Raw genomic sequence first — 72,089 nt, 5'->3', positions numbered from 1 at the left:
AGATGATGCACTCGAAATTGAGGAAGTGGAATTCACACAAACTGAGATGGATGATTCGAATGCAGAAGTCCAAGACCCTTTGGTGGAAATCAACTTGGGGACGGAAGACAACTATTGACCAATCTACGTTAGGTCTAATGGAGCCAGAACTTCGGGCCAAGATGGAAGAACAACCATTGACCAATCTACGTTAGGTCTAATGGAGCCAGAACTTCGGGCCAAGATGGAAGAGCTTTTGAGAGAGTTCAAGGATTACTTCGCTTGGAAACACACTGAAATTCCCGGATTGAGTCATGACTTGGTCGAGCATTGCTTACCGATGGTGGAAGATTTTAAGCCCTTCAAGCAGCCGCCTCATCAGATGTGGGCAGAAGTAGAATTACAAGTCAATGAAGAAATTGTAAGACTTGTGAAAGCCAAATTTATTAGGCCAAATTTGTAAGTCATGACTTTGGGGTTTCCGCCGGGAATTTCATAGGATTCTTGGTGCACCAAAGGGGAATTCAAATTGATAAAAATGAGGCTAAGGCTATCCTTAACGCGCCCTATTCAAAAAATAAGGTGTGCAAAGTTTGTTGGGCTAAACTAACTTTCTCTGAAGGTTCATTGCCAACTTCATTGCCAACTTCACGAGCATTGCTTACCGATGGTGGAAGATTTTAAGCCCTTCAAGCAGCCGCCTCATTAGATGTGGGCAGAAGTAGAATTACAAGTCAATGAAGAAATTGTAAGACTTGTGAAAGCCAAATTTATTAGGCCAAATTTGTAAGTCATGACTTTGGGGTTTCCGCCGGGAATTTCATAGGATTCTTGGTGCACCAAAGGGGAATTCAAATTGATAAAAATGAGGCTAAGGCTATCCTTAACGCGCCCTATTCAAAAAATAAGGTGTGCAAAGTTTGTTGGGCTAAACTAACTTTCTCTGAAGGTTCATTGCCAACTTCACGGGAAAAGTTGAGTCATTCTCATTTTTGCTAAAACTCAAAGATGAAAAGGAATTTCGGTGAGAGGAAACACACCAAAAACCATTCGACGCCATTAAGGAATATTTGGCCAAGCTTTCGGTGCACATTCTGCTAAAGCAGGGCCGACCCTTGAAATTGTATATTTCGGCCGCAAAGAGCTTCATTGGAAGTTTGTTAGCCCAAGACAAAGATGAGAAGAAAGAGAAAGCGGTATATTACCTCAGCCGAATTCTAACGGCAACCGAGAGAAAATACTCGCTGGTTGTGAAACTTTGCTTAGCCTTGTACTTTACCACAACCAAGTTGAGGTATTACATTTTGCCCTACGTGGTGCATATAATCGCCAAGACTGATTTGAACCAAAATGGTTAGTCCAAAAGTTATCAACGGTCGATTTTTGAAAAAAATACTACCCAACGGTTTGGGAAATGGCGGAGAGATAGCCCACCGTAAGGAAATATCGTCCTAGTAAGATAATGATTTTTATTGGAAGAATGGGCGTCAAAAAAACATATCTTCCAAAAGTTATCATATATATATACATGGGCAAAGTTCACTACAAAATGGGGCCAAGCAATGGTCTAGGCATCCAGCCCGATTCAAAATTTAATAATGTGCAAGGTGAGCAAAAAGTCTCAAACTTTAGAAATTAAGAGGTCTCCGGTTTCTATTTGCTTACCTCTACATCAATTCTGAGCTAAGCAAGTCGAGGGGGCAATGTTTGGGGGTGGTGAAAGTTCACCCAACCCGGGCACTTTTTCGGAAACATGAGCTGTCGGGCTACAGTCTATTGCGGTCGGAATGGCTCAAGATTTAGAGAGTATGTGGCTGGGTATTGAATTGCTCATATGCGGCCGGGCTACGTGGCTAGGAGAATGGGCAAGGCTGCGTGTCTGAAGGAATAGGCTGGCTACGTTCAAGCTTGGCTGGAAACTGTGGCAAGACCACGCAGCCGAAAGACTCGGCTGGGCAAAGAAATACGGCTAGGCATGGCCAAAGGAGCTAAGGCCGGAACAAGTTGGGCAGCTTCAGAAAATGCCAGAGGCCGAAGAATACCTAGGCGGTCGAGATTTTGGAGGCTGGGCTGCACTTGATTACAGCCGGACAGCAGTTGGACCTTGCAAAAATATGGCCGAGATTGGAGCTGGGCCTTGCGAGACTCGGCTAGGACATTGAAGCTTGGCCGCCATAGCAATCCAAGCTGCACAAGGTTACGAATGGAGTTGGTGAAGTCACAGCTGGGCTTTGAGTAACCGGGCACGGTCGGAGAAAGTTGGGCAGCCATGTGCTGCTGGGCACGAATAACACTGCTAGGTTTTTGCACCCGGGCCTTGTTCAAATCTGGTCGGGCTTTGGTTGGAGATTGAGGCCGAGAGTTGGAAGATGCGCCGGGATTTCTTGTGGCTGATGCCTAGTTTTTCAAGACCGGATATTCGAAGGGTTGCGTGCCCAAAGCTCTACTGCACAGATTTGGAGCGGTTGAGGGCTACAGGTTTTTCGGGCTGGAGTGTTTTAGGCTTGGGGAGGTTGCTTATGTTTGGGCCAAAATCCTGCGCACCCAGCCTAACGCTACAGAGCCAGAATAACAAAGACAAAAACGCTGGGCCCGAGAAGTATGGACTCTGAAAATAAACAGGAACCAAAGGTCCAAAATGCAACAAAAGCCCAGCCCAAAACCTATCTCAAGCTTGGGCTTCAAAGAAACTAAATTGGCTTGGCATGATCAAAGTAAAAGGTGGAAACACAAAAGGAAACAGACCCACGTGATTTTTTTTCTCTGATTTGGAAAAGTCAAACAAATTCAACTGGGTTGATAAAAGAGTTGACAGAGGCAGGCAAAAAGAAGGGACGTCTCTGAAATCTCTGCCACCACAAGATCAAAACCCTTTTATATATTCAAAGATATTGTTTCTACTCCAAAGAAAGCACCATCTTTCAAAAGATACGCAGGCTAAAGTTCTCAAAAAAGAGATAAGCAGGAAAACAGGGAGTTGTTCAAACTGGAAAAGCAAACTGAACATCACGGTTTGAGCTCTCACAAAGGGGCAGTTGGAATTGAAGAGGGGTAAGGTTCTCTTCCAAAAAAAAAAAAGAAGTGATTAGTCTTAAAAAGAACTGACTATTGAAAGCCTATCTGCGAGAAATTGATAAAAACGCCTTCTTCTTTATATTTTAAAAATGAAAGATCTTCTAAGAATTTTTGCCGCCTATTATTGAAAGAAAGAAACCCTACTCCAGAACATTTCTTATAAATATAAAGAGAGGGTAAACAGAGCAGGACACTTATTTTGCAACAAATCAATAAAAAAATCAAAAATCAACCAAAAAAAAAACTCAAAATGATCACTTGATCATTGAGAACCTTCAAACAAACTGGAGCAACCAAAAGCTCATTTGAGCCACAAAAGAAGCTAGCTATAGATCAGAACTTCCAAAGTTCAGACTTAGAGAAATAAGTCATTCAAAACGAGACTTCTCTCGTTACAAATTTGGTTCAGCAAAAGCCAAGACAAGCAGAGTTTGAGTTTTCACAAATATGAAAACCTCAACAAATTTTACAGTGCAGTTCCAGCTTATTAAGTCCTCAAGTTCAGCCACTTCTGCCCCTTTAGACTAAAGAAGCCGCAGTTCTGCCTACTCAAAAGCCTCCCAAGGCTTGAAGTAGATTAAAGCTCTGCCAAAATTGAACTTTGGTATTGATTTACAGCTAAAGCTAAGCAGTTGAAGTTGTTAACAGCTCAGTCCAGCATAAATATACTCAGTCCAGCCTAGATTAGAAGTTTCTACCCAGGTAGAAATGGGATTCCAGCCGTCTTTTTGTCTTTCTAGAGTTGATTTTTCCTTTTTTTAATTCTGTAGAAGGCAGTTCTGCCTAAAACAGTCTACTTTATTATCATCTATTTTGGTCAGAACTTCCAATTTTATACAGTGATAAATTACGAAGTCCTTACTAGTCTGAGGCAAGAATAGAACTTACTTGAGAGATATTCCTCACCCAAATTCACAATCGCTTGTTTAGAAATCAGTAACTTGGGGCGCAAGTTATCTGTTTCAAAGAAGTCTACTAGGATATTTCATTGCTAGTAGTGGCACGCTCGCACACCAGAGAAAGTTGGCTTGTTGACCAGTTAATGGTTTTCAAAGCAATGGGGAACTTTGCCCTTCCATTACAGGAGTAAAAACAAAACAGGTGAACACCTTAAGCTGCCCATTTATATAATATATATATATATATAATAATAATAATAATAATAATAATAATAATAATAATAAGTATAAGCAACTAGATGATAAAATATGCGAAACTTATGCATGAATGAAATTAGTGCATAAATAAAAATAATTAAAGACATAGTTGTAGTTATTTTGATACTTACAAAAAGTCTTGTTTTATTGATAGATAGCAGCACTCGTAATTTACATTGATAACTTTCTTTGAGGAAGTCTCAGAGAAAGCTTTAAACTGGAAAACTAAATCTTAAAACTTGTCTATTTTTCAAGTATACTTACAACTGAGGTCAAAGCCTTTTTAAATAAGAAAACAACTAAACTATTTGGAGCATAGGATGCTGAGAATCTTTCTGTAGGAGCACGAGATTTTCTGCATCAAACTTTAACTCTGGCAACTTTCACTTTAACTTTTACTTGTCGGGGAATAATGACTAAAGAAGCACGCGAAAGCTTTTGACTGCTTTTTCTGAATGCTTTTACATTTACTTTCATCTTGGCAACTCGTGGCTTTAGTCAGATCCGAGATCATAAGGATCTTGACTGTCTTGATAATCTGCCCAGTGCATCTTGGGAGCAGAGCTCGATTGTTTAGGTGGCAATTGACTGGTAGATGACGGGGACTTGGGGTTTGCATCACTGTCCTCATCATCATCCATTTGGGAGGCTTGGAGAATCAACTGTCGAGCTAGTTCCTGCAACTCAGATTTGGATTTTCCCTCGATTGAGAGAGAAGAGTGAGTGGAACCAACTGGAGAGACCGGTTGAGGTTTAAAGGGATTAACAATTTGTGGAAAATCCCGATAAACATATTCTGCAATTCTGTCAACTTTGAACTTATCCCACCATTTGACTGAAAATTGGCGAGACATGATTTGTGATTCCCAATTAACATGATAGGACCATTTCAATATCTAGGGGACTTTGTATCTGGCAATGAATAGGAGCAATTTGGGCAAGAACAACTCTTGCTTATTAAATTTATATTTACTGGCAAAATAATTTGTCAAATTATGGATTTCAGTGGGGAGAGTTTCGGCGATTGGGCTATGTTTTTCCCACCAATGAAGGAACCAATAAGGAAATGGACTCTTGAATTTACTATCAAAATTGATGAACCAAGAGTGATTGAAATCAATTGTTTGATGGAGAAATATGGTATACCATGCCTAAATGTAATCAGCATAGTTATACTGGTGAGTAGATTGGAGCTATTTCAAATGATAAGGGTGGCGACTAAATTCTTCTTGACTTATGATTTTATGAATATAAAGCGAATGATAGAGAATGACATAAGGTCGTTCTCAATCTTTAATAGGCTTAATTTCAACTGATCCTGTTTCATGGAGGATATCCCTATAGTATTTGAGATCCTTGTAGGGGCAAGGAGGAAGAAAATGACAATTAGGAGGAAAGTATGATCTGACAATTGCTATTGGGTCAGATATACCATCATAAATGGGCTCAATAATAAAGAGATGAGACTTATCTTTGGGAAGGTAAGGAGACGACTTTCTGAGAGGAGACGACTGGGAAGATTGGGCAAATGGAGGAATGATCTGGAATGGATCATAACTAGGGACTAGGGCAGACTGGTAATTAGGACGGATTTGGCCAACTGTGGTTCCCAGGGAGGAGAACCGATTACTGACTTGAATTGGGGAGCATCCCGGGAAAGGGATAATATGCGAGGGCGACTCTGATTTGACTGGGTTCATTGAGGATGGAAGGGTTCGGAGAGACTGGGGTGGCTTGGGCTGACTGGCTGACTCTTTTTGGTTATCTTTTTTGGGTGCAATTGTTCCTGTTTTTCCTGCAGGAATTCTCGAGTAAGAAAATCAGGAATTGAATTCTCACTACCTCTCAAATATTCAATATTAAAATAAAAAATACTTAAAATAGCTTGCCATCGTGTAAAAATTTGTTTTGGTGCAATGTTTTGAACATCTTTTTCCAAAACATGCTTAGCAGACTTGCAATCAACTTTGACTAAAAATTTTTAATTACGTAAATCATCTTGAAATTTAGATATGCATAGTACTATAGATAATATTTCTTTCTTAATAGTACTATAATTATATTGCGACTAGGTCCAAATACCAAAATGGAAACGAATGATTCGTTCTGGATGATTTGGGTCAACTTCCTGTTTGAGAATACCTCCATAACCAATGTCAGAGGCATCAGTTTCAACTATTTTGAAAGAATCAACTGAAGGAATACCAAGACAAGGAAGTGTCTTGACATGGATTTTGATCTGTTTGACAATTTCTGTATGGACAGAAGACCAAGGAGGAGGGTTATCCTGGCTTACATTGTTTTCTCAAGTTTTGATAAAAATCAGACACATAATTAAGAGATCCTAAAAACCTCTAGAGTTGACTTTTATCAGGAATTTGATCAGGAAACTTATCAGCAAACTGGATGACTCGGTCAATTGGATTAATTTGCGACTGGCAGATATTAAATCCAAGAAATCTAACATTAGTTTGAAACAACTTGATTTTCTTAGCAGAGACAACTAGACCATTGTGTTTGACTATCTGGAGAAACTGATGCAAATGTTTCCAATGTTGTTCTATCGACTGAGAAAAGATTAGAACGTTATCAATATAGACAATGGAAAAATGATTAAAGGGATTGAATATTTCATTCATTATATTTTGAAACTCACTCTGGGCATTTTTCAAACCAAAAGGCATTACATTCCATTCATAGTGGCCAAAAGAAGTGACAAATGCAGTCTTATATCTATTGACTCATCAATTTGGATTTGCTAGAAACCACTCTTCATATCAAACTTCGAAAAGACAACTGCTTTTTCTAATCGGTTGATGAAGTCTCGTTTATTAGGTATGGGATACCTAATCCATTCGAAGACTGTATTAAGACGCTTATAATTAATAACTAATATGGGGGCTCCTCTTTCTAGTTCAGCATTTTTCTGGACATAAAAAGCAGGACAAGACCAAGGCGACTTACTCTTTCGAATTATTCCTTTTTGAAGCAACTCAGTTATTTCAACTTTACAGAATTCCATTATTTCTTGACTCATTTGGATGGCCTAGCTTTAGTGGGGATATTTTTCTCACTAAAGGATTTGACATAAGGGAGACTAACAACGTGTTGTTTCCTATGCCAAAAAGTATTAGGCAAATCAGAACAGACTTCATTTTTTTAATTTATTTTCAAATTTTTGAATTTGCAACTGTAAAGACTTATCACTAAGTTGTTGTTTGACTCTTTTGAACTTGACTTTTTCTTTAAGAAAATTCAATTGGTTATTTTTCCTGTGAATTGATTGAATTGTTTTTTAGACTGAATTCTTTTGTAGGGCTTTCAGGTTATGCAACTCAGGCTTAGTTAAGAATTCGAATTTGACTTCTTCTCCTAAATGGGTAGAGATGACCCCATCATAATCTACCTAGAAAGGATATAATAAAGCAATAAAAGGTAATCCTAGGATAACCTCATCAGTAATATTTTTGACTAGGACAAATGAAGTTTTAAAGCAAATTTTGTTTTGACAGACGTGGGCTATGAGAATTTCTTAATTTAACTGCAACGACTTTCCTGAGGCAGTTCTAAGAGACTCTTTAGACTTCTGATAATATTTAGTGGGGATTAAACCTTCCTGAATACAGTTAAGGTCGGCTCCTGAATCAAATAAGCCAACTGTGTTGAACTCAAAATTTTTAACAAATATTGTGACTTTAGCATACCATTTTCTGAAAGTGACATGTTTTATCAGATTAATGGCTTGATCATTATTTGAAGGTTCCCCATCTGAGTTATTAGGACTCTCGGCTTGACTTCTAGACTCAGAACTTTCTTTTTCCATTAAGTTGATCAAATTTTGCTTAATTTCGTAATTCTCAGCTTGCAATTTCTGACTTAATTGTTTTAATTCAACTATTTCCTTTTTGACTATTTTAACTTCTGCTTGTAGGTCTTGTAAGGTAATTTCCTTTTTCCTATTAAATCTTTCTAAAGTTGTGTTTAGACTGATTTTTTGAGAAATAGGCTGACTTGGGCTTGGATGCTCTTGACTGATTACTTTTCTTAACTTCTTCAAATATTTAGATTTCAATTCGGGATTTTCTACCTTGCTGATTAAATCTATTAATAATTCTTCCTGTTCTTCCTATTTAGTGAGGACAGAAACTGATTTTAATCTATTGCAACATTTGTCTTGACAACCAAACTGGACTTTAGGCGAACTAGACTGGGAATCTGAAGAATGATTATTTTCTGACTTAGTGTCGGCAATTATTGAATTAGTATCACTAGACTTAGAATTTCCTAATTCTAAAACTTTAATCAACTTTTCTTTTTCTTCATTCGAGATTTTCAACTGTTTGTTTGTGTCTTTCACTTCATTGGCATAATGACCGAACTTTTGACACTTATAACATTTTAGTTTTCTTTTGTCGGAGCTTTTTTTAAAGCGACTGTTCTTTTCATTTTTCGGTGCTTTTGACCAACTTTTCTTAGGGTGAAATTTTATTTTCTTGTAAAACTCATTATTATCATTGTTGTGTCTGAAGGATTGTTTCTGACCTGAATAATGACGACTTTTCCTAGACTTATTTTTCCTAGAAGGAGGAATACTGGGAAGACGGTATTGTTCACAGAAATTTCCTAACTCATACTTAGCGGATTTTCTGTCTAACTGTATTTGTCTACCAATTTTCATATCAACACACATCTTCATTCCAACTTGATTAATTGTACTTATTATATTTTCATAAGTTAAACTATCCCAATCAATATGTCCTTGATCATTACTAAGGGTTGATCCACTACTACAAAAAGTGAAAAAGACGACCAGAAAACAACGACGGTCTAAGTGAAAACCGTCGTGGTTTTTAAAAAGACGACGGTTCTAAAAACACCTAGTGTAATACCACCTTAGACAACTAAAAATGGAGATTCAAATGGCTGTTCAAAAACAACGACGTACCTAATTAAAAAACCGACGTCTATTTGAAACAGATTTCCGCAGTGTAAAATCAAAGCCAACAAAGAACGGCAGAAGTTATGAATCGACCGACGTAGAAAGTAAAGACGACGATTTCAATAAAAGCCGCCGTTTTTACTCATAAAATAACACGACGAAATTTTCATATAAGACGCCGTATAATTACAAACAAATCGACGGCTTTAAAATACAAAATGTCGCCGTATTAAATTAATGTACAACGACGGGAAATATAAATATATCGACGTCATTCTCGTATAGTTCTACGACGTTATCTTTAAATCGTACTATAAAATTTAACGTCGTATTTATTAATTTTATACGTCGTACCTTTAATTTAAACCGTCGTCTTAATAAGAATTTTTGTTAACAATTTTTTCCTTTATTTTCTTATCCTACGTCGGTAGATCTACTTAATGACAAGAATTGAAATCTGTCATCCAAAAAAGAAACTTTACATATTCCAGAACATTAATTTCCTTCATTTTAAATTTCCTCCGGAAAAAAAACTCTATTTATAACGCACTGTAATTGAAAAATAAACTGAAAGGTCACGGGAAAAAAATTTCTATTCATAATTTAACAATTCAAATCCACGTCGGTTATATTAAACCTAACGACGTTAAATGAAAAGATTCCACGTCGCAAAACAAATATTGCGTCGTGTTAGTTTATGGTTTCTTTAATAGTTTCAGTTTCTTTAACAGTTTGGTCCTTTATCTTTCTGCAGGACTTGTATAGTTCAAAGCATTGACTTGTATAGTTCAGAGTATAGTTCAAAGCACTGATTCGATTGCTCATGCTTTATCGCATTCATGAAGCCATTTCTATTCTTTATCGCATTCTTGAAACCCATCTTCTTCTTCTGAAGCTCTACGGATAAAGGAAGAGGCTATCACAAATCTGACGGATCTTCTTAGCCAAGAAAATCAAGCAGAGGATCAGGCACATCTGATCTTCAGATTTCCCTGAGAAGCGAACTTTCCTTCAACAGCGAGTGGAGGCCAGGCTTGCATCTCTTTTGATGGAAAGCAAGGAGTATTCAGAAGCACTAAGTGTCCTATCAGGCTTGATCAAGGAAGTGAGAAGGCTAGTTGACAAGCTTCTTCTTGTGGACATAGATTTGATGCGAGTAAGCTCAATTTCTCTTTGAGAAAGACATCCAAATTACTGTCTTTGAGATGTGAGAGACAGTGTCTCTGAGAGAGGAAGAACTTGGAACCCTAAATGTAAACCGAAAATGAATGAAAGCGACAAATTTATAGAATAAATTTTTAAAACCAACGGCGGTCCTTACAAAAAAACCGCCGTTTAAATTGTAAAATCAACGTCGTTATGACCGACGTATATTACATAAATCCACGTCGGTACATTAATAAAACCGACGTGTTAAATGATCTACCATGACGCGAGTTATTACTTATGTACTTTAATTTTTGAGTTTACTACGACGGTACCTACAACACTACTGTCGTACTTATTTACCACGTCCGAAGTTAAACGTACTGTCGTATTTTGTAATTTATACGTCGTAGTTATATGTAACCGCCGTATTATTTTTTTGAAATGGTTTTATATGTAAGCAACTTTTCATCTACCTGACTTACACATGCACTGTTTCCAAACCCGATTAAAAATTTCAATCTCCCAAAGAAAACTTTTAGACTTTTTTCCTTGTCAGAGCACTTTCAGAGTATCTCATCGTCTTCCTCTCGTCTTCTTCGTCGTCTCTGAACTTAAACATCAATCGTCTTCCTCTTGCTTTCATTGCACGCAAAAGGTAAGCTTTCATTTTCACTATTTTGGTTGCTGTTTTGCATGCTCATACGTTTTTTGTATGAAAAATCTTTTTACCTTTTTTCTGGCCAAAATCATTTTACTTCTTTCCAAGTTCGAAAAAATATACAGACAAAGAGGGAAAGTTTCCAACTTTGAAGACAACTACCTCAACTAAATAAGACGACGGTAGCTTCTTATTTACGTGGTTAAATATGTAGACCACGACGGTTCGTCAGTCGTTCTAGCGTCGTCTGAAAATTGACAAAGTTGGTTTTAAAATTATAGTCTTTTTTTTATTTGCTTGTTTAATTGCAGGTTTGATTTCTCTGAACAATGGTTTTTGTTTTTCCCTAATTTGATAAAATATAAAGAAAAAGAAATTAGGGTTGGTATCTAATATAGACGACAGTATCTTATTGTTTTACGTCGTGTGAATGTTAATACCACGACGTCATATTAAAATACCGTCGTCTATATAAGATTCCAAAACTTTCTTTCTTGGCCTTGTATTTTATCAAATTAGAAAACAAAAACCATGGTTCAGAAAAATCAAATCTGCAATCAAACATTCACAGAGAAAGAAAGAAGGGTTTTGGATCCTTATATAGACGACGGTATATTACTACTGACGTCGTGTGAACATCAATACCACGACGTTATATAAATATTCCGTCGTTTATAGTTAATTATTACGTCGTTTGTAGTTAATTATTTCGTCGTTGTTTAATTACCTTGGTTTTAAACATTTATTACGTCTGATATTATTTCATTGCGTCGTTTCAAATCATATCATACGTCGTCTTTTATTAATAACCGTCGTTTGTGTTCTTAATCTTTTCTTGAAATATTTTCACTTGCAGTTTTGTCTGTAAAAATGGTTTCTCACCAAGACCAAAGTAAGGATTCTGGCTCCAACAAAAATGGAGGTAAGGAGCAAGTACCTCCTCAAGAGAAGTCTTCGAAGATAATGAAGTCTTCGAAGAAGATGAAGTTTGCTTCATCATCTGCTGATACAGAACCAACAAGCGCGACAACAATCTCTGATGATTCAAAGGCTGGTCGAGGTATGAGCACAATGCCTCGTGTTGTGAAGAGAAAACTTCAGAAACTGAGGCCAATTGTTGAGTACAATAAAAGGGGGAAAGGAATTGGCCAAGCACACAGTGAGATGCAGTCCTATATTGGTGTGTTGGCACGCTCCAGAGTCCCACTTGTGGACTTGAAATGGGCTCAAATCCCCAAGGATATAAAGGAGCAGATTTGGGAAGCAGTTGACATTGCTTTTGTAGTAGGTCAAGGGGGCAAGAACTCTGTCTTAGCTTCTGCTGCCAAGAAATGGAAGGATTTCAAGTCTACACTAACGAGGCATTATATCCTTCCATACACCAATGACAGGGAGAGATTAAGCCAACCCCCTGAAACATATAAATTCATAGAGAAAGCACAATGGGATGCCTTTGTAGCTTCAAGGTTATCCAAAGATTTTGAGTCTGTGCATTCTCAACATGCACAGATTAGGGAGAAACTCGAGTACAATCATCGATTGTCTCGAAAAGGATATGCTGGTTTGGAGGATCAATTAGAGGAAACCATGCCTGGGGTAGAAATTGATCGATCTACCTTATGGAAGAGAGCTAGACAGGACAAACATGGTAACATCCCTGATCCAAAGGTGGCAGAGAAAGCAAAATTAATTGTAAGCCTACTCACTCTGTTTTAAATTTTTATTAAACTGTGAATAATTCTTATTACGTCTTATGTTATATTTTGCGTCGTGTGAATGATATTACCACGTCGACATTTTTTAAAACACGTCGTTAAAGGTCTAAATAGGAATCAGAACTCTGTTTTCTGTAATTATAGCATAAGATGTCGGTGGTTCAATTTCGCGTCGTCTGTATTAAATTACTACGTCGAAATGTTTTAAACAACGTCGTTAAAGGTGTGAATATTGAATCATCCCTCTGTTACATTAGACGTCGGTGGTTTATTAATTTCGTTGTTTTAAAGAACTAACCACGTCGGTATAACTACCGTCGTGATAAATTATAATAACGTCGATTTATATGTTATTGCGTCGTGTGAAATTATATAATACGTCGTTTGTATATAAATAACCGTCGTGTGTTTTTGTTCTTACTTTTTTATATATCTTTGTTTTAGGATGATTTGCAAAAACAAGTCTCGGAAGGCAAAGTCACCGTCTCTGGCAGCAATGATGTGCTGACCATGGCTTTGGGCCCCGAGCATCCAGGTAGGGTTAGAGGAGTAGGTGCTGGGATCTCACCAAAGCAATATTTCAATTTACCCAAACCACAGAGAGTGAGCTTTGACGACCGTTTGAAAGACAGTTTAAGAGTTCTCCTTCAAGAAGAGACTAAAAAGATGGAGGCTAAGGCAAGGGAAGAGGCTTTAAGAATGGAGGCTAGAACGAAACAATTGGTAGAGGCTGAGAGGGAGCATTTCCTGAGTCAGCTTTCCCAATTAATTCCCAATTTTGATCCAAGCATGCTTAAACCCAGAATTAGCCAAAGTCCCAAAAATCCAATGTCTGACAAAGCAAGCTGCTCTGGAGGTGATGTGAGATCCCAGCATTTTGAGGATGATACTGCCAAAAATGGGAAACATCAAGAAGAAAAGGTAACATATCTGAACTTTGAATTCTCTGTTTTTTTAAAAACCATTAGACGTCGTTATTCTTAATAAAACCGTCGTTTGAAATACATACCACGACGCTTTTAAAAATAAACCGTCGTTTGTATTTCAATACCACGTCGTATTTAGTTTACTTGTTTTACACGCCATTAAACGTCGTTATTTTTAAAACTTTGTGGTTTTTAGACGACGGAGTTAATCATTCCCGACGTCATAGATGAAGAGAATAAAGAAGAAAAACAAGATGAAAAGCAGAAAGAAGATGACGACCAGGTATGTTCACATAACTTTGCCTTTTTTATTTGTTTTTCAAAATTCCAGACGTCGATATTTTTCTTTAAACCGTCGTTTGTTTACAACTTAGACGGCGGAATTGTTTTCTAAGACGTAATAAATAATTCACCACGACAGTTTTTTCACCGTCGTTTAAATTGTTTTCAGACGACGTTTTATTCCTTAAACCGTCGTTTTTATTGAATTACCACGTCATTTTTTTTATTTCTTTAAACAGGTTATTAAAGTTGTTGATTATTCAAATATGGAGGCGCCATCTTCTTTAAAAACCCTTTGTCGTTATGTGGAAACGACACTCGTGCCCCAGGATAAGACCCTGCACTTTACAATTGATAAGGAGGTCTTTGGTCTAGAGCGCGATACCTTCCTCCTGCCTGAAGATATTACACAATTTGCAGGCATGGAGGAAATAGGAGCTACAGTCATTGCTGTATATATGAGGTTTGTCATTCTAAAATAATACGTCGTTGGTTTATTTATTGCGTCGTCTTAACTAACTAACCACGTCGTTAGTATGTACCGTCGTGATAAATATATTATAACGTCGTTGTCTATTTCAGTACGTCGTGTGAAACCTTATAATACGTCGTTTTGTTATACATAACCGTCGTGTGTTTTTTTTGCGCTGACTTGTTTATATTATTTTATATATTTAGGTACTTACACGATGTTTTAAAACAAGCAAATATGTGCACAATGGTTGGCTTTATCGACCCTGCTACAGTTAGTGCCAGCTCTGGCACAATAGCTGACAGATCACGACTGGTAGCATCACGACTTCAGAAGACTGACGGTGAACAGATTTTCCTAATGCCTTACAATCCAGGGTTAGTCTCCTTAACAGGATTTTGTTTTTATGATTTTCAATAAATGACAGCGTATAAACTAACCACGTCGGTGTTTTATTTTATTGAGTCGTTTGAAACGACTAACCACGTCGGTAGTTATTTATCGTCGTGATAAATATATAATGTCGTCGATTGCTACTTTATTTCGTCGTGTGAAATATTATAATATGTCGTTTTTGTAAATAATCGTCGTTTTTATATTAATTTTGTGCAGCCGTCATTGGATCTTGCTGATTGTAAGAGCAAAGAGGGAAACAGTCTATTTTCTGGATCCTCTGCCAGGAAATCGTGTGGTCGATGAAGAGGCCAAAAACATCGTGAACAGTGCCATAAAAATTTATAATTCCCACATAGCTAGATCAGGCCGTAAGGCAGTCATTTGGAAAACTCTGTCAAGCACACCAAAGCAACCCAGCAATGTCGAATGCGGGTATTACGTGATGCGCTTCATGAAGGACATCATCATGGATCCTTCCTTGGGGTTTGAGAAGAAGGTAAGAAGAAATAACCTTCAAACATTTTACGTCGTTTTTTGTATTATCAACGACGGTCATGTAAAATTACCGTCGTTGAATAGATATACTACGTCGGTTATGGTCGTCTGTGATTGAATTTCCTTTTATTTATAAACCCTAATCGTCATTGTTTTTATGCAGTATGCGAAGGGAAAACAGGAAGAGCCATACCCCCAAGAAGCAATTGATGAAGTCCGGGATGAATGGGCAGAGTTTGTTTGCCTTCAACTGGAATAGGGAATTATTGAACACTTGATATTTATGTATAATGTACAAATTTTGTCTATAATATATAATGTAAAAATTTGTTGAGGTTTTCTTAAAGTAAAAACAAAAACAAACATACAAAATGCGTAACCGACGTGTAATAATTTTCCAACGACGTAATAAAGTCAAAAGCCGTCGTTTTTTGTGGTTTCGTTTTAAACAAATCCGACGTAAAAGGATATTTAGACGACGTTCTTCGAACAATGGAGTCGTTTATGGTTTACAACGTCTTCAATTTCTTAAGGGTTCAGGGTAGTACTTTGTAACGACAGCGGTTAAGTCGAGGAATATATATTTTACGTCGGATAGTTAAATATCCGCCATCGTTTCTCATTTAAACGACGTCATTTTAACAACTTAGTCGTCTATTACAATTTACAACGTCTACAATTTATTAACACCGACGTGGTTTGTTGTTGTGATAAGAATATTTTATTATTATTATATCAAAATATTCAAAATAAATTTAAAATAAATCAGAAAAATGCAAAGTCAACTCCTATGAAGTCATTGATATATTTTCTTCCCCCTAAACCTTGAAAAAATTCATTTTGAATAACAAAAATTTAAAATGAACATCCAAAACAAAATTGTTTTGATGAGTCATAAAATCACTTCTAGTTTTATGGTTTAGGGTTTAGAGTCTAGGGTTTAGAGATTAGGGTTGTTATTTATTGGGGTTTATTTTTAAAGTATAATTTTTGGGTAGTCTAGGGTATATATTAGGCTGTAAAACCATAAACCCTTTTATAAACTTAATTTTTAAAATTATATAATTTAGTTTTAAGGGTTTAGGGTATTAATTGTTAACGACGGTGGTTGAGTCGTGGAATACATATGTTACGTCGTGCAGTAAATTATCCGACATGGTTTCTACTTTAAACGACGTCATTATAATATGTAAGTCGTCTATTATAATTTACAACGTTTTCAATTTCTTAACCCCGACGTGGTTTTACAGTCGTCTTTATATCAAAATATTGAAAATAAATTTAAAATTAATCCGAAAAATGAAGCGTCAAAATAAACGGCGTTACGTTCAGTGTTTCCGTCGTGGAATATTACATTTACGTCAGTGCTTGTAGAACTTTCGCCATAGTTTTTCTTTCGCGCGTCCTAAATTTTTTTATATTTGGCTCTTATTCTTATTCTTCTAACCCTGAACCCTAAAATTTTCAGATTTCGCGCAACATAACATTTCGCTCTCTCACTTCTGCTCTAATTAAAAGTTGCTCTCTCACTTCTGCTCCGTCGAATCTGTGAGCTCGTCCAACCTGTAAGTACAAACCCTATCTTCCCCTTGTAAATTCATTGAATGATATTAGGTTGTTTTGTTAAAGGGTTTTAGGTATATGCTTTGCGATCTGTTAATAATGTGCTTATAAGTATGGGTTCATGGATTTTCTGTTTAATGGGTTCATGGATTACATTATCTGTTATGTTGAATTGGGAATGGATTTAATTTTGTCGGATCTTTTAATCACCCTATGTTATGTTGAATTGGGAATGGATTTATTGTTTTCATGCTTGGTTTCATGTATATGTTGTTTTCTTGCTTGGTTTCATATATATGTTGTGTTCTTAATGGGTTTTGGGTTCTTGAAAATAAACTGAGACACGACGCCTTTTTAGGCATACGACGACGATTACACGACGGTTTATGAAAAAACCGTCGTTGTATTACTTATACACGACGGTTTTTTCATAAACCGTCGTTTGTATTACTTATATTAGACGACGTCTGTTGAAAATCCGTCGTCTATATATGCCAAATACGTCTGTTTTTGTTTAAAACCCGTCGTCTCTGTTGTGTATTACTTGCTATTAGATCTTTGTATAATCTGCTATAGTGATGGTCATTGCCTGTATTTTCACTTTATTATAGATAATAGGTTATAGTGTCGGAGATGGATAAGTCATGGATGCACTCGGATAGAAGATCGAAGGCATATGAGTTTGGGGTGGAAGCATTTTTGAACTTTGCTGTAGAAAATCTTCTAACTACAACACATATCCGTTGTCCATGTGTTAAATGTGTTAATTTGAAGTTGTTTGGGGTTGGAATTATAAGGGATCACTTATACTTTAATGGAATTGACCAAAGCCATAAGAATTGGACATTTCACGGAGAACCTTGGGAAGCAACTACTAATGCTAGTAGAAATGTTGAAGAAGATGATGGCCATAGTAGGTACAGTTTTGTGTTTGAAGAAATTGATATGGATGATAATGATTTTGGTTCCGATCCGTATGAGTTTGCCAATGTGATTGGGGATGGAGATCAACCAGTGTACCCTGGTTGTAGAAAGTACACGAAGTTATCGGCATTAGTGAAGTTGTATAATTTGAAGGCAAAACATGGGATGAGTGATGTCTGTTTTACAGAATTATTGATACTTCAAGGCGATTTGCTTCCAGAAGGAAATACAATACCAACCTCTATGTATGAGGCTAAAAAGACTTTGTGTGCATTGGGGCTGAGTTATGAGAAAATGCACGCATGCCCCAATGATTGCATCTTGTATAGGAAGGAGTATGAGGATTCAACTAATTGTCCTACTTGTGGTATCTCAAGGTGGAAGGAAGGCAAAGATTCAATCTTGAAAGAGGGTGTGCCAGCGAAGGTGGTGTGGTATTTTCCTCCAATTCCAAGGTTTAAAAGGATGTTTCAATCACATGAGACAGCTAAGAGTTTGACTTGGCATGCTGCTAGAAAATCAATTGACGGTCAGATGTCTCATCCGGCGGATTCCCCGTCTTGGAAACTTCTTGATGATAAATGGCCTGAGTTTGGTAATGAGCCGAGAAACTTGAGATTGGCTCTTTCATCTGATGGATTCAATCCCCACAGTTCTCTAAGTAGCAGATATAGTTGTTGGCCGGTTATCTTAGTTACATATAATCTCCCTCCATGGCTGTGCATGAAACGAAAGTTCATGATGTTAACCTTATTGATTTCCGGTCCTAAACAACCCGGAAATGATATAGACGTCTACTTGGAGCCTTTGATTGATGATTTAAAATCTTTGTGGGATGGGATTAGAGGAGTGTATGATGCACATAATGGAGAATACTTTACACTCAGAGCTGCATTAATGTGGACAATTAATGATTTCCCCGCCTATGGAAACTTATCTGGTTGTGTTGTTAAAGGATATAAAGCTTGTCCAATATGCGGCGATGATACACCTAGTCACAGGTTGAAAAATGGCCACAAAATTTGTTACATTGGGCATAGAAAATGGTTACCAATCAATCATCCATATAGGAGGCAACGTGCAGCTTTTAATGGGAAACCTGAATATGGCATACCTCCCGAGCCATTAACCGGAGAAGAAGTGCTGCATATGGTCGAAAATGGTGACAGAGTTTGTTGGAAGAAGAAATCAATATTCTTTGATCTCGAGTATTGGAAATACCTTCCTGTGAGGCATGCCCTAGATGTTATGCACATTGAGAAGAATGTTTGTGATAGTATCATTGGTACATTGCTGGAGATCCCTAGAAAAAATAAAGATGGGATTGCTGCTCGATTAGATTGATTGAACATGGGGGTCAAAACTGATTTGCAACCCGAGTATGGAGAAAGACGTACTCGTTTGCCTCATGGGCCTTGGAATTTGTCAAGAGCAGAGAAGAGAGAGGTTTGCAATTCTTTCTATGGTATGAAGGTCCCTGAAGGTTATTCTTCAAATATTAAAAATCTTGTATCTTTACAAGATTCAAGACTTCTTGGCCTTAAATCACATGATTGTCATACCTTAATGCAACAATTGCTCCCTGTGGCAATTCGTTCTGTTTTGGAGAAGCCTGCAAGGTATGCAATAACTCGTTTGTGCTTCTTCTTCAATGCTATATGTGCAAAGACTGTTGATGTTTCCAAGCTAGATAAGTTGGAAGAAGATGTAGTAGTTACTCTGTGTTTGCTTGAGAAGTACTTTCCCCCTTCATTCTTTGATATCATGGTTCATCTAGTAGTACATCTTGTCAGAGAAGTTCGTCTATGTGGGCCAGTATATTTTAGGTGGATGTATCCGTTTAAAAGATATATGAAAGTGCTGAAGGGGTATGTTCAGAATCGTACTCGTCCCGAAGGTTGCATTGCTGAGCGGTATATAGCTGAAGAAGCGATAGAGTTTTGTACTCAGCATTTATCTGATGTTAGTACAGTTGGAGTGCCTTCAAGCCAAAAGATGGGACTTTCAAAGCCATTATCAGGTTGCACAGTGAGCGTAGTTGATCAGGACCTGTTGAATCAAACACATCTATATGTCTTGGAGAATACGGAGGAAGTCCTACCTTATATCGAGTACGTATGAGCTTTATTCTTTAAGTTTCCATTTTAAATTATTTCTTATGTTTATCTTTTATATTTAGGACCGTAATGCTTGAATTTTTTGTGTCATGTAGGCAACATATGATTCACATCAAGACTGCTTATCCAAAATTTAGAAAGAGAACAAAGTGGCTGCAGGATAAGCACAATAGCACTTTCATTCAATGGCTACGCTTCAAGGTATATGTTGTTGAATAACATATTTCTCTTTTAATTTTCTTCTTATTTATATGTTAGATTGAATTAAGATATGATTAATTTGCAGGTTCAAAGTGAACTTGAGGAAGACAATCATGGCGTATCAGAAAATTTAAGGTGGCTAGCAGCTGGTCCAAACATGTCAGTGCCATTATATAGAAGCTATCTTATTAAAGGTATTAAATTCAATATCAAGGCACAAGATGATGTGCGGACAACTCAAAATAGTGGAGTTTATTTACTTGCACATACCATGCAAGTTGCTAGTGCCAAGGATAAAAACCCAATTCTCTCAAATATGGGTTTCTATGGTGTCATTCAAGAAATTTGGGACCTTGACTACCAAAAGTTTACAATCCCAGTCTTTAGGTGTGATTGGATAGATAGTTCTGGTCTTGTAGTCGACGAACTTGGATTTACCCTTGTAGATTTGAGTAAAATTGGACATAGGAATGACCAATTTGTTTTGGCTTCTCAAGTCAAACAAATATTTTTTGTTGACGACCCGATGCATCGTGGTTGGTCGGTAGTGTTATCAATGCCTAATAGAGAATATAATGATGTTATTGGTGATGAAGTCTTAGGTGATGTGATAATTGAGTGTGAGCCATTTACTAGAGGGATGCCAAATGTTGACACATTTGATGAACTGGTGGGTGAGTTAGGTGGTCAAAATATTCGAGATGGGTGTGAAGATATATGGATTGAATGATGCTTATGTAATTGGCAGTGTATGACATTAATTTTGTAATATATTGTAATGTGATTTCTTCACTTTCTACGTTCAAATAAAACACGACGTTATTGTGAATCAGTTATTCAGCATATTTACCGACGTCTTAAAGCAACGTAACAATGAAGAACCACGACGCTATTGTGAAGCAATTATTCAGGATATCACGTCGGTGAAGGATTAAGAACCGCCATGTAATTCAAAATAACACGACTCCAATCCCATAATACCGACGTCTAAAAAACGAGATATATAATCTGAACGTTAAAAAATACGACGTCATCATACATTTTCCACGTCGCAAGTTCTTTTATAAACGAAGAGGAACGAAATGAATTCCGACGGAAATTCATTATAACCGCCGTCTAATAACAATTAAACGACGTTATTTGTAATACGGCTCTCATCATAATCTACGCCGTCTATATGTTCTGTAATACGGCTCTCATTTATTTGGAACCGACGTTGTTTAGAAGTTCAACGTCGTCTATATTATTAAGTGCGTCGTGAGTAATGAATACATATAAATACAACGTCGACTATATAAATACATACGTCGTAAATAATGACACTGACAACTATTTCCACGTCATCTTTTTTAGAAAAATCGAAGTGGAAAACACTGACAACTATTTCCACGTTTTGTAAATAAGAGACGTAGTAGTGGAAAATTTATTTCACGACGGTTTTTTGTAAATAAGAGACGTAGTAGATTTCAATAACGTCGTCTTCTCATGTATTTAAAGACGTCATATTTTTTCTTGTCGTGTAAATTATATTTAACGGCGTAGTATTTTAGTTGTCGTCGTTGTATGTATATCTTGCGGCCTTGTTCTTTTAATATGTGTCATATTTTTCCTTTTTAACGACAGTGATTTTTTTGAGTTGGTCGTCTATTCTCATCCTCGACTATTTTCTAGAACTTTAGCAGACTAAACACGTCTGTTTTTATTTTCTTCCGACGTTGTTTTATTTAACAACGTCTAATATTTATCGTCGTTGTTTGTTTCTGAAAATAGGACGTATAAATTTTGTAATACGACTCTCATATATTTTTAACCGACGTTGTTTCGTTTTTCAACGTCTACTCTATAAACACATACGTCGTAAATAATGACACTGACAACTATTTCCACGTCATCTTTTATCGAAAAATCGAAGTGGAAAATTAATTTTACGACGGTTGTTTTTATATATGCGACGTAGTAGGTATCAATAACGTCGTCTTCTAATGTATTTAAAGACGTCATATTTTTTATTGTCGTGAAAATTATATTTAACGTCGTCGTATTTTTATTTTCGTCGTTGTATGTCTATCTTGCGGCCTTGTTCTCTTAATATGTGTCATATTTTTCCTTTTTAACGACGGTTTTTTTAGAGAGTTGGTCGTCTATTCTCATCCTCGACTGCTTTTTTTAGATCTTTTTGCAGTACAAAGACGTCGTTTTGTATTTGTTGATGACGTTGTATATTTTAACAACGACGGTTATTTAGCGTCGTGGTTTATGAGGGAAAAGATGACGGTGGATTCCATGACCATTGAAAAACCCAATACACGACGGTGATTTACCGTCGTCTTTTTGCTTTTTTGTAGTAGTGATTGGATTTTATAGGCAAATAAATTAGGAAGACCATTAACAAATTTTTCTTTCCAAAACGACTGATTACTATCATCTCTCAGCATAACTCTAGAGATGAAAACGTCTTTATACCATCTAAAATCAGACAACTTAGGACAACGAAGATTACTAAGTTGATCATGGATTCTAGCAGTAGTATTACTAGGGGTTCCAACAAAATGTTCTATTATTGTATAAAACAAAGTGTTGTTTCCATCTTCTATACCTTGACCTATTTGTTCGTCAAATATAGGAAGACCATCTTCATTAAGTTTAACAACATGAATTATTAGACTTTTTGATTCTGTGGTTAAATGTTTATCCCACCAATACTGAAGTGTTCCAGTAAAGCCGGTTACAAGTAAAGGCACTATTTCTAACTGCTTAAAACTGTGATTGGTGATATAACTATTACCAACCATGGACATATGCTGAAGCTTATTAAGAATTTCTTGTTCAGACAGACCATCAATATTCCATTCATACAATTTATCGGCAGAAACTGAAAATTGACTCTGAAAGTTTCGTTCTTCAAATTGGATGTCTGGGGTTGTTGGCCTAGGATACCAATTTTTGGTTAGGCTAGTAGGACTAACATGATTAGTTAACCGTTTGACTTTCAATTGGTTATCTAATTCCAAATTTTCAAAAGCATTTTCAATTTTTGAAATATTACTAGTTTCTGTTTCCATACTGACCATTGATTCAGTTTCGGACTCAGAATGGTTTTCAATTGTTAAGGAATCTAAGACTTTAAGACCGGATTTCTCGGGCTTAACAGGGGTCAACTGTTCTAACATTTCTTCAATTTTCTTTATAGTTGGACTTATCTTAAGGGTAGGACTTGATTTAAGATCCTAGAATTGAACTAAGGGTTTTTCAACTTTGGTTTTGGATTTAATATCCTGGGGAATTAACTTATCAACTTTCGTTTCAATTTTGTCCAACAGTTTTCCTATTACAATTAGACTTTGATTAGTATAATTATTTTGCTCAATTAGTTTTTTTATCTGGGTCATTCTTCTCAAGGACTTTAAACAGACTGGCAGGAATTTAAGCTTTCCTATGATCAATTAATATTGATTCAACTGGAGGATGGGTTGCTACAACTTCCGAGTCGTCAGACAACTTCCATTTTTCTTTAGTTAAAGTTTTGAACTTATTAGACATATAACGACTTTCTACAAAATCAAGATAAAAGATTTCCAATTTGGCTGTGCGCATATAATCTTTCCATTCGTTAAAGATTAGATGACATTGCTCTTTACTAGGATAAGCATTGTGATAATTATCTTTCCTTTCCTGATTTTCAGGGGCTCTTAAATGATTATCTAGATATTTCCAATTAATCTTAAAAATTTTATTAAGTGTTCGTAGCTGGTTATCGACTTGGAAACCAACTTTGACAAAATCAGACTGTGTGGGGGACTCAAGAGATTCAGGTTTTTCTTCCTGGGCTGGTATTGTACCATAACAGGGTTGGTTGACTTGGGAATTTTTTCTTAATGTTTCTAATTTAAAATCAATCATTGCTTTTTCTAGCTCTAGGTCTCGTTCTAGAGTAGAGGAAGAGGGTGCAAAGGAGTGCCTTGCAGGAATATGCCTCTGGGACTGACTTGGGGTAGGCAACTATTGTAACTAGACTGTAGATTTTTGTACAACCTAGTTACCAAAATTAATTTTAACTGTGCCATCAAGGTATTGTTGGATATAGTCTAAATTGTTTAGACTACGTTGGATGGTAGTAGGTTGACTCTCAGTGGTTATGGTTCAATCCATGGGAAGGGACACTTCAGACCATTTGATTGTATGAGGGATTCTTATGGTGGCATCAGGCGTATGACTTTGGATTAACAAAGTTTGATTTTTTGGACTTTTACTTAAGGCTTGAAAATTCATATTGGTGCCTGTGACTTTATAATAGATTCTATAAACCAATGCTAAGGGTTGGGTACCTGGTAGGACTTCATAACCCTCAGTTTTAATATTTAATGTGAGAATTTTCAAAATATGAGGATCACTAAGGCTGACCGTGAAATCAGGATAGCAATCAAAATAGACTGGACCATTAGCAAAACTGGACTCAATAATTCCAAGCGTACTATCGGTGAAATTAAGGAATCTAGCATCACGTAAATAGAGAAGGATTGAAGCTTTTAATCCTAATCTAGTTAAAGGCTTAACGGCAACTTGAACTAAACCAATGTGAAGGAAATTGTTTCCATCATTTTTATGCTTTTTAATCGACTCAAGATTAAGCAACTGGCATGTTTCATGCTCTTTACTTAAGGCGTAGACTTGTTCAACTATTTTGACATGGGTGGTCGACTTAAAACTAGACAAAGACCATTTTTTCTTATAAATGTCCTGACTGGGGACTCTAGGTATATTCCAATCTTTGTAATCTAATTCACTATTAGACTCATATTCTACTTGTTCTTTATTAACTATCTCTGGAAGACGACTAATACTGGCTCTAGAGCTGCTCGAACTTCAAGAGTTTGTTCTAAATAGGCGACTCATTCTTACAAGTACTGGGTTTGGCTTCTAAAGAAGAAGATAAATAGGGACCTCTGAAACTGACCCTTTACTCTACAGGAAACCTAATGGTTCTCTCAACCTCCGCTCATGCCGCAACCGCTCATGCCTCACCTGGGACTTACTGTTTGGACTCTAGGACTTACTGTTTAGACACCAAGAGAGAGAAACACTCGGCTACTTGAAGAATAAAAAGAAAATAACAGAAGAGACTGAAAATTTCGAATTGATAAACTTAAACTAGCCACTTGGGCGGAATGAATAACAAACTTAGAACTGACTATCTATCTTTATATATATATATACAAGATTCAATTGGTTTAAACAACAAAACCCAAACTGCCCATTTATTAATATATGTATATATATTAATAAACGAATATAAAGATCAAATGAGGTTCCTCGGCAGATCGATTTTAGAGCTCAAGGAATTCAAAGGTCATGAAGGACATTCTTGTATCATTCCAATTGATCAGAGTTCCAAGCCCAAGCCACATATTCACGCCCAAGATTTTAGGAGCTTAGTGTGCACGTGACAAAGGCCTCACAAGGAAAGAAATCAAGGAGTTTGATAATAACTCTGAATGTTCCAAAGCAAGGAAGAATCAAGCCTGTCAGAATATTTCAATCAATGCAATCCTACGGATTTAAGGGGGCATTGGAAGGAAATAAGTTTTAAAAGATTTGACCTTTGGCCATTCAATGGCTAGCCCATGGGCTGACGAATGCCCTATATAAACCTCACTAGACGAAGACAAAAGACACAAAATCAGACAGACAAACTTATTTTTCGTCTCACACTTTTCTTTTCCTAGACTTAGGATTTTACTTTCCAAGCACTTAGTGTAGTGAGTTCTTCCCTTTTCTTAGTATAAGTTTAAATTCTCGTTCAATTTATATTTTCTTGTCATTTAAATTCAAGTTTATTTCAATTACTTTACTTTTCATTGTTATCTCACTTCAAATAAGTTTAATTTCAAGTTCATTTTACTTTATTGTTCTTATTGCTTTCATTTCGGTCTTGCTTTATTTATTGCTTTGATTCATTTTATCGCACTTTAATTCTCGTCTTTACGTTATTTATCTTTTGCACTTTACTTTACGCATTTGTCTTGTTGTTAAAATGTTAACTCGCAATTGTACGGGCCAATTAGTAGTATAGCAAGACAAGTACGAGGTCGTACCCACGAGGACTGAGAAGTTAAAATTAGTTATGTACTTAGATTACCAAATTCAAGAAACTAGGAGGTTAAGTCTAAAATAGAATTTAAAGCAAGAGTGATTGTAATTGTTGAACAAATGAGGCAAAACGAAATTTCAAACAAAAGCAAAGTGAACAAATGTAACAAAGAGTACTTTTGTAGGCTGGAAAACAGATTGGGAGACTAGGGCATTTGATTCACCATAACAATTCAATTCTGGGTTATAAGGAGTCAAGTGACAAGTCTCATTCGGATTCAAAGATTGATTCTAGCTAAAGTATGATTAGGCCATGGTGTCTGGTCCTAACCTTGTGCTCCTAATTCCCTAACTTGATCATTTGTTGTCTAATCTAAATTAAGCATTAGGAACCCATTAAGCATAGAAGAACAATTTAAACAACCAAGCATGTATCTAATCCCTGTTGTCGAATGTCCATACATACTTTTCTTATTCATAGTTCAATTCAAATCAAAGCATGGTGTCTACTCTTGATTCAAACCAAGGTAGCTAATATACAAGTTCTAATGGTGATCAATCATCCAAACAAGCATATTAACTGATAAGCATAAAGAATAGGAATATGAATCATGAATCAAACTTGAAACTCAAAACTTCAACTTATAAACCCAGAATATTCATGTTAGGTTACATCATAGCCCTAGTTATGAATTTAGCTACTCATAATGGAAATGAAACTGAAGCAAAAATGAGAAAACATATTGAATGCAATAAGAGTAGAGAAACCCAATTCTGAAGTTGCTTGTGGTTTCCAAGGCTTCTCCAGGTGCTTCTCCACGTCTAATGCTACTCCAAGAACTTTCTCATGTCTAGAGTATGGCAACTAAAGAGGTGATTTGGGATGAGTTTGGGTGGTTGGTGATGGCAGAGAAAGAACAAATTCGTAGGAAATGGAAGGAAGGCTTGTTGGAGTTGTTCTTTTCTGATTTTGGGCTGAATGGAGTGATATAGGATGGCTGGAGTGAATTATTGGTGAATGGAGGGACCCTTTTGCACTTGAGTAGCTGACACACCTCCCTAAATTGCTCAACATGTCTGGTCTATAAAGTCAAGGACAGCTGTGGTGAGTCACATGGCTCAAAGAAAGTATCCAATGCTCAAAGAAAGTATCCAAGGCTCAACAGCTGGAAACTGCAATCCTGAGCCTGGTGTGTATATGGGCTCACGAATTGGGCTCAACTTCATTATCTGATGCATTTGAGTAGTCCATCTTGAAGTTCAGACTCTCATCTTTCCAACTACATATTATTTGGGCCAATCCAAGTTCGGATGAAGATGTTAAGGCCGAAATGAGTTGCTAGCTCAGTCTGCTCGTTTTTTGCACCATTTTGCATCTCTTCTTATCCAAAGACACCATTGCTACCTAAGGCCCAATGAACTGAATGATAAACAGAAAAGGGATTAAAAGCACACGTTTGACTCAATAACATAACCAAATCATAAGCTAGAAGGGTACAAAATGATATACAATTGTGAACTGATCATGTCTTACATTTAAGTTTAGGCAAAACGTTACTTTTCGTCCTTGTGGTTTACCACTTTTACCGCTAAGGTCTCTGTGGTTTCAATTTGATCATTTTTGCCCCTGTGGTTATCAATTTAAGCAATTCAAGTCCAATCTCCAATTTCTATCAAATTAGATTAACTGAAGTTAGTTGTTGAGGGGCATTTAAGTCTGTTGATGCTCAAAATGGTTCGGCCAAGATTGAGTCCAACTTAACAATGAGGTGTGATGGATGATGAATGAAACTGAGGACCTTTACCAAGTGCGTGATGATTTGGGCAAGCGATAAACATATAGAAGACAAGATATATGCGGTTCACCCAAATAATGGGCTACGTCCACGGAGAAGGATGTTCTCATTATGATAATGTTTGTTTACATTTGTACAAGAAGATTATACCCAAATATAAAGATAACAAGTGAGAAGCCAAGCCCAGTCCTGGGAAAGAGAGTCCAAGGTCTAAGGGTCTAGATCCAAGACCCTTTTCTAAGTGAAGAGTGGTCTTCTTTTATAGGTGAGGAGGAGTCTCCATCTCTTGTAGTTTTCCGATGTGGGACTCCTCTTGCTTTGCTTAAAGTTGTGACTTGTGGTAATTCTTCTTTGACTAAGGTGATGCCTCTCAAGGCATGGCACATGGATGATTTGACCTAGCTAGTTGCTCGATCAGTTACGGTACCAACAAAGTCCAAAAACAAGAAAAATTTATATTTATATTAAATTTAAATTTTAAAAAAAAAAAAGAAAAGAAAGAGAGATAAGGGGAAGAGAAGCCGTCAGCCACAACCACCCACGCCAGCCAACACGCCAACCACCACACACGCCCCAATCTCCCCAACCCAGTAAACTCCACCACCTCGAAAATCTGGCCCTGATATTATGGAGGTTCTCAGTTACTTGTGACCTAGACTTTTCATTCAAAGCTGAAGCCACAAGATTCCTCACCTCCTATAAACGCAGAGCACAATACTGAATTGTAGCATCATGGCATTGGAGAGCTAATCCAGCATTCATCATTGGCTCATAAATACGAGAAAACCACTCTTCACATACTTTCTTGTTGTTGTGATATTCTGAGGAACAAACAATTCATCAAAGAGTTTTTTTTTTTTTGTCAACCAAGAGAAAGAAAGAGTACTGAAAGAGAAACAAGAGATTGGAATCCCAAAAAAAAAAACGAGAAGGGAAAGAGATGGCAATGGCGGAGTTGTACCGGGTTGAGGAGATGGCGAAGAGTGGTGGTTGGCGTGTGAGCTGGTTGTGTGGCTGACAGCTTCTCTTCCCCTATCTTTTGCTCTCTCTCTCTCTCTCTCTCTCTCTCTCTTATTTTTGGACTTAAATGCCCCTCTACAAATAACAACAGTTAACCTAATTTGACAGAAATTGGAGATTGGACTTGAATTGCTTAAATTGAAAACCACAGGGGCAAAAATGATTAGTGATAAAAGTGGTAAACTACAGGGACCAAAAGTGATGTTTTGCCTTAAGTTTAAGCACCTTTACTTTACGCACTTATTCTTCGTTTCATTACGTTTCACCTTTAATCTTCATCTCCACCTACTCCACATCATTTGGTCGCTCACATAAAGCTTTGACCCCGAGGTAGTGAAAGAACCTAGGCCGTGAGGAGGTTCCTTGCTCGGTCGAACACTCGTTTGATTAAAGTCAGATCTCGGACGCAACACATCCATCTACTCACATTCCATTCAAGCCCAAATTCGGGGCTTGGTGGTGGCACGCCCCGCACTCAAAAAAAAAAAGAAAGACCAAAAGTTCCTTCCGTCGGCCACAAAGAGAGAAACACTTGTCCTCCACAAATCTAAGGTTTTCTTGTCCAGTTAGGAACTGACGCACGTCTACTGGGGCGGCGTTCTAGTTTGCTTTGTCCTAGCTAGTTGGTGGCTTTTTTTTTGGGTCAGTCTGGTGTGGTTGGCCTGCGTGGCTCTTTTTAATGCTCCCTGGGGTTTTACTGTTGTTAGTTTGGTTCTGGTTTTTTTGATGCTGTTGTTTGATTGTATTGGGTTGTGCCCATCCTTTCCCTTTCGTTTATTGAAAGTGAGTTTCGACCAAAAATAAATTAAAAAAAGATGCAATTGTACTTGTTTCGTCCCCTTGGTTCTTTGGCTGACGTCCCTTTAAACTGCTACTCGTCTCATTTACTATATCTTCCACGTTATTTAGCAAAATTCTGAAACTCACTTTAATTGTAGTAAAAACTAATGCCTATCCCATCCCATACTAATTTAATAGGCATGGTTGCTATTAATACTTGCATGAATTTGTATATCTAGTAGCGAGACTACTTCACTGAAAAAATTGCTTAAGTTTTTACCTTCGAGGTTCCCAAAAAAAAAAATGGGATTTTGTTGTTATTAATGTTTCAAAAAATCATATTAGGTGGATAATAATATTGAGCATTTTATAAATTTGGTTTAATATGGAAATAATAAATTTACGAGTGTTTAATATTTATTTGGACTCAAATGCCCTTACATTTAATTTAATATTTTTTTCAAAGGTTGTTCAAGAAATTAAAGTGAGAAAATTATATTTTTGACTACAAAAATAAAGCTCGATATCATGAAAGTGTGGGCGCAAACGGTTTGTGAATCAGAGTTATAATGAAGGAGAAATTAAATTTTAAAGTTTTGAAATTTAATTGGAGGACTAAACAGTGAATAGTGTACAGTATACAGTAGCTATTCCCTGGTTACTATAAATTGGGGGACTACAGTGCAAAAATCAGAAACAATCGGATAACTGCACAACAGCCTGCGACCCGGATCAGAAGCCCGGCAACGCCGTGAAGTTTCGGATTCCAATTCGAAACTTCAATCGTGGTTTTGATCTCCTTCTGCGTTGATTCAGGTATTTTCTCAAGTTTTAAAGTTGTTTTGATCTCTTACCACAATGTGAAAGGACCATGAACACTGAAGAAGAAACAAAAAGTTTCAACTACTTTTGTGCAGTACTATTTTCTTTTAATTCCAAATTTGTCTAGACTAATGGATAATTAGGAAAATGTTTCCACACAAAAGTTGCTTGACTTGATCATCAGTAAATGTTAACCGGACTAGTCTATTCCAAGTTCATCATGAATATTCCTGTAAATTTTGTGTTGAAATTTTTTCCACACAAAAAGCTCCTTTATATTAGAAATATATATATATATATATATATATATACACACCTTCAAAGCGCATATCTAGTTCTTATTGTCCATAGAGGTTAAGACTTGCTTCTGACCTTTTATATATCAATTGAAGGTGTGTATTAATTGTTATTATTAATATTTTAATTTTTAGCTCTCGGTCTTCCGGTCGAAAAACAACGTCGTTGCCCTTGATGTGATTCTGTGAGTGTGTTTGTGTGCATGCCTAACGAGTTTGTGTAATTAGGAACTTCCATTTATGGAAAGAGTCTTTCGTCTGAGGTGTGGTGTATCTCAATTTTAATGAAAGAGTGTTTTTCATCAACTGACTCCAGTTATTTGAAAATTCTTTCCATATAAAATGGGAAGCTCAACAAACGGCTCAAGGAGATGGGTTCTACAAGCACCACTGTAATCATTGAGTCCCCAGAAGAAAGAACTGAAGAAGCGCTCAAACAAGGTTCCATATCTTCTCTCTTTCTATGCACCATATATAATGTGTGTTATGCTAAGTATGGAATTTATGTTTTTACCCAAGAGTCTTTTCTTTTTTATCTTTGCCTTGCCTGCATATAAGATGGGTCTCTAGATGAAGCTAGAAAACTGCACAAGGAGTTGGCAGAAAAAAAATTTCTGCGTGGAACTGAACAAGTAGAGCTCCCACGAAACAAAAAAAGTGAGGCCACAAATACCAATAAAACCAACGAGAGTCCCGCTACCATTCGTGGGAATTCAATTAAAGCAACAGGTAGCTGCCGTGCTAAAAGCCACCATGTTGGGGTTTTCGAGTGCAACAACCGTGATCAGGGGACAGGCTGCGACATTGAAAATAATGAGGTTGATGCAAAAGACAGCCAGTTTGTTGGGGTTTTCAATTGTGGCAACGAGTCCAAAAAGCCAAATTATTTCAACATTACTCATCTGTACTTTGTGTGCTTGGTGTTGCTCTGCTTCGCTATGTATAAATATTAATTGTGGTTGTGTTGATGTGTATTGTTATTTGCTTGTTTTGGTTGGGTGGAGGGTCCCTTGCTTTGAATGACGTATATTTTTATTTTACTTGTTGGTTTGTAAAATAACTTCCTCTACAGGAAGGACAACATTTCGTATTGCTTTTTTTTTTTTTTTTTTGAGGATTGATGAGTTTTTATGGTTGTCAAAGTTTGAATTTGAGTGTTCGTTCTTGTTGCTAGTCTTCTTAAATTGCTGTCTAGCGAAAACTATATGAAAGCTTGTATTGTGGTCATTGTTCTTTTTGCTAATCTTGTTAATATTCTTGAATTTGATATGAAAGTGTTTGCCTTTTTTTATTAGCATGGCCAGGAGTTGGCCAAGAGATTGTTGTGTTTGTTTGTGAGCGTCCTACTATTGACAGTGAAAACGCACTCCAACAGACTGACATTGTATAATGTATAACCGGAAAATTGAGCAATAGAGAGGTTCGAACATTTAGCATCACTCTACACTCTTACACGTTACGCACCATTAAGACAAGTCACATATCAATAATCCAAGCTGAAACTCATGCCTTTTGTGGTACTTGGGCCTTCCAAATTGCATGGGAGGAACCAAAAAGAGAAAGACAAGAGTCGTCTATTAGTTTCCATGCATAGGAAAATAACAAGAAAGAGATCTTGAAGATCCAACCCCCAAATTCTCCTATCATGCCTTGATGGGACCAACACAACATTTTCTAGAATAGAACTCAGTTAACTCCCCCACTTCCCATCCATAAAAATTTCTCTAAAACCCAAAAAGATAAAGGAAAAAAAGAGGGATCTAATTATAATTTTTTTTTACCGTTGGCACGTGGAATGCACGCGTTAATGATAAAAAAAAATTTGGATTTCTTGTGCTAAAGCCAGTGCTGACCCACAACTGCCCGAAACCAATGGCTACAAGCCATGTGGCTTCTCTTGGAGCCTCCGATCCAAAAATCTTATCAAATCCAACAGTTGTCCATTTTTTGGCTTAAAAAAATTCGAAAAATTTGTAAAAAATATCAACAAATTCTTGAAATTTTTTCTATAAATACCAACCAATATTATTCACTTTCCACACAAAATTTTCTACTACTAAATTTCATTTCTGCAAAAATACAAATGGCCTCTTCCGTGGGCGCGTGGACAACCGTGGAAGATATTTTGTTGTGTGAGTGTTGGGTAAAAGTTGGTCATTGTCCAATCACGGGCAATGAGATGAAGTCATCTCATATGTGGAGAAAAATTCATGGAAAATTTTGTGAAAGATCGGGTTCGGCTCGTACGGAAATGGCATTGGCTAGTAGGTGAAACATTTTGAATAAAGAGTTAGGGAAATTGAGAGATACGTTGGCAAAAGCGAGGGAGAACATTCGAAGCGGTCAAAATCTTGGCGACCAGGTAAAATATTTTTAAATGCCGTTTTATTCAATTTAATGTCACTTTTTTAAAAATATATTTTCTTGCATGTCTAATTTTGTTAATAGATTATTCAAACACAAATGTGGTTCGGTGTCATTTGCCAAGGCAAAAAAAGTTTCATCAATCAACAATGTTGGGACGTTGTGAAGAATTGTTTGAGATTCAAAATTATTTTCACTGGTCCGACGATTGTTTTGAATGAGACACCACTCCGCAATTCACCTGCAACCGATTCGCCACTGGACTCCCCAATGGATCAAGACTCACCAATCCAACGTGAGCCGAGGCCTATTGGGAGAAAGGTGGCAAAGGCCAAAATAGCACTACTACAAAAAAGAAAAAAAACGACAGTAAATCACCGTCGTGTATTCGGTTTTTCAATGGTCGTGGAATCCACCGTCATCTTTTCCCTCATAAACCACGACGCTAAATCACCGTCGTTGTTAAAATATACAACGTCATCAACAAATACAAAACGACGTCTTTGTACTGCAAAAAGATCTAAAAAAGCAGTCGAGGATGAGAATAGACGACCAACTCTCTAAAAAAACCGTCGTTAAAAAGGAAAAATATGACACATATTAACAGAACAAGGCCGCAAGATAGACATACAACGACGAAAATTAAAACAAGACGCCGTTAAATATCATTTTCACGACAATAAAAAATATGACGTCTTTAAATACATTAGAAGACGACGTTATTGATACCTACTACGTCGACTATATAAAAACAGCCGTCGTAAAATAAATTTTCCACTTCGATTTTTCTATAAAAGATGACGTGGAAATAGTTGTCAGTGTCATTATTTACGACGTATGTATTTATAGAATAGACGTTGAACAACGAAACAACGTCGGTTACAAATATATGAGAGTCGTATTACAAAATTTATACGTCCTATTTTCATAAACAAACAACGACGATAAATATTAGACGTTGTTAAATAAAACAACGTCGAAAACAAATAAAAACAGACGTGTTTAGTCTGCTAAAGTTCTAAAAAATAGTCGAGGATGAGAATAGACGACCAACTTAAACAAATCACCGTCGTTAAAAGGGAAAAATATGACACATATTAAAAGAACAAGGCCGCAAGATAGACATACAACGACGACAACTAAAACACTACGCCGTTAAATACAATTTTTACGACAAGAAAAAATATGACGTCTTTAAATACATGAGAAGACGACGTTATTGATATCTACTACGTCTCTTATTTACAAACAACCGTCGTGAAATAAATTTTCCACTTCGATTTTTCTAAAAAAGATGACGTGGAAATAGTTGTCAGTGTCATTATTTACGACGTATGTATTTATATAGTTGACGTTGAAATGCGAAACAACGTCGGTGGCATTTATATAGTCGACGTTGTATTTATATGTATTCATTACTCACGACGCACTTATTAATATAGACGACGTTGAACTTCTAAACAACGTCGGTTCCAAATAAATGAGAGCCGTATTACAGAACATATAGACGGCGTTGATTATGATGAGAGCCGTATTACAAATAACGTCGTTTAATTGATATTAGACGGCGGTTATAATGAATTACCGTCGGAATTCATTTCGTTCCTCTTCGTTTATAAAAGAACTTGCGACGTGGAAAATGTATGATGACGTCGTATTTTTTAACGTTCAGATTATATATCTCGTTTTTTAGACGTCGGTATTATGGGATTGGAGTCGTGTATTTTTGAATTACATGGCGGTTCTTAATCCTTCCCCGACGTGATATCCTGAATAATTGCTTCACAATAGCGTCGTGGTTCTTCATTGTTACGTTGCTTTAAGACGTCGGTAAATATGCTGAATAACTGATTCACAATAACGTCATGTTTTATTTGAATGTAGAAAGTGAAGAAATCACATTACAATATATTACAAAATTAATGTCATACACTGCCAATTACATAAGCATCATTCAATCCATATATCTTCACACCCATCTCGAATATTTTGACCACCTAACTCACCCACCAGTTCATCAACTGTGTCAACATTTGGCATCCCTCTAGTAAATGGCTTACACTCAATTATCACATCACCTAAGACTTCATCACCAATAACATCATTATATTCTCTATTAGGCATTGATAACACTACCGATCAACCACGATGCATCGGGTCGTCAACAAAAAATATTTGTTTGACTTGAGAAGCCAAAACAAATTGGTCATTCCTATGTCCAATTTTACTCAAATCTACAAGGGTAAATCCAAGTTCGTCGACTACAAGACCAGAACTATCTATCCAATCACACCTAAAGACTGGGATTGTAAACTTTTGGTAGTCAAGGTCCCAAATTTCTTGAATGACACCATAGAAACCCATATTTGAGAGAATTGGGTTTTTATCCTTGGCACTAGCAACTTGCATGGTATGTGCAAGTAAATAAACTCCACTATTTTGAGTTGTCCGCACATCATCTTGTGCCTTGATATTGAATTTAATACCTTTAATAAGATAGCTCCTATATAATGGCACTGCCATGTTTGGACCAGCTGCTAGCCACCTTAAATTTTCTGATACGCCATGATTGTCTTCCTCAAGTTCACTTTGAACCTGCAAATTAATCATATCTTAATTCAATCTAACATAGAAATAAGAAGAAAATTAAAAAAGAAATATGTTATTCAACAACATATACCTTGAAGCGTAGCCATTGAATGAAAGTGCTATTGTGCTTATCCTGCAGCCACTTTGTTCTCTTTCTAAATTTTGGATAAGCAGTCTTGATGTGGATCATATGTTGCCTACATGACACGAAAAATTCAAGCATTACGGTCCCAAATATATAAGATAAACATAAGAAATAATTTAAAATGGAAACTTAAAGAATAAAACTCATACGTACTCGATATAAGGTAGGACTTCCTCCGTATTCTCCAAGACATATAGATGTGCTTGATTCAACAGGTCCTGATCAACTACGCTCACTGTGCAACCTGATAATGGCTTTGAAACTCCCATCTTTTGGCTTGAAGGCACTCCAACTGTACTAACATCAGATAAATGCTGAGTACAAAACTCTACCGCTTCTTCAGCTATATACCGCTCAGCAATGCAACCTTCGGGACGAGTACGATTCTGAACATACCCCTTCAGCACTTTCATATATCTTTCAAACGGATACATCCACCTAAAATATACTGGCCCACATAGACGAACTTCTCTGACAAGATGTACTACTAGATGAACCATGATATCAAAGAATAAAGGGGGAAAGTACTTCTCAAGCAAACACAGAGTAACTACTACATCTTCTTCCAACTTATCTAGCTTGGAAACATCAACAGTCTTTGCACATATAGCATTGAAGAATAAGCACAAACGAGTTATTGCATACCTTGCAGGCTTCTCCAAAACAGAACGAATTGCCACAGGGAGCAATTGTTGCATTAAGGTATGACAATCATGTGATTTAAGGCCAAGAAGTCTTGAATCTTGTAAAGATACAAGATTTTTAATATTTGAAGAATAACCTTCAGGGACCTTCATACCATAGAAAGAATTGCAAACCTCTCTCTTCTCTGCTCTTGACAAATTCCAAGGCCCAGAAGGCAAACGAGTACGTCTTTCTCCATACTTGGGTTGCAAATCAGTTTTGACCCCCATGTTCAATAAATCTAATCGAGCAGCAATCCCATCTTTATTTTTTTCCAGGGATCTCCAGCAATGTACCAATGATACTATCGCAAACATTCTTCTCAATGTGCATAACATCTAGGGCATGCCTCACAAGAAGGTATTTCCAATACTCGAGATCAAAGAATATTGATTTCTTCTTCCAACAAACTCTGTCACCATTTTCAACCATATGCAGCACTTCTTCTCCGGTTAATGGCTCGGGAGGTATGCCATATTCAGGTTTCCCATTAAAAGCTGCACGTTGCCTCCTATATGGATGATTGATTGGTAACCATTTTCTATGCCCAATGTAACAATTTTTGTGGCCATTTTTCAACCTGTGACTAGGTGTATCATCGCCGCATATTGGACAAGCTTTATATCCTTTAACAACACAACCAGATAAGTTTCCATAGGCGGGGAAATCATTAATTGTCCACATTAATGCAGCTCTGAGTGTAAAGTATTCTCCATTATGTGCATCATACACTCCTCTAATCCCATCCCACAAAGATTTTAAATCATCAATCAAAGGCTCCAAGTAGACGTCTATATCATTTCCGGGTTGTTTAGGACCGGAAATCAATAAGGTTAACATCATGAACTTTCGTTTCATGCACAGCCATGGAGGGAGATTATATGTAACTAAGATAACCGGCCAACAACTATATCTGCTACTTAGAGAACTGTGGGGATTGAATCCATCAGATGAAAGAGCCAATCTCAAGTTTCTCGGCTCATTACCAAACTCAGGCCATTTATCATCAAGAAGTTTCCAAGACGGGGAATCCGCCGGATGAGACATCTGACCGTCAATTGATTTTCTAGCAGCATGCCAAGTCAAACTCTTAGCTGTCTCATCTGATTGAAACATCCTTTTAAACCTTGGAATTGGAGGAAAATACCACACCACCTTCGCTGGCACACCCTCTTTCAAGATTGAATCTTTGCCTTCCTTCCACCTTGAGATACCACAAGTAGGACAATTAGTTGAATCCTCATACTCCTTCCTATACAAGATGCAATCATTGGGGCATGCGTGCATTTTCTCATAACTCAGCCCCAATGCACACAAAGTCTTTTTAGCCTCATACATAGAGGTTGGTATTGTATTTCCTTATGGAAGCAAATCGCCTTGAAGTATCAATAATTCTGTAAAACAGACATCACTCATCCCATGTTTTGCCTTCAAATTATACAACTTCACTAATGCCGATAACTTCGTGTACTTTCTACAACCAGGGTACACTGGTTGATCTCCATCCCCAATCACATTGGCAAACTCATACGGATCGGAACCAAAATCACCAAAATCATTATCATCCATATCAATTTCTTCAGACACAAAACTGTACCTACTATGGCCATCATCTTCTTCAACATTTCTACTAGCATTAGTAGTTGCTTCCCAAGGTTCTCCGTGAAATGTCCAATTCTTATAGCTTTGGTCAATTCCATTAAAGTATAAGTGATCCCTTATAATTCCAACCCCAAACAACTTCAAATTAACACATTTAACACATGGACAACGGATATGTGTTGTAGTTAGAAGATTTTCTACAGCAAAGTTCAAAAATGCTTCCACCCCAAACTCATATGCCTTCGATCTTCTATCCGAGTGCATCCATGACTTATCCATCTCCGACACTATAACCTATTATCTATAATAAAGTGAAAATACAAGCAATGACCATCACTATAGCAGATTATACAAAGATCTAATAGCAAGTAATACACAACAGAGACGACGGGTTTTAAACAAAAACAGACGTATTTGGCATATATAGACGACGGATTTTCAACAGACGTCGTCTAATATAAGTAATACAAACGACGGTTTATGAAAAAACCGTCGTGTATAAGTAATACAACGACGGTTTTTTCATAAACCGTCATGTAATCGTCGTCGTATGCCTAAAAAGGCGTCGTGTCTCAGTTTATTTTCAAGAACCCAAAACCCATTAAGAACACAACATATATATGAAACCAAGCAAGAAACCAACATATACATGAAACCAAGCATGAAAACAATAAATCCATTCCCAATTCAACATAACATAGGGTGATTAAAAGATCCGACAAAATTAAATCCATTCCCAATTCAACATAACAGATAATGTAATCCATGAACCCATTAAACAGAAAATCCATGAACCCATACCTATAAGCACATTATTAACAGATCGCAAAGCATATACCTAAAACCCTTTAACAAAACAACCTAATATCATTCAATGAATTTACAAGGGGAAGATAGGGTTTGTACTTACAGGTTGGACGAGCTCACAGATTCGACGGAGCCTGGAGAGTGCAACTTTTAATTAGAGCAGAAGTGAGAGAGCGAAATGTTATGTTGCGCGAAATATGAAAATTTTAGGGTTCAGGGTTAGAAGTATAAGAATAAGAGCCAAATCTAAAAAATTTAGGGCGCGCGAAAATTTTTAGAGAGCGCGCTCTTTAAAACGTCGAAAGAAAAACCATGGCGAAAGTTCTACAAGAACCGACGTAAATGTAATATTCCACGACGGAAACACTGAACGTAACGCCGTTTATTTTGACGCTTCATTTTTCGGATTAATTTTAAATTTATTTTGAATATTTAGATATAAAGACGACTGAAAAACCACGTCGGGGTTAAGAAATTGAAAACGTTGTAAATTATAATAGACGACTTACATATTAAAATGACGTCGTTTAAAGTATAAACCATGTCGGATATTTTACTGCACGACGTAACATATGTATTCCACGACTCAACCACCGTCGTTAAAAATTAATACCCTAAACCCTTAAAACTAAATTATATAATTTAAAAAATTAAGTTTATAAAAGGGTTTATGGTTTTACAGCCTAATATATACCCTAGACTACCCAAAAATTATACTTTAAAAATAAACCCCAATAAATAACAACCCTAATCTCTAAACCCTAGACTCTAAACCCTAAACCATAAAACTAGAAGTGATTTTATGACTCATCAAAACAATTTTGTTTTGGATGGTCATTTTAAATTTTTGTTATTCAAAATGAATTTTTTCAAGGTTTAGGGGGAAGAAAATATATCAATGACTTCATAGGAGTTGACTTTGCATTTTTCTGATTTATTTTAAATTTATTTTGAATATTTTGATATAAAAATAATAAAATATTCTTATCACAACAACAAACCACGTCGGTGTTAATAAATTGTAGACGTTGTAAATTATAATAGACGACTTACATATTAAAATGACGTCGTTTAAAGTAGAAACCATGTCGGATATTTTACTGCACGACGTAACATATGTATTCCACGACTCAACCACCGTCGTTAAAAATTAATACCCTAAACCCTTAAAACTAAATTATATAATTTAAAAAATTAAGTTTATAAAAGGGTTTATGGTTTTACAGCCTAATATATACCCTAGACTACCCAAAAATTATACTTTAAAAATAAACCCCAATAAATAACAACCCTAATCTCTAAACCCTAGACTCTAAACCCTAAACCATAAAACTAGAAGTGATTTTATGACTCATCAAAACAATTTTGTTTTGGATGGTCATTTTAAATTTTTGTTATTCAAAATGAATTTTTTCAAGGTTTAGGGGGAAGAAAATATATCAATGACTTCATAGGAGTTGACTTTGCATTTTTCTGATTTATTTTAAATTTATTTTGAATATTTTGATATAAAAATAATAAAATATTCTTATCACAACAACAAACCACGTCGGTGTTAATAAATTGTAGACGTTGTAAATTGTAATAGACGACTAAGTTGTTAAAATGACGTCGTTTAAATGAGAAACCATGGCGGATATTTAACTATCCGACGTAAAATATATATTCCACGACTTAACCGCTGTCGTTACAAAGTACTACCCTGAACCCTTAAGAAATTGAAGACGTTGTAAACCATAAACGACTCAATTGTTCAAATAACGTCGTCTAAATATCCTTTTACGTCGGATTTGTTTAAAACGAAACAACAAAAAACGACGGTTTTTTGACTTTATTAGGTCGTTGGAAAAGTATTACACGTCGGTTACGCAATTTGTATGTTTGTTTTTTTTTTTAATTTAAGAAAACCTCAACAAATTTTTACATTATATATTATAGACAAAATTTGTACATTATACATAAATATCAAGTGTTCAATAATTCCCCTATTCCAGGTGAAGGCAAACAAACTCTGCCCATTCATTCCGGACTTCATCAATTGCTTCTTGGGGGTATGGTGCTTCCTGTTTTCCCTTGGCATACTGCATAAACAATGACTACTAGGGTTTATAAATAAAAAGAAATTCAATCACAGACGACGATATTTTTCATAACCGACGTAGTATATCTATTCAACGACGGTAATTTTACATGACCGTCGTTGATAATACAAAAAACGACGTAAAATGTATGAAGGTAATTTCTTCTTACCTTCTTCTCAAACGCCAAGGAAGGATCCATGATGATGTCCCTCATGAAGCGCATCACATAATACCCGCATTCGACACTGCTGGGTTGCTTTGGTGTGCCTGACAGAGTTTTCCAAATTACTGCCTTACGGCCTGATCTGGCTATGTGAGAATTATAAATTTTTATAGCACTGTTCACGATGTTTTTGGCCTCTTCATCGACCACACGATTTCCTGGCAGAGGATCCAGAAAATAGACGGTTTCCCTCTTTGCTCTCACAATCAGCAAGATCCAATGACGACTGCACAAAATTAATATAAAAACGACGGTTATTTACAAAAACGACGTATTATAATATTTCACACGACGAAAAAAGTAGCAATCGACGACATTATACATTTATCACGACGATAAATAACTACCGACGTGGTTAGTAGTTTCAAACGACTCAATAAAATAAAACACCGACGTGGTTAGTTTATACGCTGTCATTTATTGAAAATCATAAAAACAAAATCCTGTTAAGGAGACTAACCCTGGATTGTAAGGCATCATGAAAATCTGTTCACCGTCAGTCCTCTGAAGTCGAGCTGCTACCAGTCGTGATCTGTCAGCTATTGTGCCAGAGTTGGCACTAACTGTAGCAGGGTCGATAAAGCCAACCATGCTGCACATATTTGCTTGTTTCAAAACATCGTGTAAGTACCTAAATATATAAAATAATATAAACAAGTCAGCACAAAAAAACACACGACGGTTATGTATAACAAAACGACGTATTATAAAATTTCACACAACGTACTGAAATAGACAACGACGTTATAATATATTTATCACGACGGTACATACTAACGACATGGTTAGATAGTTAAGACGACGCAATAAATAAACCAACGACGTATTATTTTAGAATGACAAACCTCATATATACAACAAGGACAGTAGCTCCTATTTCTTCCATGCCTGCAAATTGTGTAATATCTTCAGGCAGGACGAAGGTATCGCGTTCTTGACCAAACACCTCCTTATCAATTGTAAAGTGCAGGGTCTTATCCTGAGGCAGGAGTGTTGTTTCCGCATAACGACAAAGGGATTTTAAAGAAGATGGCGCCTCCATATTTGAATAATCAACAACTTTAATAACCTGTTTAAAGAAATAAAAAAAATGACGTGGTAATTCAATAAAAACGACGGTTTAAGGAATAAAACGTCGTCTGAAAAGAATTTAAACGACGGTGAAAAAACCGTCGTGGTGAATAATTTATTACGTCTTAGAAAAAAATTCCGCCGTCTAAGTTGTAAACAAACGACGGTTTAAAGAAAAATATCGACGTCTGAAATTTTGAAAAACAAATAAAAAAGGCAAAGTTATGTGAACATACCTGGTCGTCATGCTTTTCTTCATCTTCTTTCTCCTTTTCATCTTGTTTTTCTTCTTTCTTCTCTTCATCTTTTTTTTCTTCATTTTTCTGTTTTAAGTAATAAAGAATGTAGAGAAATTAAAAAAATTAAATTCAAACGTCGTGGTAAGACAAAACACAAGACAGTATGTAAGAATTATGGACGTCTTAAATTATTAAACGATGGTAAATAGTAAACGTCGTGGGATTTATATATTACGTCGGGAATGACTAACACCGTCGTCTAAAAACCACAAAGTTTTAAAAATAACGACGTTTAATGGCGTGTAAAACAAGTAAACTAAATACGACGTGGTATTGAAATACAAACGACGGTTTATTTTTAAAATCGTCGTGGTATGTATTTCAAACGACGGTTTTATTAATAATAACGACGTCTAATGGTTTTAAAAAAAACAGAGAATTCAAAGTTCAGATATGTTACCTTTTCTTCCTGATGTTTCCCATTTTTGGCAGTATCATCCTCAAAATGTAGGGATCTCACATCACCTCCAGAGCAGCTTGCTTTGTCAGACATTGGATTTTTGGGACTTTGGCTAATTCTGGGTTTAAGCATGCTTGGATCAAAATTGGGAATTAATTGGGAAAGCTGACTCAGGAAATGCTCCCTCTCAGCCTCTACCAATTGTTTCGTTCTAGCCTCCATCCTTAAAGCCTCTTCCCTTGCCTTAGCTTCCATCTTTTTAGTCTCTTCTTGAAGGAGAACTCTTAAACTGTCCTTCAAACGGTCGTCAAAGCTCACTCTCTGTGGTTTGGGTAAATTGAAATATTGCCTTGGTGAGATCCCAGCACCTACTCCTCTCACTCTGCCTGGATGCTCGGGGCCCAAAGCCATGGTCAGCACATCATTGCTGCCAAATACAGTGACTTTGCCTTCCGAGACTTGTTTTTGCAATTCATCCTAAAACAAAGATATATAAAAAAGTAAGAACAAAAACGCACGACGGTTATTTATATACAAACGACGTATTATATAATTTCACACGACGCAATAACATATAAATCGACGTTATTATAATTTATCACGACGGTAGTTATACCGACGTGGTTAGTTTTTAAAACGACGAAATGAATAAACCACCGACGTCTTATGCTTTATTTACAGATAACAGAGGGATGATTCAATATTCACACCTTTAACGACCTTGTTTAAAACATTTCGACGTAGTAATTCAATACAAACGACGCGAAAATGAACCACCGACATCTTATGCTATAATTACAGAAAACAGAGTAGTGATTCCTGATTTAGACCTTTAACGACGTTTTTTAAAAAATTTCGACGTGGTAATATCATTCACACGACGCAAAATATAACATAAGACGTAATAAGAATTATTCACAGTTTAATAAAAATTTAAAACAGAGTGAGTAGGCTTACAATTAATTTTGCTTTCTCTGCCACCTTTGGATCCGGGATGTTACCATGTTTGTCCTGTCTAGCTCTCTTCCATAAGGTAGATCGATCAATTTCTACCCCAGGCATGGTTTCCTCCAATTGATCCTCCAAACCAGCATATCCTTTTCGAGACAATCGATGATTGTACTCAAGTTTCTCCCTAATCTGTGCATGTTGAGAATGCACAGACTCAAAATCTTTGGATAACCTTGAAGCTACAAAGGCATCCCATTGTGCTTTCTCTATGAATTTATATGTTTCAGGGGGTTGGCTTAATCTCTCCCTGTCATTGGTGTATGGAAGGATATAATGCCTCGTTAGTGTAGACTTGAAATCCTTCCATTTCTTGGCAGCAGAAGCTAACACAGAGTTCTTGCCCCCTTGACCTACCACAAAAGCAATGTCAACTGCTTCCCAAATCTGCTCCTTTATATCCTTGGGGATTTGAGCCCATTTCATGTCCACAAGTGGAACTCTGGAGCGTGCCAACACACCAATGTAGGACTGCATCTCACTATATGCTTGGCCAATTCCTTTCCCCCTTTTATTGTACTCAACAATTGGCCTGAGTTTCTGAAGTTTTCTCTTCACAACACGAGGCATTGTGCTCATACCTCGACCAGACTTTGAATCATCAGAGATTGTTGTCGTGCTGGTTGGTTCTGTCTCAGCAGATGATGAAGCAAACTTCATCTTCTTCGAAGACTTCTCTTGAGGAGTTACCATTCCAAGCTCCTTACCTCCATTTTTCTTAGAGCCAGAGTCCTTACTTTGGTCTTGAGAAACCATTTTTACAGACAAAACTGCAAGTGAAAATATTTCAGGAAAAGATTAAGAACACAAACGACGGTTATTAATAAAATACGACGTATGATATGATTTTAAACGACGCAATGAAATAATCTCAGACGTAATAAATGTTTAAAACCAAGGTAATTAAACAACGACGAAATAATATAAAATAAGACGTAATAATAATAACACACCGTCGTCTATATAAGGATCCAAAACCCTTCTTTCTTTCTCTGTGAATGTTTGATTGCAGATTTGATTTTTCTGAACCATGGTTTTTGTTTTCTAATTTGATAAAATACAAGGCCAAGAAAGAAAGTTTTGGAATCTAAAGAATAGAATGCGATAAAGAATAGAAATGGCTTCAGATGGCCTCTAAAGCATGAGCAATCGAATCAGTAGTTGCTGGGAGATATGATGAAGACATTGTCAATGCTTTGAACTATACAAGTCCTGCAGAAAGATAAAGGACCAAACTGTTAAAGAAACTGAAACAACGGCGGTTTCAGTTTAATATAACCGTCGTTGAAACAACGTCGTTGATTTGTTTTTTAAACGTCGTTAGGTATAATATAACCGTCGTTGAAAATTGTCTCTCTGATTGCAAATTTGCAACGACGTTAGGTATAATATTTGTAGATACACAAACGCACACACATCATCAACTTCCAAAAAATTGTCTCTCTGATTGCAAATCTGTGTCATCTGTTAAGATTATGATGTGGAACAGAGTTCCATCTGGTAAGATTTCGTAACCCTTGGGATCTCAGAAAAATCTGATTATGTCGGCGGTTTTCTATATAAACCGTCGTGGTTATTTCAATTCTTGTCATTAAGTAGATCTACCGACGTAGGATAAGAAAATCAAAGAAAAAAATTGTTAACAAAAATTCTTATTAAGACGACGGTTTAAATTAAAGGTACGACGTATAAAATGAATACATACGACGTTAAATTTTATAGTATGATTTAAAGATAACGTCGTAGAACTATACGAGAATGACGTCGATATATTTATATTTTCCGTCGTTGTACGTTAATTTAATAAGGCGATATTTTGTATTTTAAAGCCGTGGATTTGTTTGTAATTATACGGCGTCTTATACGAAAACCTCGTCGTGTTATTTTATGAGTAAAAACGGCGGCTTTTATTGAAATCGTCGTCTTTACTTTCTACGTCGGTCGATTCATAACTTCTGCCGTTCTTTGTTGGCTTTGATTTTACACTGCGGAAATCTGTTTCAAATAGACGTCGGTTGTTTAATTAGGTACGTCGTTGTTTTTGAACAGCCATTTGAATCTCTATTTTTTAGTTGTCTAAGGTGGTATTACACGACGATGTTTTTAGAACCGTCGTCTTTTTAAAAACCACGACGGTTTTCACTTAGACCGTCGTTGTTTTCTGGTCGTCTTTTTCACTTTTTGTAGTAGTGTAGGGAGCACTTTGAACACTGAATGTGCAAAAATTTTGGATCAAATTACTAAGAATGGCGCACTGAGAATTGAGAGAGACTTGATAAGAGAAGAAGCTGACAAGGCACGGTATGAAGCATATGCAATTGAAAGGCAGCAGGCACAAGAATAAGACATGGAGGACAGAGAGATGAAATCATGGCCATGGATATGAGCCATATGTCTCCTGAAACAAAGTCCTATTGGAAGCTAAAACAAGGGATGTTATGAGAAGAAAGCTTTTCCCTGACGATGGACCTAGCAATATGGATTGGTTAAATAATCAAAACCATTAGGTTGTATTCAAAGAGTTGCCATATGTATTAATTTGTTGTATTGTTTCTCTTTTATTGAATAAAGAAAGCATTAAATAATATAGCTATTTATTAAAAACATACATCAAAACAAATCTTAATTCATTTCAAACCACACACAAAACAAAACATAATTGAAAACAAAACATAATTTAAAACAAGGCATAATTCCAAACAAAGCATTAAACTTGACTTAATCCACTGTGATTGCCTTTCATTGAACATAAGTGCTCGATCAAGTCAACGGTTCGTGCTCCTCCCATGGGCCATTCATAAATTCTTGTCAATGTCATGTTCATGGGATCGGGTTCGAACATCTCTGGGGCATCATAATCATACTCATCCTCCACAATTATGTTATGGAGGATGATGCAAGTCATCATAATGCTCCAAGGCACCTCTTTATCAAACATACAAGCAGTACCCCTAATAATTGCCTAACGAGCTTGGAGGATATAAAAACACCTTTCCACATCTTTCCTATAACCCTCTTGAAAGGCAGCAAAGCTTCCTTCCTTCTCCAAATGGGGATTCGAAATTGTTTTTACAAATGTCGTCCACCTCTGATAAATTCTGTCGGCTAGGTAGTACCCACACCAGTATACGGTATTATTGATTTGATACGTGATATTGAGGGAATGACCTCTCAAGACATCATTGAATATCGGGGATTGACCAAGCACGTTGAGGTCGTTTTGAGATCTGGCAACTCCAAAAAAGGCATGCCAAACCCAGGTATCGAATAAAGCAACGACCTCTAGAATTATACTTTTTTTGCCCTTCCTATTCCCATAATCTCTTTACCAAGCAATTGGGCAATTCTTCCACTGCCAGTGCATGCAGTCAATGCGTCCAATCATGCTTGGGAAATCTTGAGCCTCGGCTTTTTGTAGAAGCCTTTGGAGGTCCCTAGGCGTAGGTTTGTGGAGGTAATCCCTCGCAAGCATACGTAAAGCAGCTGTGAGTTTTTGTTATGGAAGAAAGACCCAAAACCCCAATAGCATCGTATTTCTGAACGAAGTACGTATCGTAATTACAAACATCATGCATAATTTTTTGGAACAAATAGGGCTGCATTCTATATCTCCCTCGAAAATCAAAAATAGAATACCACGAATTTGGCATAAAGTAATATTCCAAGAGATTCTTACCCCGAGAGTGCCTATGTCTGTCCACGTTCGAGACACGACCATGGTGGTGTTGACTTGATTGATTGAGCATACCCACCCCTAAAACAACTTCATCCTCCTCTTCATCCAACTCATAATCTTCTTCAGCATGTCTGCGCCTGATTTCTTCATCTTCTCGCTGTTGCCTCCCCAACACCCTCTTTAGGTTATTCATTGAGAGTAGAATGTATTTTGTAAAACATGAGAAATGAAAAGATAGAGAGGAAATGATGTGAGAGGTATGAGTTGAGGGTGTAGTTTTATAGAGGGATTTAGAAGATAGAGATGACACGTGGCGTAATTTTAGAGGGTGAAAATCTTATCTGAAATATGAGATTAGAATTTTATAATAAATATCGACACGTGGCAACGAAGAATCTTATCTGAAATTTGAGATCTGAATTTTATAACAAAATATAGACACATGGCAATCGAAAATCTTATCCGAAATTTTAATCCTAAAATTTTATTCGAAAATCTTATCCGAAAATGTTATTTGAAATTTGAAATGAGAATTTTATAATAAATAGTGACACGTGACACCCAAAAATCTTATCTGAAAATCTTATCAAAATTGATTGTTTAAGTATAAAAAATAGAAAATAAAATTAAGTAAATAGTAATTGTCTTTCCCCTTGCCATTTGAGGTGAAAATGCTCTAAATATAAATAGTCAAAATTTTATTTGATGGCTGATTTGGACATTTAAATTAGATGTTAAATCTCTCTCTTCACTCCAAGGAATGTGTCAAATTATTATTTTATTAATAACATGAGGCCCACTTCAGGTTGTTTTATATATATATACAGTCCCCTTCTATTGAGGGATCCCTCAAATAATTTTATTTGAGGGACGGCCTTTAGGGTACCTTACAATTTTTTCCCCAATGATCCAAACAATCTATTTTTTAGGTCTTCATTCATAGATCATCCTTACAAAAAATTAGACAAATCGGAAACCGTTTAGATATCCAATTGTGTCTTACAAAATCAATGAACACGGTGCTTCAAGAAAATACTAAAATTTCAATAATTCAATTGAGTGGTCAAATGATATCCGATTCAAGTGATTTTTTGTAGAGATGATCTTTGAATGAGTATCTACAAAATAGACGTTTGGATTAGTGAAATACAATCTGGAGTGGGGTCTACAAGGGGTATCCCTCAAATAAGCTTATTTGAGGGATCCCTCAATGGAAGCTCTCTGTATATCTATATATATATATATGCTAGAGAAAATAAGTAATTTTTTTTTTTTTTGGACGAAGCTGGAGAAAATAAGTAAGGGACAAAGCAACAAGAAAAGGGATTGTTAAGCAGGTATGCACTTAACAGTAAAAAAGATGTGAGACATTTTACTCACATGTGCATGTGAAAGCAAACCTCAATTTTGCTGTACGATTTTCCTAGGATTCCAAGAGATGGAGACAAAGTAATTCGAAGTAAACTTGCATAACCCCGAAGTTTTAGCCCGGATATACCAGAAACTCATACCCGTTCACATAATAAAACATCTTTAGAACCAGGAGTAGCTTGGTGCCCCAAAAGCAGTGCTGTGCCGACATCTAGAACCGGTTTTGAAGATCAACACATGTGCTTTTAAATTGTTGAAAGTTCTTTATAAATATAGAAACAAACCTAGCAAAGCACAAAAGAGAATACATAAAGGCATCAATCAAACTCTTCGAAGTTTAATATCCTCATAAATACATTGTACACATTGTAAAGGTACAAAAAAATTCAAAATAAAAAACATAACTAAATAAAGTGTAAGTGGCAATAAAGTCTAGAATAAGATTATGGAGTGCATCATTATAAAATATGTACATCCAAACTAAGTTGGCACCTACACACTTATCAATCACTTTGTTGTGAAATTTATGACAGGACCCGTCCCGAATTTTCCGAAATTCGAGACGAATCCTGTAGAAATTCCCGACATCACCTCGATGTCGGGCCTACTTCTAAAACTATATCCTTTTTCCCAAAAAGGAATAAGGGCACGAGACTTGCTACCGAAATTTCAGCAGAGTCTCCCCTGTAAATTGAACATTGCCTAAAATTTCAACCTGTATAAAACACATTTTATATCCACAACTGGCAGCATGCACAATATAATTTCATGTAATTCACATAAACAGCCTTCGGCCTTCCAATAATTCACAACAAACCACCAAAAAACTCTAAACAATGCAAATATAAACTCAAAAGCATTTATGAATGCCAAATGCGATTTTCATCATCTAAATTCCCAAATATTAAACATACAAAATTTAAACCTCCTGACAAGACGACATCTCATTTTCACCTAAATTTCAGGACCAACAACAAGGTCTGAACCAATCTCCATCACACAACATGAGTAAAGTTTAACCCGCGGCTGCACCTAGGCATTACTCTAGGCTGCCTGCATACCCTTACCAAGGGATCAAGCCACACGTAGTTCTTTCCTTAAAAACCCGATTCCAAACACATACAATACCTTTATTCATCTCTTTGTTATTCACAATATCTCCCCATACGCCGGTACAACCAACGCCATGTATGGGGTCTGTTAACACGCCGGATAACCTACGCTACGTGCGACCTCAATATATTATCACATAATCTACCCATACGCCGGTACTACTAACGTCACGTATGGGGCCTGTCCTCACGCCGGATAACCTACGCCACGTGGGACCTCACAATTACATAATCTCCCCATATGCCGGAAATTCCAACACCACATGTGGGGTCTGTCTCAACGCCGAAAAATCCTACGTCACGCGAGACCTCAATATCATATCACAATATCTCCCCATACGCCGGTACTACCAACGCCACGTATGGGGTCTGTCAACACGCCGAATAACCTACGCCACGTGCGACCTCAACATACTATCGCATAGCTCCATAGACTAATTTTCAATAAGCTTTAACATAAACCAAATATGGTTTAACACCATAGTGGCTTTGTACTTGTTTATGTTCCTCTTACCAATAAAAATGTCGCTCTTTATCAAAAACAAAAAACAATAATATATTAAATGCAACTGAAAAACACATATGATCAAAATGAAAATATATTCAATAACATAACTGAAAGTGAACCTATTTTAATGTGTATTTTTATTGCTGCCCTCCAACTAAATTTATAACCCTCCTACTGAAAGTGAACCTTAGCTGGTTATTGTGTTCCAACTTCTTTTCTTGTTATTTGATCTCCTCATTATTAAACAAATCATCAGAAAGTTTCCAGCTTGCCATAACCTTATATGTTTCGAGTTCCAACTTCCATTGCATAGCTGACATGTACCGGCAAACACAACACTTAATTATAACATTAATTTTGTTAAATCCATCAAATTTTGAGTGTTCAGAGGAAGCAAGACCTGCAAACGCCACGATCTTTTTGTCTTTGAATGATGCAAGGAAATAATTTAGGCATGTTGGAGCAATCCCCTACAAAGAGAAGAAGACATGCGGAGGTTTAAATCTACCATGCACATTGTGTTAAACTTATCATTCTTAATTACTTCTGTGGAGCTATACCATCTGAATCTTAAGAATTGTTATCTGTGTTTAATCACAATTTGAGACAAACGGAATCTTGACAACGATAACGAATTAAATTACACGAAATTTGGCAGAAGCAAGCCTCATATATTCTGATGCTTACGGTTGAAATCTAAGTATTGATAAAAAACTGGCACTTGGTTGAATTAGCTTTGAGTTTTTCTATAATGGCATTGGTTTTGAAATTAAAAAAAGATGGACAAAGCAAAGACAGAGAGCAGATATATGTTGTGTCAAGGGGGCATATTACTTTTGAATCTGAAAAGAAAATAAGCATATATCTCTTTAATATACAAGTATGTTTAATCTCTACAAAATTGGATGCCTATTCTATACTGCATGATGATTTTCATGCCTAATGGCTGAATATGTTGAGAAGGGAAACTCTGGTTTTTATTAAGTGCTTGAACAGGCAGTGGCGAATCTGTTCACAGGGCAGGATGGGTGCCCACCCATCCCAAAGTTTTTTTTAATTTTTAGAACCTACATATGTTATAAGGGCAGTCTCAAATTAAAAAAATTAAAAGCTAACCCAATACACATGTTGCCCATCCAAGAGAAAGCGGTCCCATATATTTTCTCTCTCTCTCTCTCTCTCTCTCTCTCTCTCTCTTTTGGCTACATCACATCAGCTTGTTTATCTCTTCTATTTTATAGCAATCCCACGGCAGCAACATCATCTTCTTTCCCCCTCTATTTGTTGCATCTTCCTGCTATCTTGTCTAGGCAGTGGACAACTTGACAGTATATTTTCCTCTACTTTCTACAAACAAAAGTAGTTTATAATTCTCTAATTTTTCTATATCTTTAATTATAATTTTAATTTAAAATTGAGTATTCTAGGATTTACATAAGGATTGAATTAAAATTTTGTGATTTTGTTGAAATTACTTGTAGTTTTTTTTGTTGTTGTTAAGCTTTTATTTATGTATAGATGCATTTAAGGGTAAGACTCATTATGTCCCCATGACTAGGTGTATCTTTTTCTGCTTATTAATGAAATTCACTCGTACCGTCGAATTTTAATATGTAAGTTTTGCCCAATTGGCTTTCCAATCCTAAATCCGCCACTGTGAACAGGCACTCAAGTCCTTCTTCAATGTCTTGAATGTTTGCCTCCAAATCCTGGAGCCAAATTTGCACATCCTCGACTTGCATTGTGTTATCATATTTTTTTGACTTGTGACTAACAAGGGATTGCAATGCAGCATCTACCTTCTCAAGTTCATTCGTATTCGCAACTTCCTCGCCCTCACAAGCTACTCTTTTGGGCTTCCCCAGCTTGGAAACAAATGACCAACTGCTTGATTTTGATTTTGAACCAGGTATAAAGGACAACAAGGATTCAAACAAAGCAACAGTGACCGCATCTTACTCTTTCAACATGTTGACACTACTACAATATCCTTAAACCACAACAAAAAATAGACGACGATGTACCTTAAAACCGTCGTTGTGTTTTAAAAGATTATGTTTTTACAAAACTGTCGTGGTATATGATCTCATACGCTACTAAAAGCAAGTTGATTTTAAAACTACGACGTTCTCAATTAATGAACGTCGTCTTTTGAAAACACGCTAAACATAAAGGGCACTTAAGTTTAGAGATATTTAGTCATATACCCATTCTTAGCACTAAAACTATAAATAAACCCTACACCATTTAATTTATATAAACATATTTTGGGCTTTTTTATGAGGTTTTTGAGTTGAGTTTGTTTTAAGAAATCAATGACAATTTTGTAATTTAAAAGAAGTTAAAAGCCTTTTTGTTATGTTGTAAATGAGTTTTGAGCGTGTTTCTAAAATTCATTTCATATATGTTTTTTTTATAATTTAGGCTCCTATATTGGATATCACACTGAATCTCCCTTAAGTTTATTCGCCCTCGACCGAAAAATTTCGGATTTCCACACAGCTTGAAACATCTGTCTCCCTCCTTTTGAAACATTCCTTAACTCTCTGAATCTCCCTCAACTCTTCCCCTCTCATCGCATCTTCTCAGTCTCTTAAACAAATCTGTAACTGTTCGCTGTCGTCGTCCCCGAGCTCGTCGCCATAGGAGGAGTCACCGTTTGCGATTTAACATTCGCGGCCACTTCAGGCCCTTAGCTGTCGTCCTCACCGAGCTCGCCGCCATAGGAGGTCAACATCTTCAAGGTTAGCCTCCTCACCTTGTCCCTCTCTTTCTCTCATTTTCTTTGATTCCCAAAACAAAGCACAAATTTCATCATCTTCCTTTTTTTCTAGGGTTTATTTGGGCAAGAATCTGTTTCTAGGGTTATGTTCTACTGGTTTAGCTTTCTCCGCCGTTTTATTTGTATCAATGGGTTTGATTATTATGGGGATTTTTTTTGTTTTTGTTTTGCAGGTGTGGATTTCAGTGTTCATCTTCGTGTTTTGTTGTCTTGAGCTTAATTATTATTATTTTCACTGAATCTGACTCTGACTGTAGTGTTTTTGTTTGATTTGGCAATTATATTGTGAATTTACTCAAATTTGGAAGCATATTCATGTTAACTCGCGAGCTACCTCCTAGAAATGTAATGTAAGAGAGAGAAGGAGGAAACAGAAGAATAGAATAAAAGAGAGATTTGAGGAGGATGAGTAGTCGAGAACTACCTCTCCCTACTCTGTTTTTTGTTTCTTAGTTTCCCTTCAATATTTACTTTGTGCTTGTTCATTTGAGTGCTTAGTTTAAATCAATATTCCGACAAGCAGTTGTTTAGGTTTCATGAATTTTGGTCTTCTAATTTCTTTGTGTTTGTGTTTGGCTATTGGTTGAGGTCTGCCCTTCTCTGCCTTTTTTACTTGCAAGGTGAGGTTTCATTTGCAAATTCTCTACAATCTTCTTTGCAAACTGCACTTGCAGGCTCGCTCTCTCTCTCTCTCTCTCTCTCTCTCTCTCTCTCTCTCTCTGTGTGCGTATTAACCATACATATACATACACACACACACATATGTATATATATAAGCTAGCTAGCTGGCCAACCCCACCTCTCTTTCATTCTTAGCTACATAACCAAACTCTACAATAAGGTTTCTGCAGCTTCTTCTTTGCAAACTGCAAACTGCACGTATGGGGTTTCTCTCTCTCTCTCTCTCTCTCTCTCTCTCTCTCTCTCACACACACACACACACACAAATATCCATTTACAACAATTGAGACATTTACAAAATATGTTAAGTTAGGGGATCCTATGTTTAATCTGCACTATATATAAGATTTTCTTGAATATGCACTTATATAAAGAAATAAAGAAAAATACAACTAGACAAATAGTTAGCTTTGAACATGACAACTTTTGAATTCCTTTTCTTGTTTTTAGCACTCATAAGTTTGTTCTATAATCAGCATCAGGAATTAACTTACTTTTTCTCTAATACCAATCATAATCCTCTGTTCACTAAACTGCAGTTCCTAAAAGAGGAGAACTTCAAGCAGACAATTCCCCCAGTAAAGGTTGGAGGATGGCGAGGAAATCACATGTGAAAAGGCCACAGCCTCACTGAGAAAATTTGTTCATTTCTTTTCAGCCTTGCGGGCAAGTGATGGCCATTGGCTTGCTGAAATGCTGGCCCATTGTTTTTCCTTCCTCCTTTGGTGAGTATATAATTTCTAATTTCCTTCTAATTACAGTTATTTATTAGAGCTTTGGTTAGATTTTTTTGATTAAAATTTGAATGTTTTGGAGCTTTTTACCAATTTTCTCAAGTTGCTGTCATTCTAAAGCTGCATAGATCTTTTTGCTAAGGTTTGGTTGCTGCTAAACAGGTTTGTGTTTAAAAGTATTTGGGTCTCTTTCGTGCAGGTCCTTTCGACACCAACTTCTTGGAAAATGTACAAAAAGGCAGAGCTAAGTCAACCCAAGAACAAATTGATGAAGTTAAGATCAAATTAGTAGAATTTGTGAGCTCCATTATTTCTAACTATAGGTAGGAAGTATGTATGTAATAGAATAAAGATTGGTTGACTATGTAATAACTATTGAATCTTCAAGTTTTATGAAAGAAATAATTTTTGAGTGTATTATTCGTTAATAAAGCATTATAATTGGTTTTCTAGTTAAAATCGTTGTATAGAATCATAGGAAACAAAAAACTAAAATGTAACAGCTTGGGAACTCATTAGACAACATACTTAATATAATGACGGTTTTATTGGAAAAATCGTCGTCTGTACATATAATCAATTACTTTTTTTAACACAATACCGTCGTCTTTATATATAATCAATGACCTTTTTTTAACAAAATTCCGATGTCTTTACCCGTAAATGACAGACGGTTATAACAAAATACTGTCGTCTTTTAAACAAAAGCCGTCGTCTTTACCCATAAACAATGACGGTTTTTAACAAAAGACTGTTGTCTTTACATTAGAACATCGGTGGTTTTACTAAAAACCGTCGTCTTTACAGATAAACAATGATGGTGGAAAGCCGTCGTAGTTTGAGGCTTCAAAAGATGGCGGTCGATTTAACGACGGTTTTCAAAGCATCACGGCGGTGGATTACCGTTGTCAATTTCGTTTTTTGTAGTAGTGTGACCACAGCCGGAGTCTCGTGGTTTTTGTCTGTGCAGTTACTTTCCCTGACCTATAAGGCATTGTTCATGGCCTTCTTGACATTCTTCCTAGAGGCAAGGTATTTTCTAACCTCACTCAGGAAGCTCATGTCACCTCCCGTCTTCTGTGCATAATTGATTGAAGTTCATGCATGCATTCCTTTGTTTGCAAAAGGGCATCCTTAATGATGCCACACACATCCAGGAGCCTCAAGGATCCATCTAGTAGTTCATTGATCCATTTGTCTTCACACTCTTGTGCCAAGGCTTGTTGAGTGAGTGGCAAAAGGAGAAAATTTTCAACACATTCATGCAAATCCCGAAGTCTACTTAGACTGTGGATGAGGATGATGATGAAGAGAGTTTCTGAAGCCCTTAATCTGCACAAGTTCTCCTCAAATTCTGTAACAGAAGGGTGTGATGTTGAAGGCAAGTTGTTAGAGCGAGCATGGATATGTGATTTTGAGTTTAAGGGAGAGGCAGCCATTTCTTCTATGGGAAAAGAGAAGGTGAGATGTACTTGCAATTGAATGTTCAATTAGGTGTATAAGCCTGCCTATCGATGGATTTAGCTTTATGCACATGCACTCTAAGTATGAAGGAAGAAATACAATACAACGAACTAAAGAAACAACATAATTTTGGAGATGTGAAGCTTGAAGGCTACACAGAGCTTCTACATAAACTTACTTGAGACAAACTTCTATAAGATTGATACTTCAAATACTCTACTATAACACACACTCTTAATACACTTGATACACACATATCCAGCATTCCAGCTCTACTTGCCTGCCTCCATGGAGACGAGTTCTCTATAACTCTGCCTCGGAAATATATAAATTCAAAGGAAATGATCACCTAACACAACATTTTACATTAAGAAATCAATTAAAATCATGTGGTTACTTATTGTCTGTGCCAGACTCAGAACCTTGTTACATGCATGCATTTGAATTTTCTTGTGCTTTTCTTCATGAAATGCATTTATATATGCTATATTATAATATTGCAGGTCCATTGCATAGCTCACATGTAAATGCAGACACAACAATTCTTGTACTTTGCAGTTGAATGTTCAATTTGGTGTTTCAGTTTGCTTTCCTTCCCTTTGGCATCTACTCAATATATATCACACGGTTTGGGAGACATGAGCAACTCATCCTCTTCACAGCTGAATCAGTCACAACATGATTTCGATCTGGATCCAAAAACTATATCAGCGATGTTTATGCATTGTCTCCCCACCACCGGATCACAAACCCCATCAGCACCTATATTTTGCTTATAATATATAGCATGAGTATCTTCAATTCGGTAACAATGTCATGGGATGCATTCCACAATCAACCATAAAATATGCAGAATACGAGTGGTATTGTACCATCTCTTATACACACATATATATATACATATATGAAACGGAATAGCTAGCTTTTCTATCCAGCATTCCAGCTCTGCCTGCCTCCCGTCCCCCGTGACGAGTTCTGTATCACTCTGCCCAGGAAATATTTTTGCTTTAATTTATATTCATTATGTGGGACATTGTCTGTGTCAGAATCATTCATCACCTTCCATTTCCTACCAACTGGTTTTTTAATATCATACACATGCATATGTTGCTAGAGTTCGAAAAATGGGCCTTGGCGGCCGCCTAGGGGGCGCCTAGGAGCGGCCTGGGCGGGTCTGGGTTCTGTTAGAACTCACAGACTATGATCTGTTTTCAGGTTTTGGATTATTGATAGATGGAGCTCATGTATGAAGAGAAAACACAGAGAGAAAACTTGGAGAGAAGAGATGAAATTGAGTCTATTATCTCACATAGTCATGCACAGCTGTGCAGTACAATATAACCGTTAGGAATCGAATATTCCCTCTTACATCATCCAATCTAACCATTGATTAAACTATCCTATGAGATAGCTACACTTGGCACAATTCTACTATAACTAAGAATACATCTCAGCTGTCCATTGGACTGTGATCCAATGGTTCACAATTAAACGATAAACACACTCAGCTAAAAACACTTATACTTTAACACTCCCTTCTAAGTGTTTAGCTGAGATGACTCCAAGCTTGCTCCTTAGATATTCAAACCGATCCCTTGCCAATGCCTTAGTAAAGATATCTGAATTCTGCTCTCCAGTTCTGCAGTATAACAGATCAATCTCACCATTTTGCAAAGCATCACGAATGAAATGAAATCTTCTACTTATATGTCTTGTCCTGTGATGATGCACAGGGCTCTTTGTTATTGCAATTGCTGAAGTGTTGTCACATAGGATTGGAGTAGCCTCAACTTGTTCCTCACCAAAATCAGATAGAACAAATCTTAACCAGATTGCTTGAGCTGTAGCTTCAGCTGCACTAACATATTCTGCCTCTGCAGTAGATAGTGCTACACTGCTCTGCTTAACTGATGCCCAAGAGAAAACACCTGATCCAAGATGGAAAGCATAGCCAGAAGTACTCCTCATATCATCTTCACAACCTGACCAATCACTGTCACAATATCCAACCAGCATTGCCTCTTTTCCTTTCTCATACGCTATGCCATAGTCTAGAGTACCTTGAATGTATCTAAGTACTCTCTTGGCAGTTCCCATGTGCTTCTTTGTAGGTCCATGCATATATCTAGCCAAGAGACTTGCAGCAAACATGATATCTGGCCTTGTTGCTGTCAGATATAGCAAGCTTCCAACTATCTGTCTGTACACCTTTTCATCAGCCTGTTCACTTCCATCCTCCTTGGATAACTTCTCATTCATAGCTAGTGGAGTTGAAACTGCTTTACAGTCTTTGAAACCAAACTTGTCCAACAATGTTCTTGCATATTTTTCCTGATGCAAGAAGATGTAGGACTCAGCTTGTATCACACCCAATCCCAGAAAATGGTGCAACAATCCCAGATCAGTCTTTTAATATCTTTTCATCATTTCAGTTTTAAAGTTCATCACCAATTCTTCAGAACTTCATGTGTAGATGATATCATCTACATATAGTGAAACAATTAGGATTCCACTTTCTGCAGCTTTCACATATAATGTAGCCTCACTAGGACTCCTCTGAAATCCTGCAGCTGTAAAATATGAATTAATTTCTTCATACCAAGCTCTTGGAGCTTGTTTAAGACCATAAAGAGCCTTCTTGAGTCTATAAACTCTGTCTTCCCTGTCTTTAACCACAAATCCTGGAGGTTGATCCACATACACCTCCTCATGTAACACTCCATTTAAGAAAGCTGACTTTACATCAAGCTGAAACAACTTCCATCTTTTCTGAGCAGCCAAAGCTATTAGTGTTCTCACTGTATCAAGCCGAGCAACTGGTGCAAATGTCTCATTGAAATCAATTCCTGGCTTTTGAGTGCAGCCTTTAGCTACTAGCCTTGCTTTCTTTTTCTGAACTGATCCATCCAGATTTAGCTTGACTTTAAAGATCCATTTGACTCCAACTACAGGTTTATCAGATGGCCTTTTTACCAATTCCCAAGTTTCATTCTTCTCAATCATCTCAAGTTCAGTTTCCATTGCCTTTTGCCATGCTGCATCCTTGATAGCTTCTTCAAAGGTTTCTGGTTCAATGATACAGATGTTGCATCTTTCATAGATCTCTGTAAGACTTTTGTATTTCAATGGGGTGTGGTCAATATCTTGAGTACCTGTGTCAACCACTGATCTTTCTTCATTGTCTTCTAATAACACCTCATTCTCAACTGAATGTTCTGCTTGCTTCACAACTGTGTCATTGCTCCCTTCCTCCTTTTCAGACACAAATTCAGTAAGTGGCACTGAAACACTGCATTCTTGCTGTGCATTCCAATCCCAACGAGCTTCTTCATTAAATACCACATCCCTTGAGATAATCACCTTTTTAGTGGTAATGTTATACAATCTATACCCCTTCTCACAGCTGCCATATCCTAGAAACACACACCTTTTGCTTGCTAAATCCAGTTTCTGCCTTTGTGGGTTTGGAACATGTGCATAGCACAAAGATCCAAACACTCTTAAGTGTTTAAGTCCTGGCTTTCTCCCACTATAGGCTTCAAATGGTGTTTTCTTGTCCAAAGCTTTAGTTGGACTTCGGTTTAGAACATACACTGCAGTATTAATAGCTTCTGCCCAAAACTCAAGTGGCATGCCCTTCTCAAACATCATACACTTGGCCATCTCCACTATGGTTCTATTCTTCCTCTCAGCCACACCATTCTGCTGTGGTGAGTATGCCACTGTAAGCTGCCTATCCATTCCCATTTCATCACATAATTTATTGAACTCATTAGAGGTGTACTCTCCTCCCCTATCACTTCTTAGCTTCTTCACCTTATATCCACTTTGTAATTCAACAGTGGCTCTAAACCTCTTAAACACTGTGAATACCTCAGATTTGCATCTCAAGAAATAGATCCAGCACATTCTTGTACAGTCATCTATAAAAGTAAGGAAATACCTGTTTCCTGCTTTTGTAACAGTTTGCATTGGACCACACACATCAATGTGTACCAATTCCAGTGGAGTTGTAACTCTGCTGGTTGCTTCTTTTGGAAAAGCCTTCCTGCAATGTTTTCCAAAAGTACAGCCTTCACACACTGCATTCACATTTTTAATTTCTGGCAGACCAAGCACCATATCTTCATTCTGCAGCAGTTTCAAACTCTGGAAGTTTAAGTGTCCCATTCTCCTATGCCAAAGCAATGTTGATTGACTTATGCTTGCTTTTAGTGCAACATGTAAGTCTGTTTGAAGTTTCAAAGGAAAACTTCTATTTCCTTTCATATGCACTCTAGCCACCAGATTTGAGAGAGAGCTATCATCATAAACCTCTGCCTTGTTATCTTCAAAAATTAGAAAATATCCATGTTCCATCATTTGTCCAACACTGAGTAGGTTCTCTTTGAGACCAGATACCAGCAGCACCTCCTTGATATATTTCCTTCCCATTTTAGTTTCAACCATCTAGCTTCCTTTTCCAATAACATCAACCAACTGTCCTGTCCCCATTGCAACTTTTGCTGTCACATTCCTATCAATATCAATCAAGATATCTTCTCTACCAGTCATGTGGTTACTACACCCACTATCCAAGTACCATACCTCTTCCATGGACCTTTTCTCAGTTGCATTGTTGACATAGAACATGGTTGGTGTAGTGGTAACCTGAGTAGCATACTGAAGCTGCTGCTGCTGCACAGTTTTCTTACTATAGCAGTCTTTGGCAATGTGACCAAGTTTGTCACAGTTATAGCACTTCGGTTTGCCCTTGAATCTACATTCTCCATAATGCAACTTCCCACAATGTTTGCAAGGATTTTTAGTTCCATCCGCAGGTTTATTATCCCACTTCTTCCCCTTATCCTTCCAATTCTTCTGCTGCTTGTTATTCTGATTTCCAGTGGCCTTAGCTGATTTGGAATCCACACTCAGACTAGCAAAGGCCTTCTCAGTCGTGTTCTCATGATGTCTTTCCAATCTTTGAGCAAAGCTCTTCAATAAGGCTACCACCTCTTGAACCTCAATTACATCTAGATCCCTTGAATGTTCAATTACAGAATAGATTGGATCGTACACAGGCAGCAGGCTAATTAACATTTTCTGCACAATTCTTTCTCCATAACCTCTCATTTGATTTATCAGATCAAACAACTTTGTAAGATAAGCAGATAGTGATTCATCCTGTCTCATTCTAGTATATTCAAATTCTCTACGAAGACTCTGTAATTTTACACTCCTTACCTGCTTATCACCATGAAATTCCTGCTTCAGAATATTCCAAGCTCCATGAGATGATTCTTCATGAGAAATCCTAGGGAAGATCCCTTCAGATACAGCTCCTTGAATCAACCCCAAGGCCTTAGCATCTTTCATCAGGATCTCAGCTAGAGCCATCTCCCCAGCACCACTCAATTCCTCTTTTTCCTTCTGCTTTGCATCAGATTCATCAGCTCCCTTCGAATCTGAGCTTCCTATTCCTTTCTCAACCAATTCCCAAATCCCATGAGATTTGAAAATGGTTTTCATCCTTATGCTCCAGAACTCATAGTTCTCACCATTGAAGATCGGAGCTCGCAGCTCACCACCTCCAGATCCTGCCATGTTAGACACAGATCTCCAAGAAAGCAAGTTCGTCAGAAATCGCAGCTCACTTCCTTCACAGATTCAAACGCCCAGCTAAACAATCAAACCAGGCAGCTGATACCATGTTAGAACTCACAGACTATGATCTGTTTTCAGGTTTTGGATTATTGATAGATGGAGCTCATGTAGGAAGAGAAAACACAGAGAGAAAACTTGGAGAAGAAGAAGATGAAAATTGAGTCTATTATCTCACATAGTCATGCACAAGCTGTGCAGTACAATATAACCGTTAGGAATCGAATATTCCCTCTTACATCATCCAATCTAACCATTGATTAAACTATCCTATGAGATAGCTACACTTGGCACAATTCTACTATAACTAAGAATACATCTCAGCTGTCCATTGGACTGTGATCCAATGGTTCACAATTAAACGATAAACACACTCAGCTAAAAACACTTATACTTTAACAGGCTCCTGGGCGGATCCTTCATTTCCGAGAGCTTTAGGCGGCACCATGTGATAAATTAAGTGAAGAAGATTTGGCTGGATTTGTTCCATGAGCTTGTGGCGGCAACACCAGGTGGTAAACGCGAAGAAGATGACCTAATGGAATACGCTGTATGCGTCGTTTTGTTGGGTAGGAGTTATTAAGCTATACGTATCGTTTTGGTGGGTAGGAGTTATGGGCCCAACAAACAAAAACCCTTTCGGTCTATACCCAAAAATTGTAATGTAATATTTTTAACTAAATATGTTAATTGAATAATAGAGTATTATTATATGCTTTATGCTTAACTTTTTCCCCATGTTTTATATCAATTATGGTACTTTCTAATTTAGGCCTCTAATTTATATATCATTTTATTTTGCATGATATTGGTATTAATTTATAATTTATAATACAAAAGAATTATAAATAATAATATATAAAAAGAAAAGTCTAGGCTCTGATTACTCCTATAGGCGCTAGGCCTCGCCTGCTACCGGCCTACCGCCTAGCGATTTTTCGAACATTGGCATTTCATGTTCTTTTTTCCTAGATGAAATGCATGTTGCTTTATCGTACAACTCATTCCAGACAATAAGCTTACTTGCATTAACAAGATACTCATCAGGCACCATAAGGAAGAAGAAATAGATGCAAATGAATTTGCAAATGTGGATGCAGCTTTCAACTCATTTTTGGTCATAAGACAGCAGAATCTGATAACATCATTGAGAACACACAAAACCAACTGCAAAATTTGGAGTTGTGCCTATAAGATCTAGAAGAGTCACCTGAACACCTTTCAAGGCCTTTGATCAAAACCAGAGTTTCCTTCCTCAACATCCTCAACCACTAGCTTAGGATGTTAACTTAGTTCTGGATGATTCATCCAAAATTGATTTAACTTAGTTCTGGATGATTCATCCAAAATTGATTTGGCTCATGCTTGTACATGAACAATGCTTACAATATATTTTCTCGGATACTCAATCAATACTTTTCTCTCCACAATTTATTTCAATATTACAGTATTTTTTGTTCTCATACGATTTTTGGGAAAATGAATACCAATGTTTGAAAAATCGCTAGGCGGTAGGCAGTATAAATTTATACCAAAATTATTACAAATATATATATATATATGAATCATGATATATGCTTTGATGTCAAGCAGAGGGTTGAAATAAAAACACAAATAGGTTATGTTTTAGTATATGGGTCCAAGCTCATAAGAGAACCTTGTTAAAATACCAGCCCATAAGTGAAACACAGCGTTTCACTAACCCTATCTTCACTTTTTTTGGACGAACCCTATCCTCGCTTATCCCTCATCTCTCTGCCTCCATAACCTCCCATCTCTCTCTACCTCCATCGTCTCTCCTCTTTCTCTGCCTCCATCATCTCCTCTTTCGCGCCTTTGAAATAAGATGAGTCCAGCAATAGCTACAAAGAAAAGAAGAAAAATTCAAAGATACCTCTGACGAGTAGATAAGAAGCCGTCGCTGCTATTGGTTGGGTCGAGAAGAGTAGAGAAGCAGCCATCCGACCCATCTAGGCCCCTAGACCCGCCCAAGCGCTGCCTAACTGCCTGGCGCCTACCCCTAACGATTGGGGTGAAATGGCGGCAGCGTCCTCCCGCCTAGCACCTAGGCGCCGCCTAGGCAGTGTCCCCCCGCCTAGCACCTAAGCGCCCCCGCCTAGGCCGATTTTTTGAAAACTGATTCTAATACTGGAAGGATCACTGCTCAATGAATTAACCTCAATTTTATTTTAGTTTTTTTTTTTCTTTCTGATAAAACTTAATAACATCACAACACGAAGCATTTGCTGGTAAAACTCATAAGTTTCACAAATATGTTAAATCGATGTCAAGTCTGTCCATGTCTAATTATCTCCAGGAAAATAATCAAATCAGTGGGACTAAGTAATCCATGACACTCACATGGCAGACTCAGATCTCACATCCAATAGAGATAATTGTGCTTGTTTTCGTGCTGTTCGGGGAACAGTTCATCAAGTCTGCTACAAAGCATTTTTCTACAATATGGAAACAGAATATTGCATGGTTAATCGGTATTGCATGGTTTTTCCACTAGCTCCTGGAGCAACAATCATGAAATTAAGATATCACTTACATTAATAGGATGCATGGTTTTGCCTCTCCACGTGCGATCATCACATTAAAATATAATGGTTCTTCAATTATAATAGCAGACTCTGGGATTTTATATGCAAAATGAATCAGCTCATGAGTTGTACGGGTCCCCTGCCTCAACCGACACTATATATTAAGGAACACATCAATCTCAATTGTGCATTAACTACAAGGTCTTCTTCTCTATCCTGTCACAATACACAAACAAGAAATGGCTTTCCACACTCGCTCTAACAGCTTCCCGTCTAGGCCACACACTACAAAAAAAAGTGTCATTACTGACCAACTTTTTCCGAGGGCCCCGAAATTCTCTCGGTAAAAGTGTTTTTTCTGACCAAAAAATGTTATCCGTTGGAAATATATCACGGGGCTTAAATTTATTTCCGACAAAGGAACTACCCTCAGAAAAAGTCTTTAAGGTCGTCAGAAATGTAATTTATTTGGCAGGAAAACTTGGCGCCAACTTTTTTAACGACAAAAAATATTTTTTTTCAGAAATAAGATGATTATTTTCGAGGGGTTTCTCATTCCGTCGGAATTGTTTGCCTATTTCCGAGGAGCTTCTCATTCCCTCATAATTGTTTGACTATTTCCGAGGAGCTTCTCACTCCCTCGGAATTATTGGACTATTTTTTAGGCGCTTCTCATTTCCATCGGATTTGTCTATGAACAAAATTGAGTTTTTGTTATTACTTTGTATTTTATAATTCAAAATTAGATTTTTTGAGCTTTAAGGCAAATAGAATGTCACAAGAAGTTCCTAGGAATTTTCGATGTATTTTTGGGACTTTTAATTTATTTATTATGAATTATAAAATTTAAATCTTAAAGAAATAATATGAAATAGAATGGATTGACAGGTGTCAACCTCTTAAAGGCACTCCGTTAGCATTTCTAACAGGAGGCCTATAAACTATTTATTACGTTTATCTTACTATTTATTACGTTTATCTTACTATTTATTACGTTTATCTTAAACAATTCATAAAAAATTAAATAAAAAGAGTAAAGATGCACCGAAGATTGCTACAAACTCTTTTAGCCTACTACCTCATAGCCAAACATAGTACCCTTTTTTTTTCCTCAGCCAACAGAAAGGGGCAAGATCAGACAAACATAACTTACAAAAAGATTTTTAAAAGGAACAGTAAAACATTATAACATTAAAATAACACAACTTACACTTATTTTCATGCTCCATTATTGTTTGTGGTTGGTCAAACTCAAATACAACATTAATAAATGGTACAACATTAATAAATACAACATTATTGTTTGTGGTAGAACATCATTAAATCAATGGTACCAAACTATGAATCTTCCCCAATCTGCATGCAATCTAAGGTATTACTTCACCTTTATTTCTCAAGTTTCTGATCTTTATTCATTGGTTGTTTGTTTGCTAATTAATTGGCTCCAATTTTTAGTTCTATTGATTTGTGTTTATTGTTTGGGTTTGGTTGTACTTATTTGTGTTAGTGTTTGGAAAAATAATTTCTAGATTTAACTAAATTATAGGCCTCATTAGCGTTTAGTTATGCTATTTTCGGGCTTTAGTGCCCTTACCAAAAAAATAATTTCCTAGACAATTTGAATCATTATATATTATATTATAGATGAAGCCAAGAAAAAAGAATTTAGCTAGGCCCTAAATAAATTCCTGGTTACACCATTGATTTCACATGTTTGACTTAATGAGAATCATTGGATCCAATAAACAAGAGTGTTATGTGATAGAATGTTTTGATTTGTCTATGAACAAAGTTGACTTTTGTTATCACTTTGTATTTTTATAACAGTGCTGCTAAACGAACCCTAAAATTAACTGAGTACACCCTATGATCTAAGTACACCCTAACATTTTAATTAAAATATAAAATTAACTAAGTACACCCTATTTAACTACCACAAGTATCCATGTTACACCCTAATACACTCTATTACACAACACTCTAATACCAATCCTAAACCAAGTTTCTCTTTTTACATGAATTCGTGCCCTCTTTTCGTATTTATAAATGTATTGAATTGAACTACAGACACAACCATTCAACTTATTATTTGGTTTCACAAGTTATATGCAGGGATTTTCATGGGCCCTTAACATATTATTTGAATCTAAACCAGAAAAGCTATGAAGGCATTTTCGATGTCTGCAGCAAGACTACAGCATACCCACATTGACAGGACCCGATTCAAATTCCACTTTGGAATCCGAGCCAGACCCTGTGTGTGTCCGACATCTGGCGAATGTCAGGCACAAATGACCTATTTGCCCTTCTATACAAAACATGATAAAAATAACAAGGTTGACTTCTACCGAAAAACCGGCAAAGTTTCCCTTGTATCTGGCTCAATACCAAAATCTTTACACATGTCAAAACAAGTATATATATATAACCAACTGCCAGCATACATAGATATACACATGCCAAAAGATCAAAGCTCAGTCTAGGGCAAAACGTCAGAGCGACTACTAAGAATTTACAAAAGAGTGAATCTTTGTACAAAATACAAATCCTACATCAAAGAAAGGCGCGGAAGATGGGAAGTGGCCCGGTGGTGGATTCCTGTGCACGTCTACTGCCTGGGGGCGCAAAACAACAAGAAGGGTGAGTGAACCCAAAAACAAAGTTTAGAAAATACTATATGAACATACTAACCCCACTGTAAAACCAGTTATATAAACTAGCTTATTTTCTATATTTCTGAAATCAATGCATGTATATAACTATACATTTGAAAACAGTTGAAAACTATCACCTAGGTGTACCCTTATTTCCGTCAAATCCTTATATCCGTCAATTCCTTGCATCACCGTGGGTGACACATACTCGCAGGTCTCAGTGACACGAAGTCAGTCCGAGCCGCAACTTGCAGGATTCAGGGAACCGTAGTCCACCTTTATCCGCATTACTCGCTCCACACGAGTTCGAGTACCAAGGAACTCGTGGGGCAACTGTCAAGCATGCTGACTAAACCGAAGGCAACAAATATAATCCGAAGGCAACATTTAATATCTGGGTACAAGGTGATTTAAGAAATTATAAAGTTTCTGAAGGAAATCTGTTGAATAATTAACTTTCTGTAACCTTTAAAATTCTGCTGCCATTTATCTGATAATGAACAAGAATATCTGTTCCTATATGCTTTAAGGAAATGTCACTCGGCAGCATGCAACATAAATTAGGTAACAGAATAAAACAGCTGATAACTGAAACTGAACTGCTTAAATTCATTTATTAAAACAAAGAGTCCACTCACTAATAGTCTGAGCTCGCTGGACCTCTTGAAGGTCCCTCCTGCGAGTCAACTGGTGCCCGGGTGCCTGATTCAATGACCATAATATTCTATTAATACAATATAGTATTAAATTAAAAACCCTACCCCCGGCTCCTAAAAGTACGTGCGTCAATTTAAAGTGATCCCTATGCCCATAACAGCTTTCCTTCCACGTGGGATAGTTTCGCGGTATCTTGGGACTCAAAAAGCGCTAAAGTCCAAAGAGTCAATCCGGGACCCCACGGGTCCATGACCTCACAATATGATCCGGATGCCGCTAGAAGGTCCAATATATTTAGGACACATGTCCCGAGGGTATGGATGTCGATCGGACAGTCGGATTGTTCACAATCCTGTAATCGCATAATTTCTAAACCCTAGCCCTAGGGTTCGCGTTTTCGGAGTATCCGGGACTCCGATTCAAGATCCGTCGAATCCTACACGTTTCTAAAATTATCTAGAATAACATATCTGAACCTGGTTACGATCCAACGGCTCAACAGTATTGAACCCGATAATCGCACGATATGGAAAATCCGTTCGAGGCTCAAACGGTATCCAAATTAAGATCCGCGAATTCCTACGCGCTCGTGACGACCTAAGGATCACATCAGGATACAGTGTCACTGCACTACACTCGCCCACGCGCCGCCGCATGCGTCGGCAGCGATGGGTGTCCAAAGCGATTACGCATCGCCGGAAAATCTCAAAACAAAGGCTCCAAACTCCTATCCTAGGTATAACACTATATTTGGAACCACTTTTGTTCTTGGACCAACCCCAAAAACTGACCGGAAGTGGCCGAACACGGAGGCCGAAAGTCGGCCGAATTCCAATTTGCAAACTGAGCTAGCTACGGTCAAAATCGATGCAAACCTACCCAACCATCAGCTAGAGCATGACAAATAGCTAGAAAACCATAACTTACTCGACAAATTTGGAAGAGAATTGAAGGAGAACGAGCGGTTGGAAGTTTTGACAAAACCGACTCGTTTTTCACCGTTTCCGGCGGCTGACGGCAGCGGCCGGCAGCGGGCTGGGCTGGGTGTGGTGGCGGCGCGACGCCGGTCATTTTGGCTCCGGTCTTGCTGCTTGGGATGGCCGGTGGTGGCGGCTCTAACAAGTGGAGGGCGACGGGAGGGAGAGAAAGAAAACAGAGAGGGAGGATGGCTCGGGGAGAGAGAAAGAGAGAGAGAGAGAGAGAGAGAGAGGTGAGGTTATCTGATTTTCCAATTTACTGTTTTGCCCTTCGTGATATTTTAATCGTATTTTCTTCGTTAAAACTCCGATTCGAGCTTACTTCGTGTCTATGAACTCGTGTCGTCGTGCTCTACGCAACGGTGTATGTGGAATTGTCAAATTCCTTTTCGGTCAAAAAGTCAACTTTGAGTTCATAATTTATTCCAAGGGCAAAATTGTCTTTCCACATAATAAATTACTCATTAAATATGAATTTTAGGTTTGGGTCATTACACACATGGTCATGGATCTCTTCAGATAATCAATATTAAACAACCCATAAACTTCTCCCTTTGAAGAACAAATTAAAACCAATTTCTAGAGGAAGGTTACAAAATATTTTAGCCCGTGAAGAACAAATCAAGACAGTATAACCCATTTGATAACAAAATTAAAATGAGATTTACCAATACTAGATGACCACGACTCCAGTATAATGGTACGACGGCGGCATTACTGTAACGGTGCAGAAGTGGATGGTATGACGACGGTGTTAGTGTGACAGTGGAGGAAATGATGTTATGCAAGAGGCGTTGCTATGTTCGGTGGAGGAGTCGTCGACGGTGTTTCACAATTTAATATATCCTTTTTGGTCATTTTATATTAGGATAAATTAGTAATTCAATAAATAATTTGATAGTAGGGTGTGCTTAGTTAATATTAGGGTTCGTTTAGCAGCACTCTTTTATAATTCAAAAATTATATTTTTAGAGTTTTAAGGTGAAGAGGATGTCACAAGGAGTTCATAGGATTTTTTTAGTTTATTTTTCTTATTTTTAAATTTATTTGTTATGATGACGTTTTTCCGAGGGAGGCCAAATACCCTCGGTAATAAATTTTGAGCCTTTCCCTCAAATTTTTTTTGCGTGCCACCCATGTTTTCGCTCCATTTAAATTTTGCGCCTAACACTTAGCCAAAAAAAAAAAGAAACACAAAACAAAACCTTAACTCGCTCTATCTCGAGCTTTCTAACCCAAACCTTGACTTCCTCCTTCTCATCTACAAACTCTCCAGTTCTCACAAATATTACTTTGAGTTGAACCCACACCCACCATCGCTCTATTTTTGCCGTTGTTGCTCCAATCGAAGAAGCCACTCGCGGTCCCCATCGCCGTCTCCTCTCTGCATCTCGTCGTCGCCGCCTCTAACTCAATTTCAGGTAAGTTCCATATCGTCTCACTATGCCAAATTTTACTTTACACAACACCACATATGGATCGACAAATCTAAAAACCGATGCTGTTAGTATCTTAGGCATCGATTTTATAATTAATAAGACTAAATGGGTATAAAGGCATCATCACAAATTTTTGACGTTTCTTACCGATGCCATTGATTATACTTTAGCATCTATGATTGTTGAAGGAAAATATGATCCTCCTAACATAATTTCACCAATACTAATTAAATAATGGGGTTTTATCATTTTAGATTCGACCCATTCGAGACGCAGTGTCTCTTAATTACAATCCCTTGCTTCAAGGGAACACCCTTTGATTCCATTATAAAGAAATAGAATGTGTGTGTTTGGTTTTGCGACTGCTCCCAAGTCCAACCTTAGGGTGTCTACGTATCCCTTGCGAGAATCAAGCCACTCGTAGTTCAAAGATTTGCAATGAATAAATGACTCATTGCAAAAAAAAAAAAAAAAAAAAAGAAAAGTGAAATTTCAATGAATTTGATTGAAAAAAATATTTGAGTGAATTTAGATGAATAAACCAAGGATTTGATTTTAATATGTGTTTTGGAAAAATAAATCAGGGATTCAAATTTGGTTGCGGTTGCGTCTACTAGGATGCTAGACTACATACATACCCTTGACGGGATCAAACCAACGTAGTTCGGAAATTGATATGAAAATTAATGGGTAAGTGTGGCCCACTAATTGAGAATTTGTGTTTGAGAGATTTGAATTTAACCTCATTGGAATTTTCATGGGCAGATGACCCCTGAGAAAAATTGGAAATTAATGGATGAGTGTGGCCCACTAATTGAGAATTTGTGTCTTTGAGACAATTTGGAGATTTTCATAGGTATATGACCTATGGTAAAAATTGGAAATTAATGGGTAAGTGTGTCCCATTAATTGAGAGCTTGTGTTTAAGAGATTTATTGAAATTTGCATGGGTAGATGACCTATGAGAAAAAATTGATAATTAATGGATAAGTGTAGCCCACTAATTGAGAATTTGTGTTTGAGAGATTTAAATTTAGTCTCATTGAAATTTGCATCGATAGATGACCCATAGGAAAAATTGGATGATTTTGTACCATTTTTCTTATTGTCGATGTCCAAGAAAAATAATGAGCAATTTTGATTAACCTACTAATTTTCTGAAATTGACATTTGCACTTGGACCCAAATATTTTTAAAATTGATCCATGAACCATATAATAGGTAATTTGGGCCTTTGTAAATTTAATGGGTAATTATTTGTATCATCCATTAAATATTTTGGGCTTTTGAGAACTAATGGGTAAATATTTTTTACAGCCCATTAATTTGTTTCGAGCCTTGTATATTTAATGGGCAATTGTTTGGATCACCCGTTAAATATTTTGGCCTTCTGAGAATTTTGGGCTTTGGAGAATTAATAGGTAGACAACACACTATTCTGCTTTCGGGGCCTTGATATTTTGACTGACCCATGAACAGAAATTGATTCACAATTGTAGTCTTCGTGACAAAAAAAAAAAAAAAAAAAAACCACTAGCGCGAAGCTCATCCTTTAGGTGGATCAATCATACTCCAATTGGGACTTCAGGAATTAGAGACGCAAAGGAATTGGACATGCGAAGGAAGTGTAGCCCTTATAAAATTGGAGAACAATTGCACCCGACTCTGTCCCGTACTTAAGGCAAACTCATCTTTTGTTTTGTGTATTTACCAACACCAAAAC

General features: G+C 36.9%; 1 protein-coding gene and 2 long non-coding RNA genes across 4 annotated transcripts; 2 read left to right on the top strand and 1 right to left on the bottom strand.

Annotated features, from left to right (window-relative positions):
• Positions 27,993 to 29,124, bottom strand: LOC109947613. The gene is made up of 2 exons (XR_002270387.1): positions 28,893 to 29,124; positions 27,993 to 28,752 (listed from the first exon to the last, which is right to left on the bottom strand). It is a non-coding gene; the product is annotated as an uncharacterized LOC109947613 (long non-coding RNA).
• LOC109947595 lies at positions 31,203 to 32,228 on the top strand. Of its 2 annotated transcripts, none has more exons than XM_020558121.1 (2): positions 31,203 to 31,290; positions 31,420 to 32,228. In XM_020558121.1, exons 1-2 carry the CDS (start codon positions 31,221 to 31,223, stop codon positions 31,800 to 31,802), a joined length of 453 nt encoding a protein of 150 aa, XP_020413710.1. In that variant the 5' UTR covers positions 31,203 to 31,220; the 3' UTR covers positions 31,803 to 32,228. The 2 variants fall into 2 exon arrangements, with proteins under 2 accessions (XP_020413710.1, XP_020413709.1); XM_020558120.1 differs by having other exon boundaries at positions 31,408 to 32,228.
• Positions 53,241 to 55,406, top strand: LOC109946991. The gene is made up of 4 exons (XR_002269988.1): positions 53,241 to 53,533; positions 53,745 to 54,191; positions 54,792 to 54,977; positions 55,186 to 55,406. It is a non-coding gene; the product is annotated as an uncharacterized LOC109946991 (long non-coding RNA).

This window comes from Prunus persica, chromosome G2 (genome assembly GCF_000346465.2).
Source record: "Prunus persica cultivar Lovell chromosome G2, Prunus_persica_NCBIv2, whole genome shotgun sequence".
In the NCBI taxonomy this organism is placed as follows: Eukaryota; Viridiplantae; Streptophyta; class Magnoliopsida; order Rosales; family Rosaceae; genus Prunus; species Prunus persica.
The sequence above is the reverse complement of the archived record's forward strand: the minus strand, read 5'-3'. Positions and strand labels throughout refer to the sequence as shown.

Coding starts and splice junctions, on each gene's coding strand:
- LOC109947595 (XM_020558120.1), top strand. CDS start 31,221: ATGGGTTCTACAAGCACCACTGTAATCATTGAGTCCCCAGAAGAAAGA. Junction 31,291..31,407: donor TGAAGAAGCGCTCAAACAAG/GTTCCATATCTT, acceptor CCTGCATATAAG/ATGGGTCTCTAGATGAAGCT.